A 65911-nucleotide genomic window follows, 5' to 3' on the forward strand; every position below is an offset into this window, starting at 1 on the left:
CCTGTTCATAACACATTGGGGCTAAAGTTAGGGTTAGGGATAAAGTTAGGGTTGGGGCTAAAGTTGGGGTTAGAGTTGGAGCTAAAGTTAGGGTTGGGGCTAAAGTTAGGGTTAGGGCTAAAATTAGGGTTTGGATTACATTTACGGTTGGGATTAGGGGTGTGTTGGAGTTGCGGGTGTGGACAGGGTTGGGATTAGGGGTGTGTTGGGGTTAGGGTGTGTTGGGGTTAGGGCTGGGGGCGTATTCGGGTTATGGATGTGGTTAGGGTTGGAGTGATAATTGGGGGGTTTCCACTGTTTAGGCACATCAATTTTGCATTGAAAAGTGAAACGACGCTCTTTCTCTTCTGAGCTCTGCCATGCGCCAAAACAGTGGTTTACCCCCAGATATGGGATATCAGTGTACTCAGGACAAATTGCACAACAACTTTTGGGGTCCAATTTCTTCTGTTACCCTTGGGAAAATAAAAAATTCGGGGAGAAAAAAAATTTTGGGTGAAAAAATGATTTTTTATTTTTACGGCTCTACATTATAAACTTCTGTGAAGCACTTGATGGGTCAAAGTGCTCACCACACATCTTGATAAGTTCTTTGGGGGTCTACTTTCCAAAATGGTGTCACTTGTGGGGGGTTTCAATGTTTAGGCACATCAGGGGCTTTTCAAACGCGACATGGTGTAATATCTCAATTCCAGTCAATTTTGCATTGAAAAGTCAAACGGCGCTCCTTCCCTTCCGAGCTATGCCATGCACCCAAACAGTGGTTTACCCCCACATATGAGGTATCAGCATACTCAGGACCATCCATGACCGCTCCTGGCACATAGTGCCGGATGTCAGCTGTAATAATCAGCTGACACCTGGCGGCGATCACCAACGCTCCCCCCGTGAGCACGGCCGATCGCCTATGATATACTATCCCGTCCCTGGGAATTAAGTCCCAGGTCACCTCGACAGGATAGTACGTCAAATAGCAGAAAGGGGTTAATGGTCATGTCCAATGTTCAGTCACAATGTGGTATTATATCGTCTGGTCAAGGTGTGGCAGTATTTGTTCCTTGTATGTACTGTATTATTCGGTCACTAAGTGGTGGTAATATGTGGTCCAGCTATGGTGTGACATTATTTGTTCCTTGTATGTAGTATTATCCGGTCACTATGTGGTGGTAATATGTGGTCCAGCTGTGATGTGACGGTTTTGGTCCCTTCCATGTGGTATTATTGGTCATTTTAAAAAATGCATGTGACACATTCACATTCAACATAGAAGAGGATTCTTTACTGTTAGGGCAGTGAGAATCTGGAATTGCTTGCCTGAGGAGGTGGTGATGGCGAACTCAGTCGAGGGGTTCAAGAGAGGCCTTGATGTCTTCCTGGAGCAGAACAATATTGTATCATACAATTATTAGGTTCTGTAGAAGGACGTAGATCTGGGTATTTATTATGATGGAATATAGGCTGAACTGGATGGACAAATGTCTTTTTTCGGCCTTACTAACTATGTTACTATGTTACTATGTTACATTCCATTAAAGAAAATTAAATTAAAAATATACCTAAAAAGAGTATTGGGTATTTTAAGAAATTTTTAGTAGGTTAGAGTAGATTAGGGCCCAGCCAAAAGGGTCTACCTTGCCATGGAGGTGGCTTAAAAAATCTTTTGGCCAAAGCAAAGGCGGATGTGTGCGATATGGTGTTCAATGGGTACTGTTAATGTGTGATTGGTGAGGACATGGCGTAGAAGTGGAATTTTTCCAAAAGCGGGCGGTGGAACTGTGGAAGGTTCGAGAGGTGGAGGAGATGGGGTGGAATCTCAAGGGGGCCGAAAAATTTTGCCAGTATGGGGCCCTGAAATCCTTGGTGACAGCACTGCACAGGACTGATGTTTCACAGTTCTTCCTGGACTCAGACTAAACCTTGGTTGCATGTAACAGGGAACATTCTCTATATCTAGAGAAAATAAATATTCTTCCAATCACATAGGGTAGATATCTACCATGGGTGCAGTGGAGCTATAGAAGCACAAAGTGTGGAGTGCAAGGCCAAAGACACAAAGCACAAAGCCAGAAGCATGAAACAAGAGATGCAAGGCCACGAGGCATGAGGGGCGTAGAGATGCTATGAGGCGCCCATGAGGCAATATGAGGCATAGAGGCACTGTGAGGTACTCTGAGGCCCAGAAGCGCTGTGAGGCACCGACTTGGATTGCGCTTGCGATACCAGACTCAAAGTTACATTTAAGAAAGCAATCCATCTGAATTCAGGATAAACCTCCACTGTGAGTGGTACATTTCAATTGTCTGATTATCTCAACCTGAAGGAGCCAATTTATTGTTGGTGCAGCTGGAGTGCAGTCTTCAGAGTTAATGTGCAGAATTAACCCCAGGTGTTCTCCTACGGATAGAGTAGACAGTTTATTTAACTACAAAATGCTCCGTCTAAGTTAAACTCCAATCATGAGCTCTGTGCAGCCATGACATGCGACTAACTGAATTCAATCATGAGATGTAGTCCAGACATGTGTCAAATCTTTAGACTCGACGTCCAAGGCCTAGATTCCACATGAAGACACACTTCAGCACTTGAGGACCTAGGCCCAGCTATGGCATGAGGCTAGTATCAAACCAGAGTCCTAGACCTTCAAGACAACATTTACACAATGCATTTACCTGTGCTACTTTTACTTACTATTAGAGGAACAGGGGAAGGTGGTATTGCTGAGAACCCACCTTGGAGGGAAGCGGTGTCACAACTAGGAATGTTGCATTATTGCAAACGTGCACAGGCTGGTTGTTGGCTGAGGGACCTCTACCCAAGAGATGTTATCCTGGACTGCTTGACAGCAGGAAGGGAAGGCTAAAGATACCTTCACACTAAACGATATCGCTAGCGATCCGTGACGTTGCAGCGTCCTGGCTAGCGATATCGTTCAGTTTGACATGCAGCAGCGATCAGAATCCTGCTGTGATGTCGTTGGTCGGAGCTAGAAGGCCAGAACTTTATTTGGTCGCTGGCTCTCCCGCTGACATCGCTGAATCGGCGTGTGTGACACCGATTCAGCGATCTCTTCGCTGGTAACCAGGGTAAACATCGGGTTACTAAGCGCAGGGCCGCGCTTATTAACCCGATGTTTACCCTGGTTACCATCCTAAAAGTAAAAAAAAAAAACAATTCATACTTACCTTCCGCTGTCTGTCCTCCGGCGCTGTGCTTTCCTGCACTCACTGTGAGCACAGCGGCCGGAAAGCAGAGCGGTGACGTCACCGCTCTGCTTTACGGCCGCTGTGCTCACAGCCAGTACAGAGAAGCACAGCGCCGGGGACAGACAGCGGAAGGTAAGTATGAAGCGTTTGTTTTTTTTTAGGATGGTAACCAGGGTAAACATCGGGTTACTAAGCGCGGCCCTACGCTTAGTAACCCGATGTTTACCCTGGTTACCGGCATCGTTGGTCGCTGGAGAGCTGTCTGTGTGACAGCTCTCCAGCGACCAAACAGCGACGCTGCAGCGATCCGGATCGTTGTCGGTATCGGTGCAGCGTCGTTTAGTGTGAAGGTACCTTAAGACCATCCGTTCTCCCTGAGGCCATATTCCGATGCTCCACAGGAGCAACCTCTCATGTGACATTCCCCTGTGGGGACAGGAAAAACACCGAAGGGTGGAGCCTTTTAACCTCTCTGTGATACTGCCTGTCATAGAACAAGGAAAGACTACCTCCTGGCGTGCTGTCCAGAAAGAAGTACTGGAAAATAAGTTTTGTGAATTGCGCTAAATTAATGAAAACTTGCTGTTAAACTTTTAACCCTTCTTACAAAATAAAAGGACATTTGAACATTTATGGTAACACAATAAAACATAAGGTAAATTTCATTATCTTTTTTGTATAGTATAACTATTTGGTTTACAGGTATAACCAAATTTTGAATATTGCAAATTATTCATATTTTTTGTTTGACAAACTTCTTGCATTTTAATAAATAAAAGCAAAAGATATTGATTTAAATGTATTACTTACATAAAATAAAATGTAGCAAGTAATGGTAAACTGACTGAACAAAGAACTAGTCTGAACTGGTGCATAACCAAAAACAACTTACATAGCAAATAGATAAATGGCTGCACTCAATTGTACTAAAGCAAATGAATGTGTGATACATGAAATGTGAATAGCATAATGGCTTGTGAAATCTATGAAAAAAACACATGAAATGCTTAGCACAAAATTTGGCCAAAAAATATGAGCCCATCCACCAACGTCAAGGTAATCTCATGTTCACACTAGGCAATCAGGTCAGGGACCCATTCGATCCATGAGATTACCTTGACGTTGGTGGATGGGCTCACATTTTTTGGCCAAATTTTGTGCTAAGAATCTGATGTGTTTTTAATAGATTTCACAAGCCATTATGCTATTCACATTTCATGTATCACACATTCATTTGCTTTAGTACAATTGAGAGCAGCCATTTATCTATTTGCTATAAAATAAAATGTGTCAGGAAAAAAATATTCCAGGTAAGTTGGATAACTTGAAAAATTCTATTTTTATTACTACAATAAAGTGACAGGTCAAATTTGAAAAATTGGCTTGGTTACTAAGAGGTTAAAATTGCTTATTCTCAGTGTGACTTATGTGATGCCTAGTAAGATGGGAACTCTTAGTAAAACATTTCCCACATTCTGAACATGAGAATGGCTTCTCTCCTGTATGAATTCTCTGATGTCCAACAAGAGTTGATTTTTCTGTAAAACATTTCCCACATTCTGAACATGAGAATGGTTTCTCTCCAGTGTGAATTCTCTCATGTGCAACAAGATTAGATTTTCTAGAAAAATATTTCCCACATTCTGAACATGAGAATGGCTTCTCTCCTGTGTGAATTCTCTCATGCCTAACAAGACTACATTTCTCAGTAAAACATTTCCCACATTCTGAACATAAAAATGGCCTCTCCCCTGTGTGACATAGTTCATGTTCAGCCAAATTTGATTTATCAGAAAAACATTTCCCACATTGGGAACAAGAAAATGGCTTCTTTGCTGCGTGAACTCTCTGATGTGTAACAAGTGTTGACTTTTCTGTGAAGCATTTCCCACATTCTGAGCATAAATATGGCTTCTCTCCTGTGTGAATTCTCTCATGTACAATAAGATAAGATTTCGTACAACAACGTTTCCCACATACTGAACATGAAAATTGCTTCTCTCCTGTGTGAGATTTCTCATGCGTAACAAGAATTGATTTCCTCGTAAAACTTTTCCCACATTCTGAGCATGAAAATGGCTTCTCTCCTGTGTGATTTCTCTGATGTACAACAAGAGTTGCTTTTTCTGCAAAACATTTTCCACATTCTGAACAAGAAAATGGTTTCTCTCCTGTGTGATTTCTCTTATGTATAATAAGATCTGATTTCTTAGTAAAACATTTCCCACATTCTGAGCATGTATATGGTTTCTCTCCGGTGTGATTTCTCTGATGTACAACAAGAGTTGCTTTTCCTGTAAAACATTTTCCACATTCTGAACATGAAAATGGCTTCTCTCCTGTGTGAATTCTTTTATGTATAATAAGATGAGATATAGTATTACAACGTTTCCCACATTCTGAGCATGAATATGGCTTCTCTCCTGTGTGATTTTTTTGATGTACAACAAGATTTGCTTTTCCTATAAAACATTTTCCACATTCTGAACATGAAAATGGCTTTTCTCCTGTGTGATTTCTCTCATGTATAATAAGTTGAGATTTCTTATCAAAACATTTCCCACATTCTGAGCATGAATATGGCTTCTCTCCTGTGTGATTTCTCTGATGTACAACAAGAGTAGATTTTTCTGTAAAACATTTCCCACATTCTGAACATGAAAATGGCTTCTCTCCAGTGTGAATTCTCTCATGTGCAACAAGATTAGATTTGTGAGAAAAACATTTCCCACATTCTAAGCAAGAAAATTTCTTCACTGCTGTATGAGTTCTCCAATGTTTAGCAAATTTTGATTTATCTGTGAAGCATTTCTCACATTCTGAGCACGAAATTGGCTTCTTTTCTATGGCAGCGCTTTTATTTTCCACCCTTTTGTTTTGCTTAACAGTCTGTAATGAATCAGGAGTTAGTTCTTTGCTATGAAGGGTTGAGGGTATATCTGAGATGTCGCCATGCTCTTCATATGTTTCTTGTTTGAAGCTATCATCTGCTTTAAAATACGAAGATATCAGATGTCCTTCAGAGCTGCTATTATACTCATCTGCAGAGAATGAAAGTGAATACATTTTTTAACAAAACCTTAAAGATGATATTCATCTTATAAACCTTCATACAATTGTGTGTATATATATACCGTATATATATATATATATATATATGTGTGTGCGTATATGTGTCGGCAGCGCATCCATTGTGTACATAGAAAATGTACTGCAATATAAATGCATGGCAGAACGGAAACAAACCATCATTGGACCATCACAATGAAAGCTACTAAGCCCCACTCAACTTTCTATATCAGTTTTGATATGATCATAAGATGATGTTGCAGCCGCTAGCTTTCAGTCTTCAGGAGAAGTAGACGATTGTAACAGTCATCTCTCTCTGAGCAGTGACTGTTACATCTCCCTTTACCACCTCAATGACTGGAAGAAAGCGGCAACAGAGAAAATATAACTTCATTTTCTCCCAGTAGCCGCTCTTCCAAGAAAAAAGTCCAACATAATTTAAATACTATTCACCAGCAGATTACCACTATATCTTTACAAAGGCAGATAATGGCCCGAAACAAGCACTAGAGGATCATATGGGAGCATTTTTCTTCTCTCTCTCTCCATAGAAAACAGATGAATGCTTGGTTGAACGTTCATCTCTACAGAGGAATCGGGAGAGACATCGGACAGCAGACTCAGGCACAATTGTATGCCTATACTAACATTAGGTGACCAGAAAAATGCCCAAAAGAACAAGCCCATAGCTATGAAGGCACACAAGAAACCTCACAACCTGTTATGTTATATAACTGAGGAGCCTGTAAACAGTGTGACCACGGCTGTATCGGCATGTGCCCATTTTCCCATGTGTGAATACAGCCTTAGACCTCTTTAACTCCTTGACATTGTGGCCAATTTCCATTTGTGTATTTCCGTTTATTTTCTCCCCTTCTTCCCAGTGCTATAACTCTTGTTTTTCTGTACATATTAACATATGAGGGCATGTTTTTTGGGGGGACAAGTTGCAATTTTAAATGACATAATTTATTATACCTCATAGTGTACTGGAAAATGTGAAAAAAAACTGAGGTGAAATTGTGAAGAAATGCAATTCTGATATTGTTTTTTGGGAATTTTTTTTATGGTGTACATTTTGTAGTAAAAATAACCTCGCTATATGATTCTTCTCATCAACACAATTATGATTACGGTAAGACCAAACATGTCCAGTTTTTTTTTTTATTATTTAAGCTAGGCTGGGAGGAGGGGATGTACGGCGGTGCAAGGCTGCAGCGGACTCCAGGCTTTCAGAAAATGTCAGGAGTACTCTCACTTCCCATCCTTTTCACTGCGGTTTACTTCGCAAAAATGTCTGACGGAGGCGGCATATGCACAGATTGAGATCTTGGTCATTAGCCGACCCCCCGCTGTCATGAGACAGCGCATCAACGACCCGTGATAACGTCACGGGCGCGCTGATGGACGGAGAAAATGACGCAAGCGTGCATGTCGGCGCGTGTTAAATGTCGCTGTATTGACAGCGGCATTTAACAGGTTAACAATTGCCGGCGGAGCACTGCTCTTCCCCACGACTGTAAGCTCCAGGCCCTGGCTGAGATACACAGCCATCACTTGCCAGGTATGGGTCGGCTCGCTGTGGGAGCACACTCCATATACCCACTTCTGACATGTGTCATACATGTACAGTGGATGTTGTGAAGGGGTTAATAAACTGTTGTTATTTTGTCCATGTGGGTAACTTTCCTTGTTGGCATTAATGTCTGTGGGCTTTTTTTCATGGATAATATATATGTCATACATAAATATGGTGACAATAAATTATAAAAAATGAAGATACATATGGCACCTCCAGTACAGGAGCGGAGGAATAATGTGGATATAGAAAAGGGGTTATACTGCAATATGATAATAGGTTCTAAGACAATAAAAAATGCCAATGGACAAAATAGCAACAGCTCATTAATATGTTTATGTAGTGGTATACATTAATTACATTTAAGACTAGTTGTTTAAATCACTAATTATATGTCTGTGGCCTGGACTGTTCTTGAATAGTGAAGAATAATTGGCTTCCATATATTGCATACCTCGGTGTGTTGTGGAACTTTTGTCTATTGCTCAGTGACTACCTCAAGTTGATCACTAGCACCCCAACTTCCATGTGACAAAACCCAGGACAAGATCATATTGTACCACTCGTGTCACGGGAAATCCTCAGGAGTCAGTGCTATGAGGTGGAGTACATCTCACATGCTCTCTGACATCACAGCATAGAGGGGAGGAGCCGTATGGTCGTGTATTAAGATGTCATGGCAATGGCGCAAATATAAGGCAGGATAAGCCCAGGTATTATTCTGCTTTCTGTTATAATCTACTCCTGACTGTAATTATGAGGCAATTATGTTAAAATGAATATGTTTAAAGCTCTGCCCAGTTCAGTTTATCAATTAGGTTACATTTTAATCCGAAGCCGTGATGATTATCATAAAAAAAGACTAAACGAGGTTTGTTATGTGTCATTGATGATCTATCATCTTAGTCTATTCATAAATCCATATTGTAGATGCACAGCCGATGTTATCACACATAGCGCCATCACATTGTCAGCCATATATAATCTGTATTTTAGCTGAATGGGGGAATCTATGGCCCAAAACAACTGAAAAAAAAAACAAAACTTCTATCCAAGAATTGCCTGGTCCTGTGAATGATGAGAATGTGACTCTTCTCTTATTTATTTCGTGGTGACTCCTCATCAGGACGGTTACCTGTAAGAACTTCCTCTTTGCACCGCCAATCATCTCCCAGCACATCACTTTCTCCTTTCTTCATTATGGCTTGTGGATTATTCATCAGATTCTTGCCTGGATTTTAAAACTGTGAAAATAATAATGTATAATAAAGACACAGACACGAGGAAAACTCACGTGGAATGTTCTAGATGGATGCTTTTACTACAAGTTCGTGTGGCCCGAGCTGCCAATCGATACCGACATCACCACCTCCTATATCACCAGTGCCGCCCACAGAGTCAGTATATCGGTGCCTAGTGACAGAAGCTGGGGTTGCTGGACCAGGGTCCAGTGATTTCCTTCATTATTTTGTCTTCACTTTTCGGATGCCCTGACATTTTTATTTTTCCATCATATAAAAATTGTTTTGCTCTGAAATTTAGTTTTTTTGGGGGTACATATTTTTTGTGGGGTCAGAAGCAATTTTGCAATTTGTTTTCTTTTTCTATAGTGTTCACTTGTGATATAAATGTGATGTTAGAGGAATCGTCCGCCCATTTTTTATATTTACATGCAGCTTAGTATGGTCTAAACCAGTGTTTCCCGAACTCCAGTCCTCACGGCCCCATCGGTCATGTTTTCACGATTTCCATAGTGTTGCACATGTGAGAGAATTCAGATGCCTTGATGATACTTCCACCATCTGTGCAATTCTATGGAAATCCTGTGGGGGGCCGTGAGGAGTAGAGCTTGGAAAACACTGGTCTAAAGAGATAGGTAGATGAACATGTTCTATCTGCCCGTACTTCTCTCTTATATACAAGGTCATTGTCATGTCCACGCTTGCTGATGCTGGCGTAATATGTGGATGTGACCGGGGGTATCCACTACAAGACCACCTAGTCTGTCTAATATCATTACAACTCTTGCTCACGAATAACTACCCAAAATTGACTGCCACCACTAAGGTTTGTAATGATACCAATATGGTCTCACGTATAAATAGAGGTCACATACAGCATGTGGTAAAGACCCCAACATGCCTTACCAAAACCTGTCAAATGACAAATGCACTAGCATTTTTTTGGCTTCATACGAAGAGAGTAATCACTGGAGAAGGACATTATGGCGAGAAGAATAGAAGGATCAAGGCGAAGAAGACCAGCAACTCGATAGCTTCATACTATCAAGATAACAGCGGAGAAGACCCTGGTGGACCTATCTAGGCTTCTACAAGATCGATCTTTCTACACAGTGGTCATCCATCAAGTTGCCATAGCTCGAGACTGAGCTGAAGGCTGTTAATAATAATAATAATAATAATATTCAGTATATAGTGGAGGCAACTATAATGAATAGGCATAAATGAAGATAGTAATGCTAGATATACAACATATACCGTATATAGTGGTGACTGGAATCACACACAGAAAAAAGCACCCAATATATAATTTAAGCAATGTTACAGCATGGTCCCAAACAAAGTAAAGGGGAGCGTCAAGTGCCCGGCCAACTCAACGAGCGTTTTCACACAACGTAGTTCATCAGGGGTAAGAATATACAATGAATGTCATTTTATACATAGATAAACCAATAGGATTAAAACTTACATCATTGGAGCGCTCCATAATAAAACAAGTGTCCAAGATGGTGCTGGATGCCAGGAAGTGGGTCTACTGGTGGTCACATGTGTACATCAGGTCAGCAGTCATGTGGTCTCACCAGATGACTGACTAGTGAGAAGAAGGGGCGTGAATGAGGAGTTCGGTCACATGTGAAGTCATGTGATCACAGGATGCAGTGTAATGCTGATGACACTGCATAAATTATCGAAGAGGCGCGGCCCAGCACGGGCACATAAAGAATGGACTACAGTCCTAAATAATACCAGCAGAGGGCGATATATTACTAAAATAATGAAGCAAAGTGAAAGACAGACAAACAATGATAAACCCACAAAGGGAGCGAAGAAAAATACTTGAATGGATGAAGTAAAAGGAAGTGTGAACAAAAGCATAGTAAGGAAAAAGAAATAAAAATTTATATAAATATGAAAATACTAAAAAATAATTAATATGAAAAAATAACAAAAGGTGTATTAAAAATGTTTAGATAAATAGGGAAAAAAGAAGAATATGAATGGGTACAAATAAAGAGGATATATATTGAGGTGCCGAGGTGACTCCTTCATTAAATATTCTCTTTCTGGCCCCTATTCACTGCCCCATCCCAGGTTCTAATCCCATTTCTCCTACACTCCAATAATTTCTCCTCAATACATTGTCATCTATTTTGCATTTTATCAATAAGTTTGGTCTCCCTTTTTTTTTTTTCTTGAACTTTAATAATTTTGAACTTCGCTATCTCCCTGTTGGTTTAAGTGTTCATGTTGGTTTTCCTTATATGATTGGCCTCCATTTGACCCTTTAAAAATCCATCTGTTGTGAAAAAAAATCTTATTCATGGGGCAGCAGCTGTTTTTCTTCATGCCTGTCACTAGTCCACCAGGTGAACGTAACCAGCCGTCTCCTACTCTCCGTCACCCTATTGTGCGCTCTGTTTCCCACTTTTAGGCTAAGTGCACACGTTCAGGAATTCATGCAGAAAATTCCTGTGAAAAACCGGACATTTTCTGCATGAAATCCGGAAGAAAACCGCATGCGTTTTTTGCCGCGGTTTTGACGCGTTTTTGACGCGTTTTTGTCGCGTTTTTTCCGCGGTTTTTTCCGGACACTTCCCAATGCAAAAAGAATGAGCATGTCCGGATTTTGTGCCTGATGCGTTTTTCATGCGGAAAAAAACGCATCATGTGCACAAAATATGCGGAATTCATTCTAAATGATGGGATGCTTCTTGTATGCGGTTTTTTTGCGGTTTCATAGCGTTTTTATAGGGAAAAACCGCGAAAAAACCGGAACGTGTGAACACAGCCTAAGACTTATTCATGAATCAGACAGCGGATCCCTTATGTTTTACTCTGATGCTGACGCATTTCAAAGAAAACATACAATGAAAATAACTCTAGGTCCATGTGACCAGGATGACTAGTCCAAGAGGCCGGTCCCCTGCGGCTTCTCCCTGCTCTGCTCTCCCAGACTCACAGGTTCCCCTGCATTTGTATTTCTCCACATCGACAAGCTAAATCTTGTGGTCTCCTCCCGCCTGACGTCTCCTCCTGTTTCTCTCAATTGATAACTAGACCAATGTGAGAAGCAGGAGGAGAAGTCATTTGGAAAAAGACCACAAGTCGGCAAATCACAAAGGAAATGTGTCATCTTTGTCTTTAAAGGTACCGTCACACATAACGATATCGTTAACGATATCGTTGCTTTTTGTGACGTAGCAACGATATCGTTAACGAAATCGTTATGCGTGACAGCGACCAACGATCAGGCCCCTGCTGGGAGATCGTTGGTCGCTGGGGAAAGTCCAGAACTTTATTTCGTCGCTGGATCTCCCGCTGACATCGCTGAATCGGCGTGTGTGACGCCGATCCAGCGATGTGCTCACTGGTAACCAGGGTAAACATCGGGTTACTAAGCGCAGGGCCGCGCTTAGTAACCCGATGTTTACCCTGGTTACCATTTTAAATGTAAAAAAAAAAAACACTACATACTTACATTCCGGTGTCTGGTCATGTCCCTCGCCTTCAGCTTCCCGCACTGACTGTGAGCGCCGGCCGGCCGTAAAGCAAAGCACAGCGGTGACGTCACCGCTGTACTTTACGGCCGGCGCTCAGTCAGTGCGCGAAGCTGAAGGCGAAGGACCTGACCAGACATCGGAATGTAAGTATGTAGTGTTTTTTTTTTTTTTACATTTACAATGGTAACCAGGGTAAACATCGGGTTACTAAGCGCGGCCCTGCACTTAGCAACCCGATGTTTACCCTGGTTACCCGGAGACTTTGGGATCGTTGGTTGCTGGAGAGCTGTCTGTGTGACAGCTCTCCAGCGACCAAACAGCGACACTGCAGCGATCGGCATCGTTGTCTAGATCGCTGCAGCGTCGCTTAATGTGACAGTACCTTTAGCCTTTAAGAGATCATTTCATTGTCAACTTGCTTAACTGTTCACTAACATTTTGTCCAAGGGTGCGCAAACTTTTACATGCCACTGTATATAAACTATACAATTCGCATACTTGTGATCTTATGCAGACAATGTATCTGGCTTCTCTCAATGCAATTCCATTGAGAGAAGCCAAGGACGTCTAGTCTGTCCGTGATCGCACAGATAGATAGCACAGTGATAACTAGATGTCACCTGCAGTCCCATGTAACACCACAGATAACACAGTAATTATACACAGCAACAGAATAAAACCTAAGTGCAAAGAGACGTTCAACATGTTGGAAAAAAAAAAACTGCTGTTCACATAATTCTGCATGGTGCGGTCAAAAAACATTTTCTCCTCCTCTCTCTCCTTACTTCTTTCTCCCCTATTTCATTCTTCCTGGTTGACTCTGGCTCCGCCCTCCTTGTAGCCCCGCCCCTACCATGTGACCCGACAGGCTGATAGCTGTAGAGGGGAGGGAGCAGCTGCTCAGCGTCCTGTCTCCTCTGCTGACTGCAGGCTGTGGTGATTCCTGCTACACTGCACCAAATACTCAGCAGTGAAGGACACTCACTTCAGGAGACTCTGCGATCTCTTCCCGGATTTCAGCTCCATGAAGGAGGAAAAGAAAACATATATCCTGCTGGTAGAAGAGAGCGCAGTGGAGATAGCAGCGCAGTATGTGAGCACATGCTATAGGCTGCAAGAAAGACAACTATGATATGCCATGAACTTCTTTACCCCCCACCCTGTGCCACATCCATCGTCCCCACAGTCCCTATAGTTTATTTTTTTCTGCCACTAAAGCTCCTTTGAATCCTTCCCTGTGTCAGGACTGCAGCACTGAGCGCTATCTGTCAGGACTGCAGCACCGAGCGCTATCTGTCAGGACTGCAGCACCGAGCGCTATCTGTCAGGACTGCAGCACTGAGCGCTATCTGTCAGGACTGCAGCACCGAGCGCTATCTGTCAGGACTGCAGCACCGAGCGCTATCTGTCAGGACTGCAGCACCGAGCGCTATCTGTCAGGACTGCAGCACCGAGCGCTATCTGTCAGGACTGCAGCACCGAGCGCTATCTGTCAGGACTGCAGCACCGAGCGCTATCTGTCAGGACTGCAGCACCGAGCGCTATCTGTCAGGACTGCAGCACCGAGCGCCATCTGTCAGGACTGCAGCACCGAGCGCTATCTGTCAGGACTGCAGCACCGAGCGCCATCTGTCAGGACTGCAGCACCGAGCGCTATCTGTCAGGACTGCAGCACCGAGCGCTATCTGTCAGGACTGCAGCACCGAGCGCTATCTGTCAGGACTGCAGCACCGAGCGCTATCTGTCAGGACTGCAGCACCGAGCGCTATCTGTCAGGACTGCAGCACCGAGCGCTATCTGTCAGGGGGCTTCACAGCACCGAGCGCTATCTGTCAGGACTGCAGCACCGAGCGCCATCTGTCAGGACTGCAGCACCGAGCGCTATCTGTCAGGACTGCAGCACCGAGCGCTATCTGTCAGGGGGCTTCACAGCACTGAGCGTATCAGTTAGGGAGCTGCACTGTGCCGAATGTCACCTGTCTGGGTGCTGCACAGAGCTCCTACTGCTAAAGGATTGTGCCGCCCCTGAAAGACACCTCTTAGCACCGATGGCAAAAGCCCCCCTCCACACCAGCTATTTACAGACACTGCCGCAGCTGCTTTGTGTCCCTGTTCCGCACTCTCCTAATTTATTCTCTTTTCTCCTCTCCCTTCCCTCGTCTCTTACCTCCTGTCTGTCTCTTACCTCCTGTCTGTCTCTTACCTCCTGTCTCGCTTCCCTCCTGTCTCTCTTTCTTCCTGTCTCTCTTTCTTCCTGTCTCTCGCTTCCCTCCTGTCTCTTTCTTCCTGTCTCTCTTTCTTCCTGTATCTCTTTCTTCCTGTCTCTCTTCCCTCCTGTCTCTCTTTCTTCCTGTCTCTCGCTTCCCTCCTGTCTTTCTCTTCCCTCCTCTCTCTTTCTTCCTGTCTCTCTTCCGTTTCGTCTCTCTCTTACCTCCTGTCTCTCACCTTTTGTCTCTCTCTTCCTTCCTCTCTCTTGTTTTTTGTCTCTCTTCCTTCTTTTCTTTCTTTCCTTCTTCCTGGTTGTCTCTGGCCCCCGCCCCTACCATGTGACCCCACAGGCTGATAGCTGTGAGGCTGTAGAGAGGAGGGAGCAGCTGTGAGGGGTCCTGTCTCCCCTGCTGATGGCAGGCTGTGGTGATTCCTGCTACACTGCACCAAATACTCAGCAGTGAAGGACACTCACTTCAGGAGACTTTCCAATCTCTTCCTGGATTTTAGCTCCATGAAGGAGGAAGAGAAAACATAGATTCTGCTGGTAGAAGAGAGTGCAGTGGAGATAGCAGCGCAGTATGTGAGCACATGCTATGGACTTCCTTATCCCCCCCACCCTGTGCCCATCCATCGTTCCTACAGTCCTTATAGTTTATTTTTTTCTGACAATAAAGCTCCTTTGAATCCTTCTTCCTAGTGTCAGGACTGCAGCACCGAGCGCTATCTGTCGGGGGTCTGCACAGTTCTTAGTGCCATGTGTCAGGGGGCTTCACAGCGCTGAGCGTATCAGTTAGGGAGCTGCACTGTGCCGAATGTCACCTGTCTGGGTGCTGCACAGAGCTCCTACTGCTAAAGGATTGTGCCGCCCCTAAAAGGCACCAGGGCTGCCATTAGGAATTTTGGGGCCCCACACTGGCAAAATTTTCAGGGGCCCCCTTAAGATTCCGCCCAGGCTCCACCCCAGCCCCGCCTCCACCCCTCGAACTGTCCACAGCTCCACCACTGTCTCTTGGAAAAACTCCACTTCTCATCAATCACACATTAGTTCCCATCACCAGATCACACACATAGCCAGCATCTTTTGTTTTGGCCAAAAGGTTTTTTAATCTGCCACAACGACAAGGTAGACTCTTTTGGCCGGGCCCTACTCTAACCTATTAAACATTTGTTAAAATATGCAATACAATTTAGGTATATTTTTATTTATTTTTCAATTTTTCAAATGACCAATAATACCACGTACAAGGGTCAAATACCACAACACCATGACCAGACACCATATTATCACCAAATAGTGACCTATAATACTATCTACAAGGAACAAATACCGCCACACCATGTGCAGACCACATATTACCACCACAGTGACTGAACAATATCACACAAAAGGGACAAAATACCACCGCAGCATGTCCAGACCACATATTACCACCACATGGTGACCAACTACATACAAGGAACAAATACCTACACAACATGAACAGACCAGATATTACCACCACACAGTGACCAAATAATAGCACATACAAGGAACAAATACCGCCACACCATGGCCGGACAACATATTACCACCACATTGTGACTGAATAATACAATACTGATCATTAATTAAAAAAATACTATCACCAAAAGTGCCATTATACACAGGAGATCGGTACTTAGTATGCAGTGTCTGTGTACAGGTAATACAGTGATCACCAGTGCCATTATAGACAGGAGCTCTTTATATAGTGTCAGTGTACAGGTAATAGAGGGATCACCAGTGACATTATACATAGGAGCTCTGTATATAGGGTACAGTGTACATGTAATACAGTGATCACTAGTGACATAATACACAGGAGCTCTGTATATAGTGTATAGTGTACAGATAATATAGTGGTCCCCAGTGACATTATACACAGGAGCTCTGTATACAGTATACAGTGTATGGTGTCAGTGTACAGGTAACATACTGACTCACCAGTGACATCTCTAGCTGAAGTCCTTCATCTTTGCGTTTCTTTTTAATCCAGCGCAGACCCCCATCACTTCTTTCAGCCAGGACTTGTCTCTGCATCAAATAACACAGTTATCTAGAGCACGGCTTCCAGAGCACATTCCCCACTGTTTCCCTTTCTTCTACACTACACATCTGAATACAGACGTTCACCCACCATTAATATATAATTGGTTATTATGCAAATCACCATTCCAAATATAAGTTATAATCCGCCACTGTGCCCCCACTATCTGTATATAGCCACTTTCCCCATTTAATATATAAATTAATTAGCACCTGTACTCTTTCCCCCAATTTATTTCCAGTCACTTTATCCTCAATGACCCCCCCCACTATGTATCTCCCGCTCTAACCCTTACCCCGATTCATTATAGTTACATGCCCCTTCTGCCTCAATTCACGGTCATGTCTTCTCTCTCTCCCACCATCTATTCATTATCAACTGCTCTTCCCCACAAAATTCAATATTTGCTCTCTCCACCTTCAATACACCATTTGCTCTCCCCACCCCACCTTCAATTCAATTGCTGTTCTCCGTACCTCACACTCACTTCATGTGCAGTCCCCATCACCCCCACTTCATCATTTGCAGTCCACCTTACTTCATCATTTAGTCCCCTATTCCCCCTTCACTTTCAACATGTGCAGTACCCCCTCAAACACACTTCATCATTTGCAGCCCCCTATCATTTCATCTGCAGTACCCCCTCAAACACACTTCATCATTTGCAGCCCCCTATAATTTCACCATGTGCAGTACCCCCTCAAACAAACTTCATCATTTGCAGCCCCCTATCATTTCATCATCTGCATTACCCCCTCAAACACACTTCATCATTTGCAGCCCCTTATTCCCCTATCATTTCATCATGTGCAGTACTCCCTAAAACACACTTCATCATCTGCAGTCTCACTTCCCCCCACCCATTTAAAAAAAAAAAAAATGTTTTTTATACTTACCTCAGTCGTTCCCGGGCTGTTTAGTGTTTTGAGCAGTGAAGCAGCTAGAATGTATGGGCTGCTGAGAGAACCTGAAAGGAGCCCATGCAGTCTAGCACATTCACTACTGAGACGGCTAGAATGTATGGGCTGTAGTCAGGACCTGCAGGGAGCCCATACATTCTAGCTACACCTGAGCAGGAGCTGTGCAGCCGACTAGGTAAGGCGGCCATGCACAGCTCCAAAAAGGCTCCCGGGCCCCAGCGCCGACGTGTGCGCCGCAGTGCAGAGTATTTTAGTGCACGATGGGGCCCGATCAGTAGAAGCACAACAGTGGGGACCCGCATCTGCGGGCCCCTCTGTGTACTGCTGCTGACCGGGCCCCATACAGCAGTAATGCCCTGATGGTGGCCCTGAAGACACCTCTTAGCACCAATGGCAGAAGTCCCCCTCCACACCAGCTATTTACAGACACTGCCGCAGCTGCTTTGTTTCCCTGTTCCGCACTCTCCTGACTTATTTTGTCTCTTCCCTCTTGTCTCTCTTTCGCCTCCTCTCTTTTTCCTCCTGTCTCTCTCTTACCTCCTCTCTCTTGCCTCCTTTATTTCTCACACCTCCTCTCTCTTCCCTCCCGACTCCCTCTTACCTCGTCTCTCTTCCCTCCCGACTCCCTCTTACCTCCTGTCTCTCTCTTTCCTCCTGTCTCTCTCTTCCCTTCTGTCTCTCTTGCCTCCTCTCTCTCGAACAATCAGCGATGCAGGATTTCCGTTACAGACAGACAGAATTAGACGATTATATAGTAGATCGATTTATCCCATTGGTCCTTATGGTTAATCTCACAAATATGTAAAACCTTTTTATATTTTCATATATGAGATATATTTTATGTTTTCTATTATATTGCATTTTTATTTTAGATATTCTGCGACCTTGACAAAGACCCGGGACAGGTCGAGACGTTTCTTTATTTTGTCACTTATGTATCCCATCTCATTCACCTTATGTGTATATGCTATCCAATAAAATCAACTTGCAAAGAATCAACTTTTTTAGAGTGCAGTAGATTTTCCTTCCTGTATACATTGGGACCACGATCCACTCCTCCACTTTAAGTTTTGATTGCAGGCAATTTTTTTCTATATTGGTTTTATGCAGTAAAGCAGCAGAACCAAGCTAGACAAGCTAATGTATCTAAGCATATCATGTGTACTACTACTCAGTTGTGTATTGTTATTGATTCCTTTGTGCTGTACATTAGAAGGGGTTACATACAGAATACAAATGTAAATTACAGTGAACCAACTAACAATGACTGACTAGTACACAGGAGAGAGGGTCCTGCCCTTGCGGGCTTATATTCTACAGGATGATGGGGAAAGAGGCAGTATGTTAGAAGGTTTGCGGCTCTTAAGTGGGTGGTGAGGTGACAGTGGGGTCATTGCAGGCTGTTTATTCAACAACAAAACTCTGAAGCCCAAATATGAGCCCCGTGCAGCCATGACATGCGACTAACTGAAGTCAATCATGAGATGTAGCCCAAACTTACAGCCAAACTTTAGCCTTGAGGTTCAAGGCCTAGCTTCCACCTGAAGCCAAACTTCAACACGTGAGGCCCAAGGCTTAGCTTCAGCATAAAGGCATGAGGTAAGCATCAACCCAGAATCCTAGTTCTTCAAGACAACATTTACACCATGCACTTACTTGTGCTGCCTCTACTTACCATTAGAGGAACAGGGAAGATGGTAATGCCGAGGGCCCATCATGGAGGGAAGCAGTGTCACAACCAGGATTACTGCAATTATAGCAGATGTGCACAGGCTGGTTGTTGGCTGAAGGACCTCTACCCAGAGAGTTGTTGGCCCGGGACTGCTTGACAGGGTAAAGGGAAAGCCCACTGCACCTGATCCAACTGAGACTGTACTCTGATGCTCCACATGATAAGATATCTTGACTCTAGGACCAACCTCATGCAAGTATCCTCTATGGGGACAGGAAAAACACTGGAGAGTGGAGGTGGGTGGGGCCTTTTAACCTCTCTGCAATTCTGTTTTGTCATAGGTCAAGGACGGACTACCTCTGGTGTGCTTTCCAGAGAGGTCGAACTGGAAAATAAGCTTTGTAAATTGCCCTAATATAATGAAAACTTGCTGATAAACTTTTAACCCTTCTGACAAAATAAAAGGATATTTGAAGAATTATGGTGGCATAATAAAACAGAAGGTAAATGTTAGTCACTTTTTTGTGTAGTATAACTATTTGGCTTAGAAGTATAAACAAACTTTGAATATTGCTAATTTTTAATATTTTTTGGTTTATTTTCTTATCTTTTAATAAATAACAACAAAAGATATTGAATAAAATTTATTACAGACATAATAAGAACATTCCAGGTAACGAGTATAAGTTGATAAATGCCATTGTAATTACCACAATAAAGTGACATGTCAGATTTGAAAAAATGGGCTTGGTTACAAACAGGTTAAAATGACTTATTCCCAATGTGACGTCTCTGATGTCTAACAAGATGTGATTTCCTAGTAAAACATTTGCCACATTCTGAACATGAGAATGGCTTCTCTCCAGTGTGAATTCTCTCATGTGTAATAAGATGAGTTTTGTTATTAAAACATTTCCCACATTCTGAACATGAGAATGGCTTCTCTCCGGTATGAATTATCTTATGTCTAATAAGATGAGATTTATTAGTAAAACATTTCCCACATTCTGAACATGAAAACTGAGCAGCTCCGGTGTGAATTCTCTCATGCCTAGCAAGATGACATTTCTCCGTAAAACAGTCCCCACATTCTGGACATAAAAATGGCTTCTCTTCTCTGTGACATCTCTCATGTTCAGCAAGATTTGATTTATTAGAAAACCATTTCCAACATTGTGAGCAAGAAAACGGTTTCTCTCCTGTGTGAACTCTTTGATGTGTAACAAGTCTTGATTTTTCTGTGAAACATTTTCCACATTCTGAACATGAATATGGCTTCTCTCCTGTGTGAATTCTCTCATGTATAACAAGATGAGATTTCTTATTACAACGTTTCCCACAAACTGAACATGAAAATTCCTTCTCTCCTGTATGAGATCTCTCATGTGTAACAAGAATTGATTTATCTGTAAAACATTTCCCACATACTGAACATGAAAATGGCTTCACTCCTGTGTGAATTCTCTCATGTCTAACAAGTTGTGATTTCTTAGTAAAACATTTCCCACATTCTGAGCATGAATATGGTTTCTCTCCTGTGTGATTACTCTGATGTCCAAGAAGGGTTGCTTTTTCTGTAAAACATTTTCCACATTCTGAACATGAAAATGGCTTCTCTCCTGTGTGACGTCTCTCATGCGCAACAAGATTTGATTTCTGAGCAAAACATTTTCCACATTCTAAGCATGAGAATGGCTTCTCTCCTGTGTGAAGTCTCTCATGTACAACAAGATTTGATTTCTGAGTAAAACATTTACCACATTCTGAGCATGAAATTGGCTTTTTCCTTGCGGACACGCTTTTATTTTTCACGTTTTTTTTTTGCTTAACAGTCTGTGATGAATTAGGAGTTAGTTCTTGGCTATGAAGGGTTGAGGGTACATCTGAGATGTTGTCATGCTCTTCATCTGTTTCTTCTTTGAAGCTATCAACTTCTACTTTAATATACGAAGATATCAGATGTCCTTCAGAGCTGCTATTATACTCATCTGCCAAGAATAAAAGTGATTTGATTCTTGATCAAAACCATATAAAAAAATCATATTAATCTAAATATGAAAAATACAAATTTAAGTAAAAGTTAAAAATATCATACAAAATTTTGTAGAAATTTTTCATTGACTAAAATGTCATGTATATGATGTGATGATTGCACAAAGAATCAATTGCATTATTGTTCTTTCTCGACCCAATCAGTGCCTTGTGCGAACATCAAAGAATAAAAGCTTTGACAATTATTGCAATATATATATATATATATATATATATATATATATATATATATATATGTACTAGCTGAAGAGCCCGGCGTTGCCTGGGCATAGTAAATATCTGTGGTTAGTTATAGCACCTCACTTCTCTTATTTTCCCATCACGCCTCTCATTTTCCCCATCACATCTTTCATTTTCCCTCTCACAGCTCTCATTTTCTCCCTCACACCTCTCATTTTCCCCCTCACTCCTCTTATTTCCCCCCTCACTCCTCTCATTCCCCCCTAACACTTGTCATTTCGACCTCACATCTGTCATTTTCCGATCACTCCACTATTTTCCCTCACTCCTCTTATTTTGCACTCACACCTTTTCATTTTCACCTCACACCTCTCATTTTCACATAAGTATATACATGTTTGTCATCTCCCTTATATATAGTATACACCTGTATGTCATCTCCTGTATATAGTATATACCTGTATGTCATCTCCCCTGTATATAGTATATACCTGCTGTGTGTCATCTCCCCTGTATATAGTATATATCTGTATGTCATCTCCTCCTATATATAGTATATACTTGTATGTCATCTCCTCCTGTATATAGTATATACCTGTGTCATCTCCCCTGTATATAGTATATATCTGTGTGTCATCTCCTCCTGTATATACCTGTATGTCATCTCCTCCTGTATATAGTATATACCTGTAGGTCATCTGCTCCTGTATATAGTATATACCTGTGAGTCATCTCCTCCTGTACATAGTATATACCTGTATGTCATCTCCTCCTGTATATAGTATGTACCTGTATGTCATCTCCTCCTCTATATAGTATATACCTGTGTGTTATCTCCCCTGTACATAGTATATATCTGTATGTCATTTCCTCCTGTATTAGACCTCGTTCACACGTTATTTGGTCAATATTTTTACCTCAGTATTTGTAAGCTAAATTGGCAGCCTGATAAATCCCCAGCCAACAGGAAGCCCTCCTCCCTGGCAGTATATATTAGCTCACACATACACATAATAGACAGGTCATGTGACTGACAGCTGCTGGATTTCCTATATGGTACATTTGTTGCTCTTGTAGTTTGTCTACTTATTAATCAGATTTTTATTTTTGAAGGATAATACCAGACTTGTGTGTGTTTTAGGGCGAGTTTCGTGTGTCAAGTTGTGTGTGTTGAGTTGCGTGTGGTGACATGCATGTAGCGACTTTTGTGAGATGAGTTTTGTGTGGCGACATGCATGTAGCAACTTTTTGTGTGTCGAGTTGCATGTGACAGGTTAGTGTAGCAAGTTGTGTGCAGCAAATTTTGCGCATGGCGAGTTTTGCGCGTGGCAAGTTTTATGTGTGGTGCCTTTTGAGTATGTGCAAGTTTTGTGTGAGGCAACTTTTGCATGTGTTGCAACTTCTGTGCATGTGGCAATTTTTCCGCGGGTGCAAGTTTTGCGTGTGGCGAGTTTTCCCATGAGGTGAGTTTTGCACGTGTGTCGAGTTTTGCGTGAGCCTAGTTTTGCATGTGGTGAGTTTTGCGCGTGGCGAGTTTTGAGCAGCGACTTTTGTGTTTCGACTTTTATGTGGCGAGGTTGGTGTATGTGTGGTGAAATGTGTGCTGAGGGTGATATGTGTTCAAGCACGTGGTAGTGTGTGGCGCATTTTGTGTGTGTTCATATCCCTGTGTGTGGTGAGTATCCCATGTCCGGGCCCCACCTTAGCAACTGTACGGTATATACTCTTTGGCGCCATCGCTCTCATTCTTTAAGTCCCCCTTGTTCACATCTGGCAGCTGTCAATTTGCCTCCAACACTTTTCCTTTCAGTTTTTCCCCATTATGTAGATAGGGGCAAAATTGTTTGGTGAATTGGAAAGCGCGGGGTTAAAATTTCACCTCACAACATAGCCTATTACGATCTCGGGGTCCAGACGTATGACTACGCAAAATTTGTGGCTGTAGCTGCGACGCCTCCAACACTTTTCCTTTCACTTTTTCCCCATTATGTAGATAGGGGCAAAATTGTTTGGTGAATTGGAAAGCGCGGGGTTAAAATTTCACCTCACAACATAGCCTATGACGCTCTTGGGGTCCAGACGTGTGACTGTGCAAAATTTTGTGGCTGTAGCTGCGACGGTGCAGATGCCAATCCCGGACATACATACACAAACACACACATACACACACACACACATTCAGCTTTATATATTATATATATATATATATATATATATATACATATATATATATATATATATATATATATATATCGGCACCGCATCCCTTGTGTACATAGAAAATATCATGCTCAATAATAAAAATGCATGAGAGAAAGGAAACAAACCAGCATTTCTACATCACAGTGAAAACTAATAAACACCAATCAACTTCCTATATCATTAGTTATATTCTCCTTGCAACTGATCGCTTTCCCTCTTTAGGGGAAGTAGACGGTTGTGGCAGTCATCTCTATCTGAGTAGGGACTGTTACACCTCCCTTTACCGCCTCAATGACTTGAAGATAGTGGCTACAGAGAAAATATAACTTCATTTTCTCCCAGTAGCCGCTCTTTCAGTTAAAATATCTAACATGGCTTAAATACTATATACCTACAGATTATTACTGTATCTTTATAAAGGCAGAAAATGGTCTGTAACAAGCACTGATGGATCATATGAGAGAATTATTCATCTCTCTGTGCATAGAGAACAGATGAACACCTGGTCAAACGTTCATCTCTACAGAGGTATCAGAAGAGACATCAGACAGCAGACTCGGGTATAATTGTGTCTATACTAACATCACTAATTACATGTCTGTGGTCTGGACTGTTCTTGAATATTGAAGAATAATTGGCTTCCATATATTACATACTTTGATGTGTGCTGGGGAACTTTTGTCTATTGCTCAGGTACTACCTAAAGTAGATAACTAGCACCCGAGCATTCATGTGACAGAGCCCAGGACCAGCTCATATTGTACAACTTATCTCACGGGAAATGCTCAGGAGTCAGTGCAAACAGGTGGAGTACATCTCACATGCTCCATAACAACTACATGCACAGCAAAGAGCAGAGGAGCCATATGGTCGTGCATTAGGAAGTCATGGCAATGGTGCAAATATAAGGCTGGATAAGCCCAGGTATTATTCTGCTTTCTCTTATCTACTCCTGGCTGTAACTAGGAGGCAATTATCTATATTATATTATATCATAACAACATATAACTTCTAGCCCAGAATTGTCCAGTCCAGTGAATGAGGACAATGTGATTCTTCTCTTATTTATTTCGCGGCGACTCCTCATCAGGACGGTTACCTGAAAGAACTTCCTCTTTGCACCGCCACTCATCTCCCCGCACATCACATTCTCCTTTCTCCATTATGGTTTGTGGATTAGTTATCAGATTTTTGCCTGGATTTCAAAACTGTGAAAATAATAATAATATATAACAAAGTCACAGACAGAAGGAAAACTCACGTGGAATGTTCTAGATGGGCGCTTCTACTACAAGATCATGTGACCCCTGAGCCGCCAACTGATGTCGACATCACCACCTCGTATATCACCAGTGCCGCCCCCAGAGTCAGTATAGTGGTGACTAGAGATAAAAGCCGGGGTCGCTGGAGCAGGGTCCAGTGATTTCCTTCATTATTTTGCCTTCACATTTTGGATGCCCTGACATGTTTATTTTTTTATCATATAAGAATTGTTTTGCTTGGAAATTTTGTATGTTTGGGGTACATATATTTTTTAATGGGATTGAAAGCAATTTTGCATTTTTTTTTAATGGTGTTCCCTTGTGACAAATGTGATGTTCGAGGAATCATCCACCCATTTTTTATATTTGCAGGCAGCTCAGTATGGTCTAAACCAGTATTTCCCAAACTACAGTCCTCGCGGCCCCCACGGGCCATGTTTTCAGGATTTCCATAGTATTCCACAGGTGAGACAAATCAATCCTTGATGCCTTGATGATATTTCTACCACCTGTGTAATATTAACCCCTTAGTGACAGAGCCAATTTGGTACTTAATGACCGGGCCAATTTTTGCAATTCTGACCACTGTCACTATATGAGGTTATAACTCTGGAACACTTAAACGGATCCCGCTGATTCTGACACTGTTTTTTCGTGACATATTGTACTTCATGTTAGTGGCAACATTTCTTCGATATTACTTGCGATTATTTATGAAAAAACGGAAATATGGTGAAAATTTTTTAAATTTTGCAATTTTCAAACTTTGAATTTTAATGCCCTTAAATCAAGAGAGATATGTCACACAAAATAGTTAATAAATAACATTACCCACATGTCTACTTTACATCAGCACAATTTTGGAAACAAAATTTTTTTTTGTTAGGAAGTTATGAGAGTTAAAAGTTGACCAGCGTTTTCTCATTTTTACAACAAAATTTACAAAACCATTTTTTTTAGGGACCATCTCACATTTAGGCTGCTGTCACACTAGCAGTATTTGGTCAGTATTTTACATCAGTATTTGTAAGCCAAAACCAGGAGTGGGTGATAAATGCAGAGGTGGTGACGTGTTTCTATTATGCTTTTTCTCTAATTGTTCCACTCCTGGTTTTGGCTTACAAATACTGATGTAAAATACTGACCAAATACTGCTAGTGTGACGGCAGCCTTAAAGTCACTTTGAGGGGTGTACATGACAGAAAATACCCAAACTTGACACCATTTTAAAAACTACACCCCTCAAGGTGCTCAAAACCACATTCAAGAAGTTTATTAACCCTTTACGTGCTTCACAGGAACTGAAACAATGTGGAAGGAAAAAATGAACATTTAACTTTATTTTGCAAACATTTTATTTCAGAACCAATTTTTTTTATTTTCACAAGGTCAAAAGAGAAAATGAAGCACAACATTTGTTGTGCAATTTCTCCTGAATATGCCGATACCCCATATGTGGGGGTAAACCACTGTTTGGGCGCACCGCAGAGCTTGGAAGAGAAGGAGCACCGTTTGACTTTTTCAATGCAGAATTGGCTGGAATTGAGATCGGACGCCATGTTGCGTTTGGAGAGTCCGCGATGTGCCTAAACAGTGGAAACCCCCCACAAGTGACAGCATTTTGGAAACTAGACCCCTTAAGTAACTTATCTAGATTTGTGGTGAGCGCTTTGAACCCCCAAGTGTTTCACAGAAGTTTATAACATAGAGCCGTTAAAATAAAAAATTTCATTTTTTACACAAAAATGATCTTTTCGCCCACAAATTCTTATTTTCACAAGGGTAACAGGAGAAATTAGACCATGAAAGTTGTTGTGCAAATTCTCCTTAGTACGTCGATACCCCATATATGGGGGTAAACCGCTTTTTGGGCGCATGGCAGAGATTGGAAGAGAAGGAGGTCAGTTTTACTTTTTCAATGCAGAATTGGCTGGAATTGAGATCGGACGCCATGTCGCATTTGGAGAGCCCCTGATGTGCCTAAACAGTGGAAACCCCCCACAAGTGACACCATTTTGGAAACTAGACCCTTTAAGGAACTTGTCTAGATGTGTGGTGAGCACTTTAAACCCCCAGGTGCTTCACAGAAGTTTATAACATAGAACTGTGAAAAAAAAAAAAAAAAAAAAAAAAAATCGCATTTTTTCTACAAAAATGATCTTTTCGCCCCCAAATTTTTATTTTCACAAGGGTAACAGGAGAAATTAGACCCCAAAAGTTGTTGTGCAATTTGTCCTGAGTACGCCGATAGACCCATATGTTGGGGTAAACCACAGTTTGGGGGAACGGCAGAGCTTGGAAGAGGAGTTCCGCTTGACTTTTTTAATGCAGAATTTGCCGGAATTGAGATCGGACGCCATGTCGCGTTTGGAGAGCCCCTGATGTGCCTAAACAGTAGAAACCCCCCACAAATAACACCATTTTGGAAGCTAGACCCTTTAAGGAACGTGTCCAGATGTGTGGTGAGCACTTTAAACCCCCAGGTGCTTCACAGAAGTTTATAACGTAGAGCCGTGAAAATAAACAATCACATTTTTTCTACAGAAATTATCTTTTTGCCCCCAAATTTTTATTTTTACAAGGGTAACAGGAGAAATTAGACCCCAAAGGTTGTTGTGCAATTTGTCCTGAGTACGCCGATACCACAGTTTGGGCGCATGGCAGAGCTTGGAAGAGAAGGAGTTCCATTTGACTTTTTCAATGCAGAATTGGCTGGAATTGAGATCGGACGCCATGTCGCATTTGGAGAGCCCCTGATGTGCCTAAACTCCCCACAAGTGATCCCATTTTGGAAACTAGACCCATTACGGAACTTATCTAGATGTGTGGCGAGCACTTTGAACCCCCAAGTGCTTCACGAAAATTTATAACGTAGAGCCGTGAAAATAAAAAAATCCTTTTTTTTCCCTCAAAAATGATTTTTTTTTTTGGCTCGGAATTTGTAGTGACGTTTTAAAATGCAGACTTTGATGGAATGGTCTGCGGGCGTCATGTTGCATTAGCAGAGGCCCTGATGTACTTAAACAGTAGAAACCCCCCATAAGTTACCCCATTTTGGATACTAGACCCCTCAAAGAGCTTATCTAGATATCTAGATGTGTGGTGCGCACTATGAACTGCTTCACAGCGGTTTATAATGTAGAGCCATGAAAATAAAAAATTATATTTTTTCCACAAAAATTATCTTTTCACCCCCATATTTTTACTTTCACAAGGGTAACAGGAGAAATTGGACCCCAAAATTTATTGTGCAATTTATGCTGAGTATGCTGATACCCCATATGTGTGGGGGACCACTGTTTGGGCGCACGGCAGAGCTCGGAAGGAAGGAGCACCGTTTTGGAATGCAGACTTTGATAGAATGGTCTGCGGGCATTATGTTGCGTTTGCAGAGTCCCTGATGTACCTAAACAGTAGAACCCCCCAAGTGACCCCATTTTGGAAACTAAACCCCCCAAGGAACTTATCTAGATATGTGGTGAGCATTTTGAACGCCAAAATGCTTCACAGACGTTTATAATGCAGAGTCATAAAAATAATTGTTTTGTTTTTTTTCCACAAAAATTATTATTTTAGCCCCCAATTTTTTATTTTCCCAAAGGTAACAGGAGAAATTGGACCCCAAAATTTGTTGTCCAATTTGTCCTGAGTACGCTGATACCCCATATGTGGGGGGACCACTGTTTGGGCACACATCAGGGCTCGGAAGGGAAGCAGTGGCATTTTAAAATGCAGACTTTGATGGAATGGTCTGCAGGTGTCATGTTGCATTTGCAGAGCCCCTGATGTACCTAAACAGTAGAAACCCCCACAAGTGACCCTAATTTGAAAACTAGACCCCCCAAGGAACTTATCTAGATATGTGGTGAGCATTATGAACGCCCAAGTGCTTCACAGAAGTTTGACGCAGAGCCGTTAAAATAAAAAATCATTTTTTTCCCACAAAAATGATTTTTTAGCCCCCAATTTTTATTTCCGCAAGGGTAACAGGAGAAACTGGATCCCAAAAGTTGTTGTCCAATTAGTCCTGAGTACGCCGATACCCCATATGTGGGGGTAACCCACTGTATGGGCGCACGGCAGAGCTCATAAGGGAGGAAGCACCATTTGACTTTTGAGCACAAAATTGGCTGTCGCGTTTGGAGACCCCTGATGTACCTAAACAGTGGAAACTCCCCAATTCTAACGCCAACCCTAACCTCAACCGAATCCATAACCCTAATAAAAACCCTAACCCCAATACACTCCTAACCCTAATCCCAACGCTAACCATAACCCTAATCACAACCCTAACGCCAAAACACCCGTAACCCTAATCCCAACCCTACTCAAATCCCTAAACCCAACACACCCCAAATCATAATCTCAACCCTAACCTCAAACCTTATCCCTAATCCCAATACACCCCTAACCCTAATCCCAACCCTAACCCTAATCCCAAACCTAACCGTAATCCCAAACGTAACCCTAATGCCAACCCTAACCCTAATGCCAACCCTAACCCTAATCCCAACCCCAACCCTAATCCCAACTCTAACCCTAACTTTAGCCCCAACCCTAACCCTAATTTTACCACCAACCCTAGCCCTAACTTTAGCAACAACCCTAACCCTAGCCCAAACCCTAATTAGAAAATGGAAATACATACTTTTTTATTTTATTGTTTTTGCCTAACTAAGGAGGTGATAAGGGGGGGGGGTATTTACTATTTTTTTTTTTACTTTGATCACTGTGATGGGATCTCACAGTGACCAAAATAAAACAAGAGGAAGAATCTTCCTCTGCGGGCCGGCAGATCACGGCGTGCGCACTGCGCATGCATCCGTCTTTTTCTTCCCAAAGGAAGAAGCCGGCGGTCAGGAGGGGACGCAGGAGGACCCAGGGTCCCCGATCCCCCTATTTCTCTGTCCTCTGATGTGTGATCACATCAGAGGACAGAGAATGACACACCGCTTTATTTTTTTTGCGGTCGCCAGTAAACTGTTAATTACAGGCGATCGCAAAACAGGCGTCGGTAAAAACCGATCCTGATCATGTTCTTTGGGGTCTCGGCTACCCCCGGCAGCTGAGACCCCAAAGATCTGCCGGGTGCCGGCCAGCAGGCGCACTATGCAAGCGCCCAACATTTTTTTTCCCGGAAAAAGATGGCAGCGCCCATTGGGAGCCACGAGGAGCATCGGGGGAGATGGGTGAGTATCGGGGGGGTGATCGGGGACCCCATTTCTCTGTCCTCTGATGTGCGATCACATCGGAGCACAGAAAATTAAATGGGAAATCGCGTTTTTGGGGTTTTTTTTGCGGCCGCTGGTAAATGGTTAATTACCGGCGATTGCAACTCGGGGGTTGGTAAAAACGGTGCCGTTAAAAGGTGTATCGGCGGTCATTAAGGGGTTAAGGAAATCCTGAAAACATGATCCATGTGGGCCGTGAAGACTGGAGTTGGGGAAACACTGGTGTAAACTAAAGAGATAGGTAGATGAGCATGTTTTATCTGCCCATAGTCCTCTCTTTCATGCAAGGTCATTGTCATGTCTGCACTCACTGATGCTGGCATAATGTGTGGATGTAACCGGGGGTATCCAATACAAGACCACCTAGTCTGTCTAATATCATTACAACTCTCTAATGTGTAACTGAAGCTCACGAATAACCACCAAAAACTGCCTCCATTAAGGATTGTGATGAAACCGATATAGAAGAAGCCTGACTAAGACCATTCATAAATTCAAAAGCAAACACCTAGTGAAACATATATAAAAATATACAGTACAAGGAAGCCAAACAAAGTTAAAAACCCGAGTAAAGAAAAAATGAGCAGGGCAGTTACATGCCCCAAGGGAGGCACAATGTAGATGGGCATGCATGAATAAATAAGGAGTAAATGAATGAACTATAGATAAATAAAAAGAAGACAATAGTAAAAGGTGAAGAATACCAGTAATATTAAGGTAGAAGTATATACAGTATCCAAAGTTTGGACACATCATACAAGAAAAAGCAATCACTGGAGAAGGACATCATGGTCAGAAGAATAGAAGGAACAAAGCGATGAGAAAGACCAGCAACCCGATGGCTTGATACCATCAAGATGATGACTGAAAATACCCTGGTGGACCTATCTAGGCTTGTACAAGATGGATCTTTCAACAGAGGATTCAACAATCAAATCGCCAAGACTCAAGACCGAGCTGAAGGCCGATAATAATAATATACAGTAAATAGTGGTGCCAGCTATAATAAATAGGCATAAAAGAAGATAGTAATGCTAGACATCCAACATATATATAGTGGTGACGGGAATCACATACAGCAGAGAAAAGCACCCATTATATAATTTAACCCCTTTCTGACATCAGGCGTAATAGTACGCTGATGTCTGACACCCTCTCCTTGATGTGGGCTCTGGCGCTGAGCCCACAACTTTCCAAGCACATGTCAGCTGTTTTGAACAGTCCAGTTTAGCTTGATCGTTATATGGCCTAGTGAGAAAAAAAGAAGTCAAAATGCCAGAATTACGTTTTTTTGGTTTCTGCGACATTGCATTAAAATGCAATAACGGGCGATCGAAAGAACATATCTCCACCAAAATGGTATCATTAAAAAAACGACAGCTTGGTACGCAAAAAATAAGCCTTCACGCAACCCCAGATAACGAAAAATGGAGACGCTACGGGTATCGGAAAATGGCATCATTTTGTTTTAAATCAAACTTTGGAATTTGTTTTTACCACTTAAATAAAAAATAACCTAGACATGTTTGGGGTCTATAAACTCGTAATGAGGCAGCATACTGCGGCGAGGAAAGGAAAGTGAAGGACCTGGTATGCAAGAGATGCCCTAATGTGGCTACCAGGTACACATGAATTGGCCAAATTATGCGCTGAACGCTCTCATTTTTTCATATTTCTAGTGCAGTAATGCAGTTCAATTTTCATGTTTGCATGTTTTAGCGCCGCAGTGTGCTGCCTTATTTATTTGACTGTATATGAGTTGGTGACTCTAGGTTCAGCACCTGTTCACACTTAGTCTATGTTTGGATGTGACGGTCAGTTTTTTGAAATTTGTATAAACTCGTAATGAACTGGAGACTCAATCAGATCAGTTTTAGAATTTAGTGAACATAGTAAAAAAGCAAAACAAAAAAAACAACTGTGGGATTGCACTTTTTTTTTGCAATTTCACGGCACTGGTAATTTTTTTCCCCCATTTTCCAGTACACGATATGTTAATACCAATGGTGTCTTTCAACAGTACAACTCGTCCCGCAAAAAACAAGCTCTCACATGGCAATATTGACTGAAAAATAAAAATGTTACGGCTCTGGGAAGAAGGAAAGCAAAAAACGAAAAAGCAAAAATGAAAATACCTCCGGTCATGAAGGAGTTAAGCAATGTTACAGCATGGTCCCGATCAAATCAAAAGGGAGTGCTAACAGCCCGGCGAACTCAACACGCGTTTCATACAGTGTGCGTCATCAGGGGTACGTATATACAATGAATGCATGTCCTTTTATACAGGTACCGTGGAGTCGGAGTCGGTGTCAATTTTGGTGGTGCTGGAGTCTGTATAAAATGGACTGACTACGACTCTTAAAATAATAAATTGGGTTCAGTAGTACAATTCATGATGTGTTGTGTTTTCAGAATAATTTGGGAAAGTGATGAAATGTAATATAAATGTCTGTTCTGTTCCTGATCTAAGGATCTCGGCTTTTAGTTGAGATGAATCTGTGCTCGTGCTCAGTGCTGTGGGGTCGGAGTCAGACTCGGGGGTTTAGCTTACCAACGCCACAGCCCTGCTTTTATACATAAATAAACCAATAGGATTAAAACTTACATCATTGGAGCGCTCCATAATAAAACATGTGTCCAAGATGGTGCTGGATGCCAAGAGGTGGGTCTACTGGTGGTCACATGTGTACATCAGGTCAGCAGTCATGTGGTCCCACCAGAGGAATGACTACTGAGAGGAAGGGGCATGAAAGAGGAGTCCGGTCACATGTGAAGTCATGTGATCACAGGATGCAGTGTCATGCTGATGACACTGCATAAATTATAGGAGCTCCATGCCACAGACCAAGCTCAGCACAATGGCACATAAAAAATGGACTACAGTCCTAAATAACACCAGCAGAGGGCGTCCGTAAATAATAATATAATATAATATAGTAAAATAATGAAGCAAAGTGCATGAAAGACAAACAATGATAAACCCACAAAGGGTGATGAAAGGGAGTGGGGAAAAAATATACTTAAATGGATGAAAGAAATGGAAGTGTGAACAAAGGTATAGTAAGGAAAAAATATAAATATGAAAAAAGAAAGAAAAAATATGAAAAAAAGGAAAAGGTATTACAATTTTTATAGAGAAATACGTAAAAAAGAAGAATATGAATGAGTACAAATAAAGAGTGATATATTGAAACTAGATGGTGGCCCGATTCTAACGCATTGGGTATTCTAGAATATGCATGTCCACGTAGTATATTGCCCAGCCACGTAGTATATTGCCCAGCCACATAGTATATTGCCCAGCCACGTAGTATATTGCCCAGTCATGTAGTATATTGCCCAGTCACGTAGTATATTGCCCAGTCACGTAGTATATTGCCCAGCCACGTAGTATATTACCCAGTGATGTAGTATATTGCCCAGTGATGTAGTATATTGCCCAGCCACGTAGTATATTGCCCAGTGATGTAGTATATTGCCCAGCCACGTAGTATATTGCCCAGTGATGTAGTATATTGCCCAGTGATGTAGTATATTGCCCAGCCACGTAGTATATTGCCCAGTCGCGTAGTATATTGCCCAGTGATGTAGTATATTGCCCAGTGATGTAGTATATTGCCCAGCCACGTAGTATATTGCCCAGTGATGTAGTATATTGCCCAGTGATGTAGTATATTGCCCAGTGATGTAGTATATTGCCCAGCCACGTAGTATATTGGTCAGCCACGTAGTATATTGCCCAGCCACGTAGTATATTGCCCAGTTACGTAGTATATTGGTCAGCCACGTAGTATATTGCCCAGCCACGTAGTATATTGCGCAGCCACGTAGTATATTGCCCAGTTACGTAGTATATTGCCTAGTGACGTAGTATATTGCCCAGCCACGTAGTATATTGCCCAGCCACGTAGTATATTGCCCAGTGACGTAGTATATTGCGCAGCCACGTAGTATATTGCCCAGTGACGTAGTATATTGCCCAGTGACATAGTATACAGCACAGAGCCACATAGTATATTGCCAATTTACGTAGTATATTGCCCAGCCAGGTAGTATATTGCCCAGTTACGTAGTATATTGCCTAGTGACGTAGTATATTGCCCAGCCACGTAGTATATTGCCCAGCCACGTAGTATATTGCCCAGTGACGTAGTATATTGCACAGCCACGTAGTATATTGCCCAGTGACGTAGTATATTGCCCAGTGACATAGTATACAGCACAGAGCCACATAGTATATTGCCAATTTACGTAGTATATTGCCGTGACGTAGTATATTGCACAGCGACATAGTATACAGCACAGAACCACGTAGTATATTGCCCAGTTACGTAGTATATTGCACAGCGACGTAGTTTACAGCACAGAGCCACGTAGTATATTGCCCAGTGACGTAGTATACAGCACAGAGCTGTCGACGTATTGTTTTCATCCCGAGCGGCTTCAATATCTAATACATGCTCCCAGATGCGTCTTCTGGACTCCCAGGTAGTTAGTCCTACACATATAAGGCCACATGGACATGTAGCCTGGTATACTTTACATGTAGCGTCAGATTGGCCAGACATTGGAGTCCCCTTTTAATAGGTTTCATTCACCTCTGACTATTGCTCCTTATTTTTATTTATCTATACTTCATAATCTCCGTTTGATTCCTTCATGCATGCCCATCTGCATTGTGCCTCCATTGGGGCATCCAACTGAAATGATAATTTTTCCTTTTGTCTGATTTTTAACCTTGTATGGTGTAGCGCCAGCATCTCTGCCTTCTGTCCCTCTTCCCCTGCAGAGATACCGACTTACTGCCACAGCCTCTCTCCTGCTCTGCCTGATAATGCCGGGGTAATCCCTGGGCACTGTGCTTATGGTGTACACAGTAGAAAAAAGACATGGCAAAAAAAGCCAAGAAAAACGTCCAAAACAGTCCAATATGCATATAAAAGTGGAGGAGCTTTCTAGGTAATTTCCCACGATCTATGAACAGCCAGCAGAGGGCGCCTCACCGCAAATAAAGCTAAATATAGATCATTGATCTATTTTTAGCCTCATTCCCTGGGGTTTTGCAGCGAGGAGCAGCCTGCATTAGCACAGCTCCTTGCTGCAAAATGTTTTAACCCCTTCAGAAGGATTTACATCGTTGGACGTTACAGATCTGCGGAGGGTAAGTATATTGTTGGTTTATTATGTTTTTTTACTCACAGAACGAGGGTCTTCAGTGACTGGATTGGGCGTTGAATAAAATACTGCAACACCCATTGTTTTTATTTCATTAAAATAATTTTAAATAATGTGTTTGTGTTTTATTTAACCCTTCACTACAATTGGATTAATAATGGATAGGTGTCATAATTGACGCCTCTCCATTATTAATTAGGCTTAATGTCCCCTTACAATAGCAAGGTGGCATTAACCCTTCATTACCCCATATCCCACCGCTACACGGGAATGGGAAGAGAGTGGCCAAGTGCCAGAATAGGCGCATCTTCCAGATGTGCATTTTCTGGGGTGGCTGGGGGCAGATATTTTTAGCCAGGGGGGGGCCAATAACCATGGACCCTCTCCAGGCTATTAATATCTGCCCTCAGTCACTGGCTTTACTACTCTGGCGGAGAAAATTGCGCGGGAGCCCACGCCAATTTTTTCCGCCATTTAACCCTTTATTTTAAGAGCTAGAACGGCCAAATTTTGCAGATACACACTACTGACATTAGTAGTGTGGAATCTGCAAAAAAAAATGGAGAGAAGACATGGTTTACTGTATGTAAACCATGTCTCAAATCATGTCGGGTTTTAGGAAGGAGAAGGAAAAAGCCGGTAATTGAATTACCGGCTTTCAAGCTGTCTAGCGCTGGAATAAATATTAATATATATACATATATGTGTCTCACTGACATATATACAGTGGGGCAAAAAAGTATTTAGTCAGTCAGCAATAGTGCAAGTTCCACCACTTAAAAAGATGAGAGGCGTCGGTAATTTACATCATTGGTAGACCTCAACTATGGGAGACAAACTGAGAAAAAAAAATCCAGAAAATCACATTGTCTGTTTTTTTAACATTTTATTTGCATATTATGGTGGAAAATAAGTATTTGGTCAGAAGCAAAATTTCATCTCAATACTTTGTAATATATCCTTTGTTGGCAATGACAGAGGTCAAACGTTTTCTGTAAGTCTTCACAAGGTTGCCACACACTGTTGTTGGTATGTTGCCCCATTCCTCCATTCAGATCTCCTCTAGAGCAGTGATGTTTTTGGCTTTTCGCTTGGCAACACGGACTTTCAACTCCCTCCAAAGGTTTTCTATAGAGTTGAGATCTGGAGACTGGCTAGGCCACTCCAGGACCTTGAAATGCTTCTTACGAAGCCACTCCTTCGTTGCCCTGGCGGTGTGCTTTGGATCATTGTCATGTTGAAAGACCCAGCCACGTTTCATCTTCAATGCCCTTGCTGATGGAAGGAGGTTTGCACTCAAAATCTCACGATACATGGCCCCATTCATTCTTTCATGTACCCGGATCAGTCGTCCTAGCCCCTTTGCAGAGAAACAGCCCCAAAGCATGATGTTTCCACCACCATGCTTTACAGTAGGTATGGTGTTTGATGGATGCAACTCAGTATTATTTTTCCTCCAAACACGACAAGTTGTGTTTCTACCAAACAGTTCCAGTTTGGTTTCATCAGACCATAGGACATTCTCCCAAAACTCCTCTGGATCATCCAAATGCTCTCTAGCAAACTTCAGACGGGCCCAGACATGTACTGGCTTAAGCAGTGGGACACGTCTGGCACTGCAGGATCTGAGAACATGGTGGCATAGTGTGTTACTTATGGTAGGCCTTGTTACATTGGTCCCAGCTCTCTGCAGTTCATTCACTAGGTCCCCCCGCGTAGTTCTGGGATTTTTGCTCACCGTTCTTGTGATCATTCTGACCCCACGGGGTGGGATTTTGCGTGGAGCCCCAGATCGAGGGAGATTATCAGTGGTCTTGTATGTCTTCCATTTTCTAATTATTGCTCCCACTGTTGTTTTCTTCACTCCAATCTGGTTGGCTATTGCAGATTCAGTCTTCCCAGCCTGGTGCAGGGCTACAATTTTGTTTCTGGTGTCCTTTGACAGCTCTTTGGTCTTCACCATAGTGGAGTTTGGAGTCAGACTGTTTGAGGGTGTGCACAGGTGTCTTTTTATACTGATAACAAGTTTAAACAGGTGCCATTACTACAGATAATGAGTGGAGGAAAGAGGAGACTCTTAAAGAAGAAGTTACAGGTCTGTGAGAGCCAGAAATCTTGATTGTTTGTTTCTGACCAAATACTTATTTTCCACCATAATATGCAAAAAAAATGATAAAAAAACAGACAATGTGATTTTCTGGATTTTTTTTTCTCAGTTTGTCTCCCATAGTTGAGGTCTACCTATGATGTAAATTACAGACGCCTCTCATCTTTTTAAGTGGTGGAACTTGCACTATTGCTGACTGACTAAATACTTTTTTGCCCCACTGTATATATATATACCTATTCTATGTGTACACATTTATTCTACCTATTCTACTGTAAGCTGTCAGTGTGATTTTACTGTACACCGCACTGAATTACCGGCTTTTCTCTCTAATATATGTGTCTACTGACATATATATATATATATATATATATATATATATAGACAGTATATATATATTTTCTTTTCTTTTTGGGACACATGGATCACTTCTATAGCGGTATGTTAGCCTGCGAGAAAACCACGCAGTACGGATGCCATACGGATTACATACGGAGGATGCCATGCGCAAAAAACGCTGACACACCCTGCCTACGGAGGAGCTACGGACCACTTTTTTCGGGACTTTTCAGTGTATTACGGCCGTAATATACGGACCGTATTGTTTTACGCTGTGTGTGACGCCGGCCTTATACCGCCATATCCTGACGGGGAGATTTATTCATATCTATACATATATATATTTTTTGTGCTGTGTGGTTCCTGCATGTGTGCACACCTGCTGATTTTACCATTGTCATTTTTTGGTTTCATATATTGCATGTCATCTCTTGGCCTGATGGATTTTTTGTCCCTTATTATTATGTATTAATAAAGTATTTTTCACTTTTATATGCATATTGGACTGTTTTGGTCGTTTTTCTGGGCTTTTTTTGCCATGTCTTTTTTCTAGTGTTCTGTTTAGCGATTAGTCCGTATTAAATAGTCCTCTTCACTCAGCTGGCTACTTTCCATGATTAATGTTTACACTTTCTATCATTTATTTACCTATATGGTGCCATGCTGATTGTTTTTGTAAGTATCGTTTTTGCTTATGGTGTACACAGGCGCGGTCCCGTCCTCTTAAAAGGACAGAGAGCGCTGTCCTAAATTGTCCCCAGCCAATGGTTGGGAGGCACTCAATATTTAAGGCACCTCCACCTGAAGGGTGGTGCCTGTGCAATGTAGTAAGTTTGTTCTTAAACACTCTTATCAGTTCTCGGGTCCCAGTGTTCATATTCCTGTATACCTGCCTATCAGCCGTATCCGCCTGCCTATCTATAAGCTGTGCCAGACCGTCTGTGTATCAACTGGACCAGTCCGCACCTGTCAGTGTCCTTCTGTACCTCTGCTGATCCCGCACGCACCTACCAGGGCTTATCTCTGCATCAGTCGGTCCCACACACACCAGCCAGTGCTCATCTATTCACCAGCCGGTCCTGCACACACCTGCCAGTGTGTATCTGTATATCAGCTGGTCCAGTCTGTATCTGTGGTGCCTGTATTCCTACAGTACCTGCCTTCATCCATTTCTTCTTCCGGGCCGTCCTTGCTACCCGGGGTCAGCTGCCATCTACCCAAGGTCAGTCCTGCTATTATTATTATTAATTTATATAGCACCATTAATTCCATGGTGCTGTACATGAGAAGGGGTTACATCAAAATACAAATATCACTTACAGTAAACAAAACTAACAATGACAGACTGATACAGAGGGGCGAGGACCCTGCCCTTGCGGGTTTACATTCTACAGGATTATGGGGAAGGAGACAGTAGGTCGAGGGTTGCAGTAGCTCCAATGGTGTTGAGGTGGCCGAGTGGTATTTACAGGCTGTAAGCTTCCTTGAAGAGGTGGGTTTTCAGATTCCTTTTGAAGGATCCAAAAGTAGTGGATAACCGGATCTGTTGGGGCACTGAATTCCAGAGGATGGGGGATATTCGGGAGAAGTCATGGAGGCGATTGAGTAAGGAGCGAATAAGCGTGGAGGAAAGGAGGAGGTCTTGGGGGGACCGGAGATTACGTTAGGGAAGATATTGAGAGATTAGTGTGGAAATATACGGAGGAGAAAGATTATTGATGGCTTTGTAGGTCAGTGTTAGTAATTTAAACTGGATACGCTGGGAAATTGGGAGCCAGTGAAGGGATTTGCAAAGAGTGGAAGCAGGAGTGTAGCGAGGAGAGAGATTAATTAGTCGGGCAGCAGAGTTAAGGATGGACTGGAGGGGTGCGAGAGTGTTAGAAGGTAGGCCACAGAGGAGTATGTTGCAGTAGTCGAGGCGGGAGATGATTAGGGCATGCACGAGCATTTTGGTAGAGTGTGGGTTGAGGAAAGGACGGATTCTGGAAATATTTTTGAGGCGACAGGAGGTGGCGAGAGCTTGGATGTGCAGTTTGAAGGACAGGGCAGAGTCAAGGGTTACTCCGTGGCAGCGGATTTTGGGGACAGGGGAAAGTGTGATTTCATTTATTTTGATTGATAGATCAGGTAGGGAAGATATGCGTGATGGAGGAAGGATAATGAGTTCAGATTTGTCCACATTGAGCTTGAGGAAGCGAGAGGAGAAGAAGGAGGATATGGCCGATAGACACTCTGGGATTCTGGAGAGCAGAGAGGTGACATCTGGGCCAGAGAGGTAGATCTGAGTGTCATCGGCATATAGATCGTACTGGAAGCCATAGGACCTTATGAGTTGTCCCAGGCCGAGTGTATAGATTGAGAAGAGTAAGGGTCCTAGGACAGAGCCTTGAGGGACACCAACAGAGAGGGGGCGAGATGAAGAGGTAGTGTGGGAGTGGGAGACGCTAAATGTGCGGTTGGCAAGGTATGAGGAGATCCAAGATAGGGCAACGTCTTTGACCCCAAAGGAAGAGAGGATCTGTAGTAGGAGGCAGTGGTCAACTGTGTCGAAGGCAGAGGACAGGTCTAGGAGGAGTATAGAGAATTGTCTGTTAGCTTTAGCTGTAAGTAAGTCGTTAGTAATTTTGGTCAGGGCAGTCTCAGTGGAATGGTGGGGACGGAAGCCAGATTGTAGGTTATCAAAGAGAGAGTTAGATGCAAAGTGTGAAGAAAGTTCAGCATGCACGTGCTGCTAAAGGATTTTGGAAGCAAATAAGAGCATAAATATGGGGCGATAGCTGGACATACCGCTTGGGTCAAGGGATGACTTTTTGAGGATAGGTGTGATTGTGGCATGTTTGAAGGCAGAAGGGAAGGTACCAGAAGTTAGTGAAAGGTTGAAGAGATGGATTAGGGATGGGATTAGTGTGGTGGTGAGGTTGGGGAGGAGGTGGGATGGGGTCAAGTGCACAGGTGCTATAGCACCTAGTCCCACCTCCTTTGTCTCTCCTCGATCACAGTAGTGACGCAGATGTGTATTCAAGGTCGGATTTACTGAGGAACCTAGTTATGCCCCTCCAGGCTTTCCTCGGTCCTTGGCACAGTGGTTGCACCACCCAGTTATTTACATATGGCTTCCTTGTACAGCATTTTATATATGTTTTTATCAATTTTTCAATAAAGTTGTTCACTTTTGCATTTATGTATAGTCTTTGTCAGGCTTGTTACGTTGGGGTCTTTGCCACATAGGTCTAGTTAAAGAACCAGCATTCTTCAGAATCCCTGTGACCCCATCACTTCTCCACATAACAAGGCTTAGCGCATGGATTCAGAACAGAAGACAGAACTTATTACATGGAGTCTCATATAATGAGAACAGTCCCAATGCTTAATAAATACTAAAAGTAGATAACAAATGACATTCAGCAAAACGTTGCAAACAAGTTTCTTAAAGTAAAATAAAACAAACCAGAACTCTCTTCCCTCTTGTCTCTCTCTTACCTCCCATCTTCTCTCTTTCTCTTCCCTCCCGTCTCCTCTTTCTCTTACCTCCTGTCTCTCTCGTCTTCCTTCTCTTGTTCCTCCTTTCTTCCCTCTTTTCTATCTTTCCTTCTTCCTGGTTGACTCTGGCTCCGCCCCTCCCTGTAGCCCCGCCTCTATCATGTGACCCCACAGGCTGATAGCTGTGAGGCTGTAGAGGAGGGAGCAGCTGTGAGGCGTCCTGTCTCCTCTGCTGACTGCAGGCTGTGGTGATTCCTGCTACACTGCACCAAATACTCAGCAGTGAAGGACACTCACTTCAGGAGACTCTCCGATCTCTTCCCGGATTTCAGCTCCATGAAGGAGGAAGAGAAAACACAGATCCTGCTGGTAGAAGAAGAGAGCGCAGTGGAGTTAGCAGCACAGTATGTGAGCACATGCTACAAGCTGTAAGAAAGACAACTATGATATGCCATGGACTGCCTTACCCCCACCCTCTGCCCCTTCCATCACTCCTACAGTCCCTATCCCTATTCTCTACTCAGCAGTGCTCCCCAACTCCGGTCCTCAAGAGCCACCAACAGGTCATGTTTTCAGGATTTCCTTAGTATTGCACAGGTGATTGAATGCTTGCCTGTCCAGGTGATGCAATTATCACCTGTGCAATACTAAGGAAATCCTGAAAACATGACCTGTTGGTGGCTCTTGAGGACCGGAGTTGGGGAACACTGCGCCTACTGTATACTTGCTTTCACAAAACTAATGTTTATTTTTTTCTGTCAATAAAGATTCATTGAATTTGACTCCTTCCTCTCTGTGTCTGGACTGCAGTGCTGAGCTCTATCTTTCGGGGGCTGCACAGCGCTGAGCGCTATCTGTCGGGGGGCCTACCCAGCGCCGAGCTCTGTCAGGGGGGTTGCATGACACTGAGCGCTCTCTGTTGGGGGCCTGCCCAGCAGCAAGCGTTATTTGTCAGGGGCCTGCCCAGTGCCGAGTGCTGTCTGTCAGTGGGGGCTGCACAGCGCTGAGCGCTATCTGTTAAGGGGGCTGCACAGCGCTGAGCGCTATCTGTTGGGGGGCTGCACAATGCTGTCTGTTGGGACACCTGTGCAGTGCCGAACCCTGTCGTGGGAAACTGCATGGGGTCGAGTGCTGTCTGTCAATGGGAGCTGCACAGCGCCGAGCCTTGTCTGTCGGGGGAAACCGCATGGCGCTGAGCACTGACTGTCGAAACGAGCTGTGCGGTGCTGTCCGCTGTCTTTCGGGTGGGCTACACAGCGCCGAGCGCTATCTGTCGGTGTCCTGCCCAGCACCGAGCGCTGTCTGTTGGTGAGGCTGCACAGCGCTGAGGCATCGGTTTTGGGGGGAGAGGGGGTGATAATGCTTCGTAGCGCCCTCTCTGGTTTTTAGTTGCATATTTGCTGATTTGTTCTTTCTGTGTTTTTTCTTCTTTGAGGTGTGAATTATCTTTCTGCAGCCTTTGGAGTGACTGTTCCATTTCATGCAGGTCTGTTTTCACCCTTGATATTTACTCCCTCAGTTGGTCATTTGCATTTTTCACACCTTGGCTTCTTTGAATTGGATAAACTGCCTTTCTAGTTGGGAGAGGCAGCCTCTGAGTGTATCTTTGGGGGGCTGTGATGTAGATGGTGTGGGGGACAGCTGGGGACCCTGCCTGCTGTGATCTAGTCAGCAGTGCTTGTCCTTCCTCTCTACCTCAGGGTTATAACTTGGTTCTTAATACCGGAATTGTTGAAATTCCTCTTGGATTCTGTTCCTTGAACCAGGATAGTTCCATTGTTAGAAATGTTTCTGGAGAGATTGAGGGTATGTGCACATGTCTGGAATGCATGCAGAATTTTCCTCAGATAAACCTGAGGTTTTCCGCAGGAATTCTGCATGCGGATTTTTTTTCGTTTTTTTCGCGTTTCTTTTTGCGGATTTTTTGCATTTTTTCCAAGACACTAATATAATGGGAAATCCGCATAACATCCGCAAAAATAATGAACATGATGCTTCTTTTTCCAGAATGCGTTTTTTTTTTTTTGCGGAAAAAAATGCATCATGTGCACACAAATTGCGGAATGCATTCTAAATGATAGGATGATAAATGCATGCGTTTTTATAGTGTATTTATCGCAAAAAACCACGCAAAAAACGTGAAAATTCCGGAACGTTTGCACTTACCCTAGTCTCAGGGTCCTCCTCATCCAGTACTCTAAATTATTTGCCCTGCTGATGCCCCACATTTTTACTTTCTTGTAATGTTTGCTGAGAGTTTGGTTGGTCCCAGCTTTCATGGAGCCGAGTAGAATAACACATTATTTTTTGTCTCTTGCTCATTAAGGTCTCTGGACTTTTCCTGATGGTGTCCATTTTAGTGGCTTTTCTCACTTCCATGGATCTGGCAATCTCAGGGAAGGTTCACTAATGCGTTGGGCGCCCTGCTGGCTCCACCTGCTGTGTGCCTCTCTTTCTTTCTCTTCTTCATTGCATTATCTGCAATGTTCCTCTGACCATGGTTGTGTACATGAAGATTTATCCCATTGGTCATTATTATGTTTAATCTCACAAACATGTAATCCTTTATAATTATTATTATTATTTATATAGCACCATTGATTCCATGGTGCTGTACATGAGAAGGGGTTATATACAAATTACAGATATCACTTACAGTAAACAAACTAACAAAGACAGACTGATACAGAGGGATGAGGACCCTGCCCTTGCGGGCTTAAGGCCCCTTCACATTAAGATTAGACAACCAAAAAGAGCACAATATCCTAAAAAAATATTTTATTAATGATATCTAAAATATATAATAAAGAAAAATATACTTAAATGTATGCTACCGACATCAACCACCTGGGTTTCGGGAAAGGTAGGAAAAAATGCAGGAAATAGTAACAAATGTATTCCTGAAGCAGTCCCTGTTAGGTGGCCCTAGAATATCTTACACCTACCTAACAGCGGAGGTTGGCACCCTAAATATCGATGTGGCGCCCCCGCTCCACGTCGACTGTCCCTTCTTGCCCTAACTGGGCCCTACCAACTACCCACGCCCAGGAGCCCCACAGACATACACACAAATTGACCAGACAGGTCACACTAACCAAAAACGTGAAAAAAATTGTGAAAAAAAGTGTAACAAAAACCTACTAGAAAACTGCAGCAGAAAAATAGTGCTGCGAAAAAGTCCACTAAATTACATGTACCCCAGGGCTATGTCAGCCAAACTGGTATATATATTGCTCAAAAAATAAATAATAATACACAAGCAATAAACAAAACCAGGATTATGGGGTACAGTAGAGCACCACTCCTGTGCTCATAAATGCTTCAGAGGTCATAAAAAGTAAGAACGCCGATTCAGCGATGTCAGCAGGAAGTCCAGCGACGAAATAAAGTTCTGGACTTTCTGCAGCGACCAACGACATCACAGCAGGATTCTGATCGCTGCTGTGTGTCAAACTGAATGATATCACTAGCCAGGACGCTGCAACGTCACGGATCACTAGCGATATCGTTTAGTGTGACGGTACCTTTAGCACGAGGAAATTAGCATCTACCTCACGGGATTTTTTTCTTACTCCCAGTCCGAAGAATGTCTTGTTATAGGATGAAGTCGATAGATATATGTCTCCCTTCAACTATAACTACAAAAGAATCCTCACTCACTTCTGACTAGAAAATACATGGACAGTAACTGAATTCAGACTCCTGTTCTGAAAGAGAAGAAATACTAGGCCAATCTGAGCATAGCTGCTCCCTTGGCTAAGCCAAGTTGCAAAGACTGAGGCAAAGGAGGCTGGATCTGAGGCCAGAGACATTAGGATTTTCTAACTGGAGTCGAGGCTAGAAGCACAAATTGTGAAGTACGAGGCACAAAGCCAGAAGCAGGATGCCAGAGTCTCAAAGGTACTGAGCCAGAGGCAGAAAGAGAGAGGCATGAAGCCACAAGGCGCTAAGAGGCATAAGGAAGCCAAGAGGTGCTACAAGGCACCATGAGGTCTAGAGGTGCTACAATGCACCAGGAGGTCCAAAGAAGCTAGGAGGCCCAGACGTGCTACGAAGTACAGAGGTGCTATGCGTAGACTTCAGCGAATATCTTCGATTCCCCACTTATTCGGAAAGCTATAGCGCTTGCCGAATAAGCTGGAGAGTGAACCCGACTTCCTGGATCGCAGTGGCTGAACCGCTGATCACTGCAGCAGCTGCATGTATCACGGCCTGTGTGTTAGGCTCTCCATGCATGTGCTGTGCCTGTCACACAGCTGTGACACATGCAGCTGCGGCGGCGATAAGCGGTTCAGCCACTGCGATCCAGGAAGCCAGGTTTCTTCTCCAGCTTATTCGGCAAGCGCTATAGCTTGCTGAATAAGCGGGGAACCAAAGTTATTTGTTCAACTCTACTTATGAGGCACAGACTAGGGCCTTGCTTGCAAGATCAGACTCTGAGCTGCATTTAAGAAAGCATTCATCTGAATTCAGGAAAAACATCAGTATTCTTATGCTCCACAAGATAAGATATCTTGACTCTAGTAGCAACCTCTCATGAGACAGTCCCCTGTGGGGACAGGAAAAACACTAGAGGTGGGAAGGGCCTTTTAGGCCATGTGCACAAGTTACAGAATGGCAGCGGAAATTTACACGGCAATACTGCAACTCCCTGCCGCGGGTATAAGGCATGCAGAATTGGCATGCAGATTCCCGCTAAACACTAGCGCTTTGCAAGCGCAATTAGCTTTCAGAATGCTAGCATTTTCCAAGCGATATCTTGAGAGACCGCTACGTCATCACAGGTCATTGTCGCAAGGCATTACTGAGAACGAGAGCATCGCGAGGAGCGGGAAGGCTGCGAGGGCCACCGGAAGGTGAGAATATCACGATTTGTTATTTTACCGGTAATTCTTTTTTAACAGGTATATGGTTCCCAGGGCCTGGAGGAGAGTCTCCTCTCCTCCACCCTGGGTATCAACCGCACATGATCCGCTTACTTCCCGCATGGGGCCATGCCTACCATGCTGGAAGTAAGCGAATTAATGTATTCCTATGTGTGCGCAATCCCCGCGATTTTTTCCGGAATGCGATTGTGCAGCGGGAAAAAACGCATGTGCACAAAAAATGCGGAATGCATTAAAAATGATGGGATGCTTATGTAAGTGTTTTTTAAGCGTTTTTTCGATGGAAAACGGATGAAAAAAATGCTAAAAATCCTGAAAGTGTGCACATATCCTTAATCTCTCTGTGATTCTGTCCTGTCACAGGTCAAGGACGGGCTACGTCCTAATGTGCTGTCCAGAGAGATGTACTAGAGTATAAGTTTTGTAAATTGCAATAAAATGATGAAAACTTGCTGTTAAACTTTGAACCATTCTGACAAAATAAAAGGACATTTGAAGAAATATGGTGGCATAATAAAACTTAAGGTAAATTTTATTAACTTTTCTATGTAGAATAAGTATTTGGTTTACGGGTGTAAACAAAGTTTGAATATTGGAAATGTTTCAAAGTTTTTTCTCAAATTTCTTAAATTTTAATAAAAGCAAAAGGTATTGATTTAAATTTACGAGTACTAAGAACATGAAATACAATGTGTCAGGAAAAAAATGCTTTCCAGGTAACTTGGATAAGTTGAAAAATGTCATTGTTATTCAGACAATAAAGTGACATGTAAGATTTGAAAAATTGGGCTTGGTTACAAAGAGGTTAAAATGGCTTATTCCCAGTGTGAATTCTCTGATGTCTAACAAGATGTGATTTCGTGGTAAAACATGTTGCACATTCTGAACATGAGAATGGCTTCTCTCCTGTGTGAATTCTCTCATGTGTAACAAGATGAGATTTGTTATTAAAAGATTTCCCACATTCTAAACATGAGAATGGCTTTTCTCCGGTGTGAATTCTCTTGTGTCTAATAAGATGACATTTATGAGTAAAACATTTCCCACATTCTAAACAAGAGAATGGCTTCTCTCCGGAGTGAACTCGCTTGTGTCTAATAAGATAAGATCTATTAGAATAACATTTCCCACATTGTGAGCAAGAAAATGGCTTCTCTCCTGTGTGATATCTCTGATGTGTAACAAGGTTTGATTTTTCTGTAAAACATTTTCCACATTCAAAACATGAAAATGGTTTCTCTCCTGTGTGAATTCTTTCATGTATAATAAGATAAGATTTCCTATTATAACGTTTCCCACATACCGAACATGAATATGGCTTCTCTCCTGTGTGGGATCTCACATGTATAACAAGAAATGATTTATCTTTAAAACATTTTCCACATACTGAACATGAAAATGGCTTCACTCCTGTGTGATTTCTCTGATGTATAATGAGTTGAGATTTTTTAGTAAAACATTTCCCACATTCTGAGCATGAATATGGCTTCTCTCCGGTGTGATTTTTCTGATGTACAACAAGAGTGGATTTATCTGTAAAACATTTCCCACACTCTGAGCATGAATATGGCTTCTCTCCTGTGTGACTTCTCTGATGTACAACAAGATTTGATTTATCTGTAAAACATTTTCCACATTCTGAACACGAAAATGGCTTTTCTCCTGTGTGATTTCTGTGATGTATAACAAGACTTGATTTCTCTGTAAAACATTTCCCACATTCTAAGCATGAATATGGCTTTTCTCCTGTGTGATTTCTCTGATGTACAACAAGATTTGATTTATCTATAAAACATTTTCCACATTCTGAACATGAAAATGGCTTCTCTCCTGTGTGAGTTCTCTCATGTACAACAAGACTTGCTTTCTGAGTAAAACACTTCCCACATTCTGAGCAACAAAATTGCTTCACTGCTGTGTGAGTTCTCCAATGTTTAGTAAATTTTGTTTTATCGGTGAAACATTTCTCACATTCTGGGCACGAAATTTGTTTCTTTATTGTGGACACGCTTTTATTTTCCACCATTCTTTTACTTTTCTTAACACTCTGTGATAAATTAGGAGATGGTTCTTTGCTAAGAAGGGTTGAGGGTATATCTGAGATGTTGTCATGCTCTTCATAGGTTTCTTGTTTGAAGCCATCATCTTCTGCTTTAAAATACGAAGATATCAGTTGTCCTTCGGAGCTCCTATTATACTCATCTGCCAAGAATAAAAGTGATTTGATGTTTTCACAAAACCTTAAAAACATATTCATCTACCTACGAAAATTACAAGTTTAAAAAGTTAAAACTTTCATACATATTGTAACGTGTATAGCAAAAGTCCAAAAGTTTGAACACACCTTCTCATTTAAAGATTTTTCTGTATTTTCATGACCATTAAAATTGTACATTCACTCTGAAGGCATCAAAACTATGAAATAACACATGTGGAATTATATACTGAACTTAAAAAGTGTGAAACAACTGAAATTATGTCTTATATTCTAGGTTCTTCAAAGTAGCCACCTTTTGCTTTGAGGACTGCTTTGGACACTCTTGGCATTCTCTTGATGAGCTTCAAGAGGTAGTCACTGGGAATGGTTGTCACTTCACAGGTGTGCCCTGTCAGGTTTAATAAGTGGGATTTCTTGCCTTATAAATGGGGTTGGGACCATCAGTTGTGTTGAGCAGAAGTCTGGTGGATACACAGCTGATCGTCCTACTGAATAGACTGTTAGAATTTGTATTATGGCAAGAAAAAAGCAGCTAAGTAAAGAAAAACGAGTGTCCATCATTACTTTAAGAAATGAAGGTCAGTCAAACATCTGCATGACACTGAAAGAGGCCTATTATAAAATAATAACAAGATGGTATTATACTCCGGGTCGCCTTTCTCATCTGCCGTCAGGAGGATCTCCATTATGCTGGAGAGAATGTGGAGAGCGTGGAAGTTTGCTACATGTGTTTTGGTCATGCCCCCGGGTAAAACCCCTATGGAGGCAAGCCATAAAATTAATTAACAAATTATTAACAGGTAATATTATAGTTACCCCTGCAATGGCCTTGTTGTCCCTGAACTGGGAAAAAATAGACACAAATGTGAGATCTCTTATCATCCATATCTGCCTTGTGGTCAAACAAATCATAGCTTTCCATTGGAAGAATCCGACTTTACCGGCTTTTACTGAAATTATAGACCAAATTAACTTACACAAGACATACGAAGAAAACTTCGCAATAGTAAATAATTACTATACGAAACATGATAGGAAATGGAAGAAATGGGTTGAGGTAAACTCCAATCTATCGCATTAAAGGAAAGATGATGGCTTCTACATACCTGTGAGGTTATTACGACTTATTATATGCTCTTTGCTATTATTATATGCTAATATATGTTACTATATGTTAATCTGTTAAAAATTGTTAATCATTATCAAATTTTGTTTAAAATGGACAGTGTGTCCACAATGTTGTTCTTACCTTTCCCCAAACCCCCCCCCACCTCCTTCCCCTATTCCCTTGTGAGCTGACTCCACATGCTAATATTAAATTTCAAAGATATAATAAAATTATTTGAATAAGTATGATCACAGTTTACCATTCCCCAAACCCATCTCCCCTACCTCCCTCCCTCTCCTTACCCTTATTCCCTTGCGAGCTGACTATATGATTATTTCCACATGCTAATGTTAAATTTCAAAGTTATAATAAAAATTATTTGAACAGAAATGAAGGTCAGTCAGTCCGAAAAATTGGGAAAACTTTGAAAGTGTCCCCAAGTGCAGTGGCAAAAACCATCAAGCGCTACAAAGAAACTGGCTCACATGAGGACCGCCCCAGGAAAGGAAGACCAAGAGTCACCTCTGTTTCTGAGGATAAGTTTATCCGAGTCACCAGCCTCAGAAATCGCAGGTTAACAGCAGCTCAGATTAGAGACCAGGTCAATGCCACACAGAGTTCTAGCAGCAGACACATCTCTACAACTGTTAAGAGGAGACTTTGTGCAGCAGGCCTTCATGGTAAAATAACTGCTAGGAAACCACTGCTAAGGACCGGCAACAAGCAGAAGAGACTTGTTTGGGCTAAAAAACACAAGGAATGGACATTAGACCAGTGGAAATCTGTGCTTTGGTCTGATGAGTCCAAATTTGAGATCTTTGGTTCCAACCACCCTGTCTTTGTGCGACACAGAAAAGGTGAACGGATGGACTCTACATGCCTGGTTCCCACTGTGAAGCATGGAGGAGGAGGTGTGATGGTGTGGGGGGGCTTTGCTGGTGACACTGTTGGGGATTTATTCAAAATTGAAGGTATACTGAACCAGCATGGCTACCACAGCATCATGCAGCGGCATGCTATTCCATCCGGTTTGCGTTTAGTTGGACCATCATTTATTTTTCAACAGGACAATGACCCCAAACACACCTCCAGGCTGTGTAAGGGCTATTTGACCAAGAAGGAGAGTGATGGGGTGCTACGCCAGATGACCTGGCCCCAAGTCACCAGACATGAACCCAATCGAGATGGTTTGGGGTGAGCTGGACGCAGAGTGGAGGCAAAAGGGACAACAAGTGCTAAGCATCTCTGGGAACTCCTTCAAGATTGTTGGTAGACCATTCCTGTTGACTACCTCTTGAAGATCATCAAGAGAATGCCAAGAGTGTGCAAAGCAGTCATCAAACCAAAAGCTGGCTACTTTGAAGAACCTAGAATATAAGACATAATTTCAGTTGTTTCACACTTTTTTGTTAAGTATATAATTCCACATGTGTTAATTAGGGTTGAGCGACCTTTATTTTTTAGGGTCGACTATCTCAAAAGTCGAGTAAAATCGGCCGATTATCGCGAAAAGTCGGGGATCGACCGAAACACGAAACCCAATGCAAAGTCAATGGGAAATATCTCTCTCTCTTTGCAAATCGCTACAGCACACAAGCGAGAAGATGGCGATAGGCGTCCACGCCCCTAAGAACTATGTCATCACTCTGCCCACGCTCCTTCATTGGCTGAAAAAAATTGCGACTTTGGCACGAAGATCGCCGACCGCATGGCCAATCCCACACTAGGATCGGGTCGGGTTTCATGAAACCCGACTTTGCCAAAAGTCGGCGATTTTTTAATTTGTCCGATCCGTTTCGCTCAAGCCTAGTGTTAATTCATAGTTTTGATGCCTTCAGTGTGAATGTTCAATTTTCATAGTCATTAAAATACAGAAAAATCTTTAAATGAGAAGGTGTGTCCAAACTTTTGGTCTGTACTAATTTACACACACACACACACACACACACACACACACACACACACACACACACACACACACACACACACACACACACATATATACATATATATATATATATATATATATATATATATATATATATATATAAAATTGGAACAGCACAATGCTCACCGGTGGGTGCCTGGCCTCCCGGGCAGAATGGTCCACTCATCTGCCCACATAAATACAAAAATCAGCAAATGAAGGCAGCACTCCAAGTCTTCATGAAGGTAAAAATGTGTCTTTTATTGAACCCACATCTCTGTGCGACGTTTCGGCTCACACTGAGCCTTTTTGGAGTGCTGCCTTCATTTGCTGATATATAAATATATATATACAGTGGGGCAAAAAAGTATTTAGTCAGTCAGCAATAGTGCAAGTTCAACCACTTAAACAGATGAGAGGCGTCTGTAATTTACATCATAGGTAGACCTCAACTATGGGAGACAAACTGAGAAAAAAAAATCCAGAAAATCACATTGTCTGTTTTTTTAACATTTTATTTGCATATTATGGTGGAAAATAAGTATTTGGTCAGAAACAAAATTTCATCTCAATACTTTGTAATATATCCTTTGTTGGCAATGACAGAGGTCAAACGTTTTCTGTAAGTCTTCACAAGGTTGCCACACACTGTTGTTGGTATGTTGGCCCATTCCTCCATGCAGATCTCCTCTAGAACAGTGATGTTTTTGGCTTTTCGCTTGGCAACACGGACTTTCAACTCCCTCCAAAGGTTTTCTATAGGGTTGAGATCTGGAGACTGGCTAGGCCACTCCAGGACCTTGAAATGCTTCTTACGAAGCCACTCCTTCGTTGCCCTGGCGGTGTGCTTTGGATCATTGTCATGTTGAAAGACCCAGCCACGTTTCATCTTCAATGCCCTTGCTGATGGAAGGAGGTTTGCACTCAAAATCTCACAATACATGGCCCCATTCATTCTTTCATGTACCCGGATCAGTCGTCCTGGCCCCTTTGCAGAGAAACAGCCCCAAAGCATGATGTTTCCACCACCATGCTTTACAGTAGGTATGGTGTTTGATGGATGCAACTCAGTATTCTTTTTCCTCCAAACACGACAAGTTGTGTTTCTAAAAACAGTTCCAGTTTGGTTTCATCAGACCATAGGACATTCTCCCAAAACTCCTCTGGATCATCCAAATGCTCTCTAGCAAACTTCAGACGGGCCCGGACATGTACTGGCTTAAGCAGTGGGACACGTCTGGCACTGCAGAATCTGAGTCCATGGTGGCATAGTGTGTTACTTATGGTAGGCCTTGTTACATTGGTCCCAGCTCTCTGCAGTTCATTCACTAGGTCCCCCCACGTGGTTCTGGGATTTTTGCTCACCGTTCTTGTGATCATTCTGACCCCACGGGGTGGGATTTTGCGTGGAGCCCCAGATCGAGGGAGATTATCAGTGGTCTTGTATGTCTTCCATTTTCTAATTATTGCTCCCACTGTTGATTTCTTCACTCCAAGCTGGTTGGCTATTGCAGATTCAGTCTTCCCAGCCTGGTGCAGGGCTACAATTTTGTTTCTGGTGTCCTTTGACAGCTCTTTGGTCTTCACCATAGTGGAGTTTGGAGTCAGACTGTTTGAGGGTGTGCACAGGTGTCTTTTTATACAGATAACAAGTTTAAACAGGTGCCATTACTACAGGTAATGAGTGGAGGAAAGAGGAGACTCTTAAAGAAGAAGTTACAGGTCTGTGAGAGACAGAAATCTTGATTGTTTGTTTCTGACCAAATACTTATTTTCCACCATAATATGCAAATAAATTGTTAAAAAAACAGACAATGTGATTTTCTGGATTTTTTTTTCTCAGTTTGTCTCCCATAGTTGAGGTCTACCTATGATGTAAATTACAGACGCCTCTCATCTTTTTAAGTGGTGGAACTTGCACTATTGCTGACTGACTAAATACTTTTTTGCCCCACTGTATATATATATATATATATATATATATATATATATATATATATATATATATATATATATATATATATATATATATACACACACACACACATATACACACAGCGAATCCGTTGTGTACATATAAAATGTTCTGCAATAATAAAAATGCATGAGAGAACAGAAACAAACCATCATTGCTCCATCACAATGAAAGCTAATAAGCCCCAATCGACAATTATATTCTTTGCAGCTGCTCACTTTCAGTCTTCAGGGGAGGTAGACAGTTGTAGCCATCATCTCTCTCTGAACAGTGAGTTAGATCTCCCTTTGGCTATGTGCACACGTTGCGGATTTACTGCGGATCCACAGCGGTTTTTTCCACGCAGAAACGCTGCAGATCCGCAAAGTGATTTACAGTACAATGTAAATCAATAGAAACAAAAATGCTGTGCTAATGGTGTAGAAAATTCCACACGGAAAAGGCAGCGGATTGAAAGAAGGAGCATGTTACTTCTTTTGTGCAGATCTGCAGCGTTTCTGCACCAATTCCATTATAGAAATCCGCAGGGGTAAAAAAGACATGAAATCCACACTGAATCCGTAGGAAAGACGCACATCTCCATCTGCGCACGCGCGGCATTCCGCGGCCATTTTCCTGAAGCCCCGGGCAGCAGAGGACTCCATATGCGCACGCGTGGCCTCAGGAAGATGGCCGCCCCCACAGATCACCAGGGAAATAGCGCCGATCGCGCGTTTTTTCTTCTCCTGCCCAGTGGATTCAGAAGATGGACATGCGCAAACCACTACGCCACCAACGGAAAGATATGCAAGGTCTGGGGGAAGAAACAGCGATGTCGCCACGCCCATCTGACCAGACCAGCCTGATTGACAGGCGAAAACGGCGACTTTGGTAAGTTATTTCGGCAGCATAGGTGGGGAATCAGGGTACACAAAATACACTATAGTAACGCACAGCTCAGGCCCTATTTAACAGTATTTTTATCTCGTACTGAAAAAATGGGGTGACAGGTTCCCTTTAAATAATGAAGGATAACTGGGTTCCATATATTACATACCTCAATGTGTGCTGTGAATGTTATATCTATTGCTCAGTGACAACCTCAAGTTGACCACTAGCATATCAACTTCCATGTGACAAAAGGCAGAGTAAGATCATCTTGTTCCATTCCTGTTTTGGGAAATGCTCAGGAGTCAGTGCTATCATGTGGAGTACGTCTCACATTCTCCCTGACAGCTACATGCAGAGGGAAGGAGCCGTATGGTCATGTACTAGGAGGTCATGGCAATGGCGCAAATACAAGGCTGGATAAGCCCAGGCATTATTCTGCTTTCTCTTATAATTTACTTCTGGCTGTAACTATGAGGCAATTATCTGAAAACAAGTATGTTTGAAGCTCTGCTTAGTTCAGTATATCAAATAGCTTACATTTTAATTCCAAAACCGTGATAGATGTCATAAAAAAGACTAAACGAGGTTGTTACATGTCACCGATTATCATCTCAGTCTATTATTAATTCCATATTGTAGATGCACAGCCGGTGCTATCACACATAGCGCCATATCAGCCATATATAAACTGTACTTTAGCTGAATGGGGGAATCTACGGCCCAAAACCTCTATCCCAGAATTGTCCAGTCTGACAAATGAGGAGAATGTGACTCTTCTCTTATTTATTTTGTGTTGACTCCTCATCAGGACGGTTACCTGTAAGATCTTCCTCTTTGCACCGCCACTCATCTCCCCGCACATCGCTTTCTCCTTTCTCCATTATGGCTTGTGGATTGTTCATCAGATTTTTGCCTGGATTTCAAAACTGTGAAAATAATAAATGTGTAATAAAGACATAGAAGGAAAACTCACGTGGAATGTTCTAGATGGACGCTTCTACTACAAGTTCGTGTGACCCCCTGAGCTGCCAACCAATGCCGACATCACCACCTCCTATATCACCAGTGCCACCCACAGAGTCAGTATAGCGGTGCCTAGTGACAGAAGCAGAGGTAGCTGGAGCAGGGTCCAGTGATTTCCTTTATTATTTTGTCACATTTCGGATGCCCTGACTTTTTTATTTTTCCAACATATAAGAATTGTTTTGCTCTGAAATTTTTTGGGGGTATATATTTTTTTGGGGGGGTTCGGAAGCAATTTTTTTTCTTTTTCTATAGTGTTCACTTGTGATATAAATGTTAGAGGAATCTCTGACCTTTCCCGGCGCCTGCGCACTGCAGTACTTTGCTCTGCCCTCAACAGGGCAGACAGAGTACGCCTTTGCCGGAGAAGCAGCATGAAGACAAGAAGGGGACTTCATCGTAAGAAGATGGGAGGCCCCGGACCCGGACCGCAACGCCTACTGGACCGGACCGCAGCGGGACCTCCCCTGGGTGAGTAATCTAACCTCTTTTTCTCATCTTTTAGGATACATCGGGGGCTTATCTACAGCATTCCAGAATGCTGTAGATAAGCCCCTGATGCTGGTGGGCTTACCTCACCTTCGATTTTGGGGGTGACAGGTTCCCTTTAAGAACCCGAGAAGAGGAAAAATGAGCAGGGCAGTTAGATGCCCCAAGGAAGGCGCAATGCAGATGGGCATGTATGAAGGAATGAGGAGACTAATGAAATATATAAATAAAAAGCGTAACCCACACTCTCCCTCCATAGGGTATCAGCCTATTGTGCGCTGTGTTTCCCACTTCTAGATTTATTCATGAATCAGACATTATGTTTTACTCTGATGCTGACGCATTTCAAAGAAAACATACATTGAAAAATAAGTCTGGGTCCATGTGATCATGACGACTAGTCCAGGGGGTCGGTCCCCTGCGGCTTCTCCCTGTTCTGCTCTCCCAGACTGACAGGTTCCCCTGTGATTGTATTTCTGTTCATTGACACGCTGAATCCTAAAAGTGTGTAATGTAACCAATGGGATGATTTTGCTCTCCTTGCCAGATCTAGAGGTCGTCAAAATGATCGAATGATCGCTCACATGGGATTTGCTGACTTGTGGTCACGTCCCACCTGACGTCTCCTCCGGCTTCTCTCAATTGAAAACTAGACCAATGTGAGAAGCAGGAGGAGACGTCATTCAGCAAAAGACGACAAGTCGGCAAATCACATGTGAGCGATCATGTGCCGACCGCTCAATCCGCCAAGCAGAGCAAAATCTTACCATTGGCTATATTACACAACTTTAGGATTCGGCCTCTCAGTGCTGAATTACAAATAAGTAAAGTACACCTATATATTATACACCCTATACATGTATATATACCCACTATTATATCTTCTCTGACTAAATGCATCTGGCTTCCCTCAATGCAATTCTATTAAGAGAAGCCAAGCACGACTAGTCTGTCCGTGACCGCACAGCGAGATAACATTATGATAACTCTCTGAGTACAGATAATGTAGATGTCACCTACAGTCCCATGTAACACCAGGGTAAAGCCCCCGTCTCACATAGCGAGATCGCTAGCGAGATCGCTGCTGAGTCACAAGTTTTGTGACGCAACAGCGATCTCAGTAGCGATCTCGTTATGTGTGACACGTAGCAGCGACCAGGCCCCTGCTGTGAGATCGCTGGTCGTGTCGGAATGGCCTGGACCATTTTTTGATCGTTGAGGTCCCGCTGGGCAGCACAAATCGCTGTGTTTGACACCTTACCAACGACCTCGTTTACAGGACGTCCAATTGAATCATCATGAAATAGCATCGTTCTACAGGTCGCTACAGTTCGCCGCATCGCTGCTGCGTCGTTGGGGAGATCGCACTGTGTGACATCTCACCAGCGACCACATAGCGACGCAGCAACGATCCCTGACAGGTCGTATCGTTGTCGGGATCGCTTAAGCGTCGCTATGTTCAAAAAGAACCTGAAGACCCACCTCTTCAGACAAGCCTACAACCTACAGTTACCACCGATCGACCAAACCGCTGCATGACCAGCTCTACCCTCACCTACTGTATCCTCACCCATCCCTTGTAGATTGTGAGCCTTCGCGGGCAGGGTCCTCATTCCTCCTGTACCAGTTATGACTTGTATTGTTTAAGATTATTGTACTTGTTTTTATTATGTATACCCGTACTCACATGTAAAGCGCCATGGAATAAATGGCGCTATAACAATAAATAATAATAATAATAATAATAATGTGTGACGGGGCCTTAACTCCATGTCAAGTGAATCAATGAGTATTGCCAATATACAACGGTGCCTCTCCCGTCGCTTTATCTTATTTCTAACCCGAGATATGATTAAAAAAAAAAAGTACCCTTATACAGGCCCAAAATTCAGACTTTCACGTCTTTTAGAAATCTTTAAAAAAAAATTACCGTATTTTTCGGACTATAAGACGCACTGGACCATAAGACGCACCCCAAATTTGGGGTGAAAATTGCAGAAAAAAAGATTTTTTTTATAAGATGGGGGTCCGTCTTATTGTCCGAATTTACAGTATCTTACCTGAGGGATGGCGGTGGCAGAGCAGGGTCACAGGAGGCAAGGTGTCGGCAGAGATGGAGTGATGCTGGGATGAGGAGGTGCTGGGATGAGAAGGTGCTGGGATCAGAAGGTGCTGGGATGAGAAGGTGCTGGGATCAGGAGGTGCTGGGATGAGAAGGTGCTGGGATCAGGAGGTGCTGGGATCAGGAGGTGCTGGGATCAGGAGGTGCTGGGATCAGGAGGTGCTGGGATCAGGAGGTGCTGGGATCAGGAGGTGCTGGGATCAGGAGGTGCAGTGAGAGGTATGGCGTGAGAGGGGTCCCTGGCTTACCATGCAGGCTTACCTTGGTGGCAGAGGTGCGGTGGCAGAGGTCCGGTGGCAGAGGTGCGGTGGCGGGGGTGTGGCGGCAGAGGAGGCGCAGTAAGCGGGGTCCCTTTCCCCGGTATGGTGATGCAGCAGGCCCGGTATGCAGCAGAGCCGGGTGAATCCTCTTGTTATCGGTGGGCGCGGCCATCTTCCTGAGGCCGCGCGTGTGCAGATGAAGCGCTCTGCTCCCGGGGCTTCAGGAAAATGGCCGCGGGAGGCCGCGCGTGCGCAGATGGAGATCGCGGCGGCCATTTTCCTGAAGCCCCGGGAAGCAGAGTGCTCCATCTGCGCACGCGCGGCCTCCAGAAAATGGCCGCCACCACCGATAACAAGAGGATTCACCCGGCTCTGCTGCATACCGGGCTGCTGCATCACCATACCGGGGAAAGGGACCCCGCTTACTGCGCCTCCTCTGCCGCCACACCCCCACCACCGCACCTCTGCCACCGGACCTCTGCCGCCACGGTAAGACTGCATTGCGACTATTAGACGCACCCCTCATTTTCCCCCCTTTTTTTGGGGGGGAAAAAGTGCGTCTTTTAGTCCGAAAAATACGGTAACTAATAAAGGCAAAAATTCAAAACTTTTATTTGTAATTAACTAAAGTAGCACTTAAAAAAAAAACCAAATGTCCAAAGACATCGGGTAAAAAAAAAAAAAATCAGATTTGGATCCCTTGACATGGAATGACCCACCACAGACAATGTAGTAGATGTCACCTACAGTCCCATGTAACACCACAATGTAGAGGTCACCTGCAGGCCCATGTAACACCATAGACCATGTAGTAGATGTCACCCACAGTTCCATGTAACACCACAGACCATGTAGTAGATGTCACCCGCAGTCCCATGTAACTCCACAATGTAGTAGATGTCACCCGTAGTCCCATGTAACACCACAATGTAGCAGATGTCACCCGCAGTCCCATGTAACACCACAATGTAGCAGATGTCACCCGTAGTCCCATGTAACACCACAATGTAGCAGATGTCACCCGCAGTCCCATGTAACACCACAATGTAGCAGATGTCACCCGCAGTCCCATGTAACACCACAGTGTAGTAGATGTCACCCGCAGTCCCATGTAACACCACAATGTAGCAGATGTCACCCGCAGTCCCATGTAACACCACAGTGTAGTAGATGTCACCCGCAGTCCCATGTAACACCACAGTGTAGTAGATGTCACCCGCAGTCCCATGTAACACCACAGATATCACAATGATTATACACAGCAAGAGAACTAAACCTGGGCGCAGAGATGTTCAACATGTTGGAAAAAAAACTGCTGTTCACACATTTCTGCATCGTGCGGCAACAATCATTAATGTAATAGATGTGATATCACAGAGCACAATCCCACCGACATTCAGAGATTTACCTCCCGTCACTCTCTATTACCGGCCGCCTCTTTTCCTTCTCTCTTGTTTTTCGTGTCTCAACCGTCTCTTTTTCCTCCTTCTTCCTTGTTGTCTCTGGCTCCGCCCCTCCCTGTAGCCCCGCCCCTCCCATGTGACCCCACAGGCTGAGCTGTGAGGCGTCCTGTCTCCTCTGCTGACTGCAGGCTGTGGTGACTCCTGCTACACTGTGTGAAGACTGCAGTGCTATCTCTTGAGGAACTGTATAGCGCAGAGGGCTGCACAGTGTGGAACGCTATCTTTTGGGGGGCTGCACACAGGTCGGAGTAGGTTAATGTTTGTAGTTTGAGCTGTATACATTGAGATATTGGGAGCCAATGATGGGATTTTCAGAGAAGAAAAACAGTAGTCAGGAGAGAACTGGATTAGGCTACTTTCACACTAGCGTCGGATTCGGCCCGTCGCATTGCGTCGGGCCGAGATTCCGACGCTAGCGTTTGATGCGCCGCACAACGGGTGCAGCGGATGCATTTCTCCGGCGCATCCGCTGCCCCATTGTAAGGTGCGGGGAGGTGGGGGCGGAGTTCCAGCCGCGTATGCGCGGTCGGAAAAAGCGGGCCGTCGGCCCGTTTTTTGCTCCCGGCGGTCCGCCACAACACGGCGCAACCGTCGCACGACGGTTGCGACGCGTGTCAATACGTCGGTAATGTTACTCTATGGGGCAAAAACGCATCCTGCAAACAACTTCGCAGGATGCGTTTTTTTCCCCTAAACGACCCATTGCGACGTATTAAACAAAAAGCCAGTGTGAAAGTAGCCTTAGTCTGCTAAGGACGGACTGGAGAGGTGCGAGAGTGTTTGCAGGGAGGTCACAAAGGAGGATATTGAAGTAGTCAAGGCCTGAGAAGACTATGGCTGATGGACACTCTGGAAATCTGGACAGGAGAGCGGTGACATCAGAGCCAGAGAGGTAGATGTGAATGTCATCAGCATATAGATGGTACTGGATGCCGTGGCCTCTATGAATTGTCCTAGACCAACGGCCCAGATTAGGAGTATGGGTGCCAGGACAGAGCCTTGAGGGACACCATCAGAGGGAGGGTAGGATGAGGAGGTAGAATGGGGCACCGATGGTTTACCATAACAACCAGGCGTCTGCTGAAGATCCCAGTACCTGTCATGACTGTAAGGCTGGGTTCACATTGCGCTAGGTGTGTCCGTCTAACGGACTCGTTTTTAAGTAGTAAAAACGCAATGTAACGCACATACTAACGCGCCCATAGACTTGCATTGTCTGACGCATCGTGACGCATCCCTAAATTGGTATGCGTTTGTCACATAACGTTTTTTTTCTGACGGACCTTCAACGCGGCTTGCAGCGTTTTCGGGTCCGGCCAAGCTAACGCACTACTAACGGAAGCGTTCATTCTGCCATAGAAGGCTATGGCAAACGCAGTCAGACGCAAATCATGAAAAATTTCCAAATAGAACCACACGTTTTAATAGCTTTTGAAGGTGGTCACATGTGGTCATGTGACAGGAAATGTGACTTCGGCCATTAAAATATCCCACTCACACAAAGTCTCCTGCACGTGACAGAGTGTTTTGCCGTAGAATGAATGTTAACATTATTTAATGTTAAAATATTTTTTTTTACATTTTACATACACAATAGGTTGTGGCACAAGGAGGACAAAAAAAGAAAAAAGGTCCCTAGCCGTCTGTCGTCGCCACAACTGCCAGTGGTAAATATAAAATAGAAATATTCTATCCAATATTTACCAACAAAAAAAAAAGAACAACTTTATTGACAGTGACAAACGCAGACAAACGGATACTTCGTAAACGGACATCAAAATGAAAAAACGCGATCACATGCGTTAACGCTAGCGTTACCGTGACGACGAATTTCACATATTTTTGCTCCGTTTCTGTACATGCGTTTAACGCATCCGTTTGACGCCATGTACTTGACGCAATGTGAACCTAGCCTAAGAAAGCCAAACCATGGTCTCATTCATAGGACACCATAATTTTTGCTATACAATCCTGTAATACATGCGATCAGCTGATAGCCGGTTCATTACCATGAAAGGACAACAAAATACAATAAGTATTAAAAATATATAACCCTTTAGAGCGACATACCACAAGTTCAAACTGAAGGATCACTTGTGAGAGCCCAATGGTGGTATGTCGCTCTAAAGTGTTATGTGTATACTAGATGATGGCCCGATTCTAAAGCATTGGGTATTCTAGAATATGCATGTACGTCGCGCTGTGAGTGAGGGTTAAATTCCGCGCCAATATCGCTGATTGGTCACAGCCGGCCGCGTAGTATATAGCACAGCCACGTAGTATATAGTACAGCCACGTAGTATATAGCACAGCCCACGCAGTAGATAGCACTGCCACGTAGTATATTGCACAGCCACGTAGTATATAGCACAGGCACGTGGTATATAACACAGCAATGTAGTATATAGTAGCCACCTAGTATATAACAGCCCACGTAGTATATAGCACAGCGATGTAATATATAGCAGCCACATAGTATATAACACAGACAGCCACGGTGTATATAGCAGTCATGTAGTATATAGCAACCAGGTAATATATAGCAGCCATGTAGTATATAGCACTGCCCACGTAGTACATAGCACAGCGACGTAATATATAGCAGTCACGTATTATATAACAGACAGCCACGTAGTATATAGCAGTCACGTAGTATATAGCAGGCACACAATATATAGCAGCCACGCAGTATATAGCACATCCACGTATATAGCACAGCGATGTAGTATATAGCAGCCACATGGTATATAACACAGCCCACATAGTATATAACACAGCCCACGTAGTATATAACACAGCCCACGTAGTATATAACAGCCACATAGAACATAACACAGACAGCCATGTAGTATATAGCAGTCACGTAGTATATAGCAGCCACGTAATATATAGCAGCCACGTAATATATAACACAGCCCACATAGTATATAACACAGGCCACGTAGTATACAGCAGTGTGGGCACCACATCCCTGTGAAAAAAATTAAAATAAAAAATAGTTATATACTCACCCTCCGTCGTCCACTGAAGCTATCCGGCTCCTCGTGATGCTCTCGGCAGCTTCCGTTCCCAGTGATGCATTGTGAAATTACCCAGATGACGTAGCGGTCTCGCGAGTTTTGTTTATTTAAAAATATGTTTTGTTCATTTTAAAATATGTATGTGACACATTTCCTTAAAGAAAAATAAATAAAAAAATGCCCAAAAAGAGTATTGGATATTTTAAGACATTTTTAGTAGGTTAGAGTAAAAATAGGGCTGTGCCAAGAGTCTCCTTGTCGTTGTTGCATCGTAAAAATATCTTTTGGCCAAAACAAAGGCTGTTTGCCATTTATGTGATATGGTGTTCAAAGAAAACTGTTAATGAGTGATAGGTGAAGTCATGGTGCAGAAGTGGAGGTTTTCGAAGAGTCGGTATTGGGACTGTCGAGGAGTAGCTGGGGTGAAACCTGGGAGGAGTCTCAAAAAAACAATAAACTTTAATATATGGATAAATGAGCACAGCATTGAGTGCTTATACATTACATACATGGGAGCCTATGGACGTCTATTCTGAATCCTTAGATCTCTAGATCTTAAGGGGATGGACGCTTATGAAACTAAGGAAAAATGCAGTCTGGCAGGTTCCATCTCATGCCATTACCAACGCTGGGTTCATCATCAGACCACCTGATAGAGAAGCATGGATCATCACTCCTGTGGTGCCAATGTTAATGACACAGAGTCTGGAATTGCCGAAAGTGGCCTAAACAAACACAGTTACCGTCGTTCGTGCCATATACTTATATATAGGAAGAAAATCATTAAATGATTTGTTATATCCGCAGCTGGCTCCTAACACAGAACCTTGGTAAAGATTGGCAAGAACCCTTCCCCACAAGAGATAGACTCCCGGTCTGTAGTATGTCATGTTATAGGATGAACTCAATAGATAGAGGTCTCACTTCAACTATAACTATGAAAGATTGCTGATTCTAGCACTTAAAGGCCAAGTCTGAAAACTTCCGACTAGATAGAACATGGACAGTAGCAGAATTGAGACTCCTGTTCCGAAACAGAAGATATAGTAGGCCAATCCGAGCATAGTTGCTGCTTTGGCTAAGCCAAGTTGCAAATGAAGCAGGAACTGAGTCCCGAGACACAAAGACTCTCTAATCGGAGTCGAGGCTAGAAGCACAAAGTGTGAAGTGCAAGGTCGGCAACATGAAGTCAAAGGCATTAAGCCATAGGCACAAAGCCGCAAGGCATGAGGGGTGCAGAGGCACTATGAGGTGCAGAGGAGCTAAGAAGCAACATGGGGTGCTAAGAGGCACCCATGACACCCACAGGTCCTGTGAGCCACGATGAGGCCCAGAGGCGCTATAAAACAGAGAGGCACTATGAGGTCCAGAGGCACTATCAAGAACAGACTAGGGTCACGCTTGCGAGACCGGACTCAGATACATTTAAGAGAGCAATCGATCTGAATTCGGAATAAACCCCACTGTGAGTGGTACATTTCAATTGTACGATTAGCAACACCTGAACAAGCCAATTTAATGAGGTGCAGCTGGAGGGCAGTTTTCAAGAGGATGTGCTGTGTTAACCATAGGTGTCCTCCTATGGAGCAGAAATGCTGCATTATTGCAGATGTGCACAGGCTGGCTGTTGGCTGAGGGACCTCTACCTAGAAAGGTGTTGGCCCCGGACTGCTTGTCAGTGGAAGGGAAGGCCAAGACCAACCGATTCCCCTGAGTCTGTCCTTTGACCCTCCACAGGATAAGATATTTTCACTCTAGGACCAACCTCTCATGTGATTCTCCCTTGTCTGGACAAGAAAAATACTGGAAGGTCTAGGTGGGTGGGGCCCTTTAACCTCTCTGTGATCCTGTCCCGTCAGAGGTCAGGGAAGGACTACCTCTTGGTGTGCTGTCTGAAGAGATGTACTAGAAAATAGGTTTTGTAAATTTCCCTAAAATAATGAAAACGGCTATACTTTTAACCCTTCTGACAAAATAATAATAATTATAATAATTTTTATTTATATAGCGCCAACATATTCCGCAGCACTTTACAATTAAGTGGGGACATGTACAAACAATAAATTCGGTACGAGTTAAGACAATTTAAACAGTGACATTAGGAGTGAGGTCCCTGCTCGCAAACTTACAATCTACAAGGAAATGGGGGGACACAATAGGTGAAAAGTGCTTGTTATTTCAGGTCTGGCAATTATAATAAATAGGGATTTTCATACAAAGCTGCATGATCTGGTCATCAGCCCATGTGTTTAAGTGCAATAGTCAAGTATCAAGTGCAGTTATGTGTATGGAGGGTGTGGAGACAGATGAATAGTAGGGTGCAGATTCAGAGTAATATTTGGAAGGAGGGAACAGGGCAAAGTTAGTTTACTGAGTAGCTGATGTGGTAGGCTTGTTTGAAGAGATGGGTTTTCAAAGCACGCTTGAATAGGTCGGGGCTAGGTATCAGTCTGATCGCCTGGGGAAGTGCATTCCAGAGAGCTGGCGCAGCACGAGAGAAGTCTTGGAGACGGAGGTGTGAGGTTCAGATTACAGGGGATGTTAGTATTAGTTCATTTGTAGAACGGAGGGCACGTGTAGGGCGATAGAGATGAGATATAAGGCGGTGCAGAACTGTGGAGAGCTTTGTGGGTGAGAGAGATGAGTTTATACTGGACCCTGTAGCGAATGGGTAGCCGGTGTAATGACTGGCACAAGATGGAGGCATCGGTGAAGCGGCTGGACAGAAATATGACTCTGGCTGCAGTATTCAAGATGGATTGGAGAGGAGAAAGTTTGGTAAGAGGGAGACCGATCAGAAGAGAGTTGCAGTAGTCTAGATGGGAATGAATAAGAGCGACAGTAAGAGTCTTAGCAGTTTCAACGGTGAGAAAAGGTCGGATTCTGGAGATGTTTTTAAGATGCAGGTGACAAGAGTGAGTGAGTGAGTGATCGGATATAGGGAGTAAAGGAAAGTTCGGTGTCGAATATGACCCCAAGACAGCGGGCATGCTACTTGGGAGTTATGGTTGAACCCTCCGGGGTAATTTCGATGTTGGGTAGAGTGAGGTTAGTAGAAGGG

The 65911-nt window shown here is 43.1% G+C and overlaps 1 protein-coding gene across 5 annotated transcripts; it reads right to left on the minus strand.

Annotated features, from left to right (window-relative positions):
• Positions 1 to 4518: 4518 nt before the first annotated feature.
• On the minus strand, positions 4519 to 59879 carry LOC138645309 (zinc finger protein 84-like). 5 transcript variants are annotated; one of them, XM_069734512.1, is made up of 4 exons: positions 59776 to 59879; positions 55291 to 55399; positions 20234 to 21449; positions 4519 to 5973 (listed from the first exon to the last, which is right to left on the minus strand). In XM_069734512.1, the coding sequence occupies exons 2-4, from the start codon at positions 55373 to 55375 to the stop codon at positions 4602 to 4604; spliced, it is 2673 nt and encodes an 890-aa protein (XP_069590613.1). In that variant the 5' UTR covers positions 55376 to 55399; positions 59776 to 59879; the 3' UTR covers positions 4519 to 4601. The 5 variants fall into 5 exon arrangements, with proteins under 5 accessions (XP_069590613.1, XP_069590609.1, XP_069590610.1 ...); XM_069734508.1 differs by lacking the exons at positions 20234 to 21449; positions 55291 to 55399; positions 59776 to 59879 and adding exons at positions 8987 to 9095; positions 15038 to 15121 and having other exon boundaries at positions 4519 to 6244; XM_069734509.1 differs by lacking the exons at positions 20234 to 21449; positions 55291 to 55399; positions 59776 to 59879 and adding exons at positions 8987 to 9095; positions 15024 to 15098 and having other exon boundaries at positions 4519 to 6244.
• Between the last annotated feature and the right edge of the window lie 6032 nt (positions 59880 to 65911).

The sequence above is a fragment of the Ranitomeya imitator genome, chromosome 7 (assembly GCF_032444005.1).
Source record: "Ranitomeya imitator isolate aRanImi1 chromosome 7, aRanImi1.pri, whole genome shotgun sequence".
Lineage (NCBI taxonomy): Eukaryota > Metazoa > Chordata > Amphibia > Anura > Dendrobatidae > Ranitomeya > Ranitomeya imitator.

Bases quoted from the DNA above. Each gene is read 5' to 3' on its own strand.
- LOC138645309 (XM_069734512.1), bottom strand. From the start codon at position 55,375: ATGAACAATCCACAAGCCATAATGGAGAAAGGAGAAAGCGATGTGCGG. The intron at 21,450-55,290 runs GTAACCGTCCTG...TATTCTTGGCAG, and splicing joins CAAAGAGGAAGATCTTACAG to ATGAGTATAATAGCAGCTCT. The intron at 5,974-20,233 runs GTCATTTTAACC...TAAACATTGGAG, and splicing joins AGACGTCACATTGGGAATAA to AACTCATACAGCAGTGAAGA.